Source organism: Dicentrarchus labrax, unplaced genomic scaffold, assembly GCF_905237075.1.
Source record: "Dicentrarchus labrax unplaced genomic scaffold, dlabrax2021, whole genome shotgun sequence".
Taxonomy (NCBI): domain Eukaryota; kingdom Metazoa; phylum Chordata; class Actinopteri; family Moronidae; genus Dicentrarchus; species Dicentrarchus labrax.
Window position 1 is genome coordinate 9,395,717 of NW_026136722.1, and position 71,822 is coordinate 9,467,538.

Consider the following 71,822-nt stretch of genomic DNA (forward strand, 5'->3'; position numbering starts at 1 on the left):
CTGTCTTCAGCATGCTGCACTCACCATCAGTCATCAAAATATAAGTAGGTGAAACAAGCAGCTTTTATTCCACAAGCTTGCAGCGCCAATTTAATGAAATCCTCAATTGCAGTGCAACCTATCCTTAACCTAACCTTATCTAATCAGTGAAAACTGTTAAAAGTGGACCTGTGTTTCCAGGAAAATATGTTGAAAGTTCTAATTTATAATCGTAGTGTATTTATGTGTAATCACAACCATTAAGATTTTTACCTGAATGTCACTGACAGGACACGTATTTCATGGGAACATTATACATAACAACATAATTTTTATACTCTTGTACTCTTAGAACTTGGTATTTCTGAAAATGTCCTTTAGGTAATAAAGTAATGCAGTTGATGCAACTTTTACAACAGCAAACAATAAATCTATTCCCATCATGTCTGCGCACTTGAACCAGGAACAGCTTGTCTTTCTACTTTCTAAATGATACGTAATGCATGCAAGAACACTTCAGTTAGACATCTTAGCGATTGAGCTCTGCTTTTCTCTACTTCACTTCTTTGCATACAAGTTTTAATTCATTCGCTAAATATTTTGGAATCAGAGTTGCAAATGTGGTACGACTTTACACACAATCTTTGTTCGGAGCATTTAAAAAAGTTTGTTCATATTTCTTTTCTTTTGCTTTAGTGTGTTTGTGTAACCATATTCTCTACCCTTTTAAGGTAGCTTAATTTCAGTGTCCTGGGGTGTCTTTCATTATGCTAATGTGTCTCCTAATTTCCCTCCCTACTTCCTTTTCTTGCATCTTAGCTTCTCCTAGAGAGGAGGTGAGAGAGAGTTTCATGGAAGAGATGCGAGGATGGAGGAGCCAGTGCTGCAAAATGAGAACTCCTTGGTTCCATAGCACTAGTCCCAGTTATTTATGACCGCCTGCACAGCTATATCTAACTATAACTGTGGAACCACAGAACCCCTTATGCAAGAGCAATTTCAAATTGACACCATGTTCTCAGTTTCCTCCAAAACTTTCTTTTCCCTGTGTATCTTTAACATGAATGAACAGTGACAGAAGCACAGTGTAATTGACAGAGCAAAATAACACAGACTGTGGAAGGAAAGGGGACCAAGCCAGCAAGGAGCTGGTCTTGCATGATTATAATTATACAAGTTTGAACATTTTTAAGAAGAATACAAAGGGAGCCCACAGGGTTGACTCTAAAGGTTGCTTCAACTAAAGCAACTGAAGGAGCATATTTTAGGACCTCATGCATGAGGATAAAGTAAAGCACAAGATCTGCAGACAGATTAAACACACACAGGAAAATAGGTGCCAATCACTCTTCAATCACAATCACTTCATATAAAATGTAAGATTTAATACACAGCAACTTTATTTTAGTGTATGAGGAGCAGTGCCACCAGGGGAACTCAGGCCACACAAAATGAATGAACACGAAATGATTTATTGAATGACATTTGGCAGGGACCCAGTGGCTGGATGGGGAAAAGACTGAATCGGATAAGGAAGCAATACAGCCTCACCGGAGGCCTTCCACTGCCGGTGGTACAAAGGGTGGTACAAAGGTGAAGAGTCTGGCTGTGAACAGCAGGAGACAAGCTTTTCTCGCTGTGGACTAATTAGCTGGCTCGCTTTTCTCACCTACCATCAGTAGCAGCCACTGACAGTCTTGGTGAAAATGCTTTGCTGCATGTTAAATGATCTAGTAAAATTCAACATATTTTTGTCTCTGGACCGGTGACATATCAGTGACAATTTCTCTAACAGAAAATGATTCATTGTAATGTCTGATTCCTGTGTTAAATGAGATTAGTATATCATAGGAAGTGTGTTATACCACAAGTTTTACTCTTAAAGAGAGGATTTGACTCTTTTTTTACACACACACAAACGTGCTTCTTGCAAGCTTGATGATATCTTGCACCTTGCAGCATGAATTTGTTCTGCTAATTACAAAAACAGTGACAGGCAGTGAAGGTAAAATTACCTGAGATTGTTTATATCCATCGGCTTTGTATTAGCCCACTCAGGTCAAAACCTACTGAAGGGGCTTAAAAAATCAAGCTAATATACAGAAGCTTTCACAATCCACTAGGATTATTTATAGTCCAGGAGCGGCTTTTCAAGCAGTTTCCATGATGCAAAATCTTTACAGATTGGTCGTTTGACCACAATAAGCCAATCATAATGGAGTGAAAACACATGTTTTTTCCCCGATATTTAGTAAAGATCAGAATGTTCTTTTTCTTACAGCTCTAAGACTGTGTTTAGGATCTAGCTCCTCACTAGTGTTGTGCATTTTTAAATGTTTCTGCCTGTTTTAACATTTTCTGTGGATACATTGTTGTTCTATTGAGGTTTATTTATATTTATGTTCCCTGGCATTTAATCAGACTTAGTTTGCAATTCAAGCAGCATGATTTGTAATCAGTCAGAAGTGTCTAAAAGTCATTTCTTAGGAAATATTCACATATTCCCATTCACTGTTTATTAAATTAGTGTGTGTGTGTGTGCGCGCGCATGTGTGTGTGTGTGTGTGTGTGTGTGTAGGTTTGTGTATGTTTGCATGCTTTTAATCATATTTATTTCTGGTTTTTGATCCATGTGATATTCCTGTTTACATATCTAATCAAACTCCAAAAGAGGACAAAAAAACAAAAAAATCGTCAAAGCAGATCAACACAAAAATTTAAGAGGGATATCATGTGTCTAACTTGAAGCCCACTGTACCAGCGCAGAAAGCATGCCTGTGCATGCTGCCTATGTAATTATTGTAAAAGAACGTGCATATATTGAAAAGAAAACACAAGGCCAAGAGTACAGCCATGGCCATGACATATATGCCTTGTTAGTCGAACAGTAGGAATGTCCGTGCTGATCACTGAGCGCTAACCCTCCCAGCAGTTGGTGGGATTGGCGTCACACTGAGTCAGGACGCTGGTTACACAGAACAGATGTAAACAAAAACAGAGAAAATGGCAGTACGGGCCATGTGTGTGTGTGATGTGGGTGTGCATATGATTTACTGTGGCTCATCTCCTGTTATGAAATCCTACTTTGCTGATTTGAGTCGCAGCACCTAGAGAGATATTGTTTCATACAAGGCTTGAATGTGTACATTTAAAAAGAGCTATAATGGTAATTGTGACAAAACTTATACTGGGATCAATCTCAAAATTGGTTTTGTATTATAAAATGCCTTGTTGGATACAGTGAGTAATGAGTAGGCTTTTAGCGTGGGTAATCCCGACAAGGTGTGCATTAAACCGTGATGGATTGTGTGATGCTGCCGTGACGCACAACCTTTTGGAGATCTGCTATCAGCTAATGCAGCGTTAGAGGGAGAGCTTTTTGGGTGCCAAATGGGTGTCATTGCAGTCACCACCTGGCAACCACGGCTAAAATTTTGATTTATACAAAGTTTTCTTTGAACAAACTGCATCAGCCCTACTTTTGAGTATGCAGTATATGTAGTCTTAATTCATAGTTTAATACAATTCTACACACAGCCCAGGTATCTTAGATGTTTCATATACCAGTTCAGGTACCTGGTAAGGAGTTTATGTAATATTTGTTGGGGGGATCCAACTTCCTGGAAGGTAGTTCAGCTGATGTTATTAATATTTGGCATTAAAGGTGTGTGTATGTGTGCGTGAGGTGAAATGAAAATAACAATCCTTGCCAGAGACTTGCTACCTTTCTCTCTCTCCTTTCATTCTCCCTCCCTCTTTTTTTTGTCTCTGCGTGAAGCTATTAGAGTTACGTAAACGGTGCTGCAAAGGGCAGCAGCTCACTGACGTCTAAGGTGAAGCATTTATAAGATCACTCAGGGGTAGTCACATTTACCAACTACACTGCACGGTGAAGTAACACAGGTTTAGAATTGACCATTACCTCTAATACAAGTCTGTAGAATGCCTCATGGAAACAGTAAAGCACCAACAGCAGATTTTCCAAAAGGGCTTTTCACTGAGCTCCTTTGTCTGCAGACTCACAAGGAAACAAATCATCTAATGTTACATCTATAACACACAGCTCTAAATAACAGGCTGGATATTCAACTTAAAAATTGACTGTGTGTTACGTAAGCATATTTGTTATCACACCACAGTTACAGGTAGGTAGAAATTGAGGCCTAATCTCGGGGAGAACCTCATGTCATGTTCACAGTTCACTGAATGATAAACCTGAGTTGGTAATTTTCAACAACATGACATTCGGTACGTAAAACATTTTGTCATTTTGTCACCACAGACCTATCATTTGAGGATTGTTTGTTTTCCTGAAACATTTTAGAGGAAAAATGTTCAGATTTAACACAAAACAACAAAATTAAGTTGCAGAGGTTATTACATTTAAATTAAGTATGGCTGGATAAAAAGAAAATACATTGTTTGAAACTGTTGCATGCTACAACTACAACAACCAGAAGGTGTGTCATTAAATCTGCACGAGCTGATTTTTCTGCCACTTGGCAATAAATCTAGCTATATTGACACACTTTTATTGCCTTATGAAGTTGATAAGACAAACACGTTAGCAATCAGTTGCTTATTTACACATCCAGCAGACATGAAGCAACATTAACATTCATTTGGAGGTGTATCTCTAGCCACCTGATGAATAAAGTCCCATATTCACTATCCTTTTAGCTCTGTTTCGGTCTCCAATAAGGACATATTTATTTATGTTTTTGCTGAAAAGAGATGCCGGCAACAGCTGGCTGGATTTCTTGCAAAAATGAAACATACAATAAAGCTCCATAGAGCAAAGGGGATGTTTTAATGCTGGTTGATAGTGTTGGGGATTAGCCTGTATAATATAAAATATAAAAATGCAATGGACAGATCAAACACAATTATTTTTCCCCTCAAAGTGAGATGAAATTGGTGCACTCTATAAAACATGTCAGGAACATAAAATACTAAAAACACAGGTGTGACACTATTTGCGCATGGCTGCCATAAAGTCAAACAGTGTAAAGTTTTGCTTCACGTATTTACAACCTCTGTACGTCATGCAGGGAGTCAAACATCAGGTTGCATGTCACAGATAATGACAGAGTTGACAGATTGCTGGTTAATCAAAACATACAGGTGGTTGGCAAACTAAACCTGAATTGAGGCTAGAACCCTGATTGGCTCTGAAACCTGAAGCCTTTGTATTGGAAACCACAGGCTCGTGCTTCATTCAACAGTTTCTCTGTAAGATGGCCCAGCCTAACACGCAACAGCCCCTGGTCTCACGCCATATAAACATAGAAGGACCCCTCCTTCCCTCAGCGTACAAGATCAGGTGGCCTCTCCGGGGAAGACTGAATGTATCAAGCTCAAGCACCTCTCCATAGTGGCAAATTTGATTGCATTGAATTAAACTGAAAAAGTGGTGATTCTGCAGAGAGACAAATTATTTATCTATGAATATGAAAAATGTAACTTGTTAGAACTTCCTTTTCTTGGTTGTAACAATAATAACAGCCGACTATAAAAGGCCAGAGACCTTATTACACATAGGTCTTTTATCTTTGGTTTGAATCGGGGTGGAAAAGTTGGCTTTAATACATTTTTTATATTTAGTTAGTTGCAAGCAAAGTGGGGCATGCAACAAAATTACACAGACACAAAAACAGCTAATTTGATGGAGTTTTGTAACTGTAACTCTAGTGAGTTCATAAATGTTGAACTGATGGAAGTGAACAAAACAAATCCATACAATGGCCTTACTCTTTGCCACAGTTTACCTTATCTAGTGATCATACAAAGGAAGAACACATAGTGTACATTGCATGTTACTAGAAAGTCCTTAGGGAGCACAAACCTTCCTTAAGGCTGGACAAACCTCTTTTTTTAGATAAATAGTATCAGGAAAAAAGCACCTGCAAGCCCCACCATCAGTTATATCAGCATGTACACATCTGACGCAAGTCTGGGCTTGCTCTGGGACCCACACCTGTGCTGAATCAGGTGTCTATGTTTGGTTTTTGCCAACGCACCTGATAGAATATTGGGATACATCAACTACTTTGTGGCCACATACCATCAAAAATAGACATTTTAATTTACATCTGGGTCTCAATCTGCGTCATAACTCTCACACTAATGGATGGGTATGTCACTATGATATTTTTAAATTTGCATCATACTCATGACAATTGAGTTCTGTAATGTCACAAATAGGTCGAGGTGATTTGTGCATATGTCACCAAATCACCAGATCTGATTATAAGAAATGGTTCAAGTTATGGTAGTTTCTTTTTTTGCAAAATATGACTGCAATAATTTTGGAATCAATTAACCGAAAACATAATTCAATTCAAATTAAAAACAATATTTAACTTTTTTTGTGTTGAAATGTGTGCTACAGAACAGACAGATATAGAATAACTCTAAATCTTATCAGATGGAGCTCCCTCAGACGACATCTTATCACATAACGTTTTTCTGCCTAATGTGTATCAATCTGGGGTCCTTGACACCAAATAAATTGAGAACCACTGCTGTCAGGAGATGTTTCTACACTGACATTTTGATCCATGTTGCCTCTTTGACGTGGGCCAAAAACAACCCCAGAAGCCTAAAGCCAAGTCAGTGTGGGTTGTTTCTGCAAATCTCCACCAACACAGTCACACAGACACATAATGTACACACACACATATGCAAAGGCACTTACACATTTACCACACGTATGCTCCCGTTGAGTGTAAATCACATTCTTCACTACTCACATGTGCCAAGCATGTTACGCACACGTGGCTGTTCATGTGTGACATGCCATCACAAGGAGCCAGGGTGAAGACACGATGCAAAAAATATCTTTCTGTTCTGTCTGCTATCAGATTTCTAGCATATGTGCTTTGATAACAAATGCGTCACTGCTATCATTCAGTGTGTTTCTTCTTCTGCCATGTAATGTTTCATTCATGAAATTGCAAATAAAGTCAAACCACAAAACGCTATTAAAAAAATCTCTGGAGCTCCTCTCAGCAAAAAGACTCTCAGACTGCTCGTCCACAGTCTGTCTCAGCTGCATCCTCAGTGTTTATGGCATTTTCAATGACATAAAGAAGGAGACGATCCATGGTCCTATTTTATATTTCTTTTACACAACTGGTTCCTTCACAATAAAGCGTTGGTGTGCCTATACTGAAAACGAAGATCTAAGATGTAGATGTTCTGCCGCTGGTTTAATCACTTCACCAGATCAAAAACACACAATTTTGTTTTTACATCAGCTGTGAAGCACTGTGTCCTCACAGAGGGGCCACCACATCTTTTTTCAGTCTTTTCTGTCCTCTTTACTAATTGATGAAGGCAAACATGGCTGAGAAGGAAATTAGTCTAATGCGTATGATCGGCCATGGCCTGAGTGGGCTGCAGCTGGTGTGTTTACTCTGCTTGAGAGCCACGTTGCCAGGACAGTGCATGTGTCGAGGTCCAACTATGTAACAGAACAGGCTGCAAACTGCTGGGATACAAACATGATTCAAGACAGAAGAATCAAGACGCACACAGACAAAGAGGTTGTGCCTAAGAGACAAATTATACCGTACTGGATGTTTGTGTTTTCTTGGATTGGCTGACCCTGAACTGGTTCTCAGGTGAGCAGCCAGGGTCTGTGCATTTGTCATTGAGGTTCAACAGAGTGAACATGTTGATGTTTCTCTCTGTTTTTGCCATGACCTGTTCTATGTCAGCTGTTACCAAGAAACCGAATCATTTGTCAAATCCAAAAACCATGCTTTTGAATCAGCCATATTAAGTTGATTATTGGACATTTTTGAATTCATTGTATAAACTCTCTGGGTATATGCTAGATACAGAGCAACTTAATCATTATTATCTCATGACAACAGCTATCTAAAACACACAGAGAAACAGTTAGTAAGTATGTGTTTCCCTGGGGACGAGATTATGCATGATATTCCCTCCATTATATTTTTGTGCGGGGCAGTGTTATAGCAGTGCCTTGCTGAACAAGCCATTCTGCACGTGTCCTGTTGTAAGCAGCGTTGGGAACACACTGGTTTAATTACTGACCAATAGTCAAGGGTGTAGCAGTGGTCCACTCCACCCTGGTTACACAAACCCATCGCATGAACAACCAGGCTTAAGTACACCTATCTGATTTCACCCCCAATACCCCATAGAAGACTAAAAAAGGTCATCAGCGTTGGCAAGTTTTAGGTTTCATATGAAATTAAGGTAAGTACAAAAACTTTTTATTAGACTTGTTGTGGATAGTGTGTCAGATATAATAATAATAGTTATTATTATTATTATTATTATTATTAATAATAATAATAATATATATATTTTTTTTTAAGCATAGTTAGAGCATAGAGGGTAGGAGATATATGGAGACAGCGAGCAATGAATCATTTAAATGTCAACCTTCTGAACTTTGCTGACAGCTGTCTTGCTTCAAATTAGTCTAGTGATGATGCAGATTTGTAAACTCAGGGAATCTTGGCACACTGACAGCAATCCAGCACCAACAGCTGTCAAAATGGACATTGAATGCCACAGGTCATCTTAAATAAAAAAAATAATGATTTAAAGGAGGTACAGTTTTATGATAATCATAGCCTTTCCATTGTTGGTTTATGATCTTCATATGCCCTTTAAAAGGACATGTGATGGATAAAATCTACATATATGTATTATCTATTTTTCTTCTGTATAGTTTGTAAAGTACACATAAAAATAAAGCCCATAAAACATTAGCACATGCAGGAAATAATATGAAACTCATGGGCAAAAGTTTCAGAAATAATACATTAATAATAATATTGATTAGCTATTATAGTCGATGCTGACACTTGACAGCACATGAATCATATACGGTCTCTTTAAGAAGTAATTTTCTCTGTCTGCAAGGATTCACAGGTGAAAAGATAAGTAAAAGGTGATAAGTGCTTAAGGTGGCTGAGAGGATGAGTTTGAGTCACAAACAGAGAGCTCTATCTTTAGACTGTCTGTGGGGTACTTCAATTAACACATGGGAGAAAGTCAATACAAATTGGATTCGATGGCTTCTAAGCACCAGTGACACCCAGCTGTTCTTCAGTTAGTTTTTTGTCATTGTGACATTGTGTACATTGTCGCCTATAGCAGAGATGATGAGCTAGTATTTTTGGATGGATGGGGAATGAAATATCTTTTTTAACCCTAAACATTCTCAAGGACTGCCACTTCCTCTGAATTTATTAACTTTTTAGATGAAACTGAAACTCATATTTATTCATCTTGAATGGACAATTATTTTGTATACCATGTGACAGTTGTCATAGCCTGTTTACTTTGTTTATATTATATTTATTGTTGTAACAATGTTTTTATGAAGCTCTTTTGGCCATCACTTTTGAAAAAAACATTTTAATACAATAATGAAGCTTTTTACCTTGAATAAAGGAAAATGTAGGCTTATTTACTTCCCTATTGTTGTTTTACTACTATGAGGACTGTGACATACAGTATAATGATCATAGAAAGAGTATAACCTTAGGCTATTTGATATCAAATTAAATTAAATTTGTATAACACCCTTCATACAGGTTAGGGCATTTCAAAGTGCTTGACAGACGACGGATAAAAATACAAATATACACAAACAATTTGCCAATAATGGACATGAAAAATATAAATAATAAAATGTGTTTTGTTTCTTCGTTAGAAAGTAAGACAGGTGCAAAAATAATTCTGTCTAGAATGTAACAACTGAGTGTTTGAAACCTAAAGGATTGTTTTGTTATTGAAGTTCCAGTTGGTGATGGATGAAAGATGGGCGTACCGATAGATAGGAAAGGTATTTATGTTATATAAGACGTATTTGTATGTTTATTTATATTTAACATATGTCCTTTAAGTTGATCAGATAAAAAGATACTGAGGTTGAGCTTGTTTATTTGATCTGTAGAGTGAATATGTGTTGTTGGGTGTTAAGTTTTGTCTATATATTGTAAAGTAATTACAATCTTATAAAAAAAACATGACGATATTAAATTAATAAAAGCAGTAAAATACATTTAAAACCAAGAAAAGTACATACAGGACAATAACAATAAAAGATGTCTTGTGTGCACCGCTGCGCCACCTCCCTTCTCCTAACCCCACATAGTCCAGTTGCTTTCTCCTGAAGGACAGTCAGTTTCCTAATGATTGACGAAACACGAAGCCGATGTTCGCAAGAAATCTGACTGTGGCTGAAGGTGACTGTACTTTTATAGCGACAAAACAAAGTAAAGGCTGCTTTGGTGCACGCACACAAGCGGTGAATGTGAGAATCATTTGTCTAATGAATTAAAAGTCTATATTAATATGATGCACACAAGCAATCGTATGCATACCGTGCTAGTCATTTTCTGATTGTAAAAATGTCAAATTTGATAGACAGCTAATTTGTGGCAATTGCGCGTGGAAATATTGGGAAATGATTAACAAATTAAGCAGTCTTATTTGAAAACAAGTCAATTTCTTCCCCGTTTTCTGTAAATGAGGGGTGGACTGGGCTGACGCACACAAACAGCCATAGTAATAATTTCGGGTCTTGCTCCAGCTCCCCAAGCTGGAGCGTGACGCATGACGCATGGAGGAGGCGCGGCAAACTTCCCCAATAAATTCCCAGCCTGCTCCTCCTCTGGCTTCAGAGACACAACGAGGTTAGACCTCCTCTCATCACTGGAAAGGATATAAAAAGCATCTCTTGCTAAAGCACCATCGACATCCGGGTGCAGCTACAGCAAGCATGATTAAGAAAATGTCACCATCCGAGAACGAGTTCGACATACCGGCTAAGAATTGCCACAGGATGGTGATCCTGGGCTCCACTAAAGTTGGGAAGACAGCCATCATCTCTCGGTTTCTGAACGAGAGGTTTGATGACCAGTATACACCCACTATTGAGGACTTCCATAGGAAACTCTACAGCATCAGGGGAGACGTTTACCAGCTTGACATTTTGGATACATCTGGAAATCATCCCTTCCCTGCAATGAGGAGACTTTCAATTCTTACCGGTGAGTTGAGCATTAAAATAACCCCAAACTCCTAACTGTTTGACTTCTTTACAAAGTTCTCTGGCTATTAAAAGGTTATTATTTGGCACTCAACCTGTCTTCTCTTGTGTCTTCCAGGTGATGTGTTTATCTTGGTATTCAGCCTGGATAACAGAGACTCCTTCCAGGAGGTGCAGCGCCTGAAGCACCAGATTTATGAGACCAAGTCCTGCCTGCGAAACAAAACCAAGGTGAACGTGGACGTCCCGCTGGTCATCTGCGGCAACAAGTGTGACAAAGACTTTTATCGTGAGGTGCAGGAGGACGAGATCGAGCGGCTGGTCGGCGGAGACGAGCACTGCGCTTACTTTGAAATCTCAGCAAAGAAGAACACCAACGTAGACCAAATGTTTCAGACTCTCTTTACCATGGCCAAGCTGCCGAACGAAATGAGCCCCGATCGGCACTGCAAAGTTTCCCTGCAGTGCAGCGAGGTTCTTCACAGAAAGTCCTTCAGGAGCAAGAAGTGTAAAGATGGGAACGCGTACGGGGTTGTGGCGCCGTTTGCGCGGAGACCCAGCGTGCACAGTGACTTGATGTACATAAAGGAGAAAGCTGTAGGAGGCAGCCAGACCAAAGACAAAGGCTGCACCATATGCTGACACTGACACTTTTTTTCTTTGCCTGCTTGCAAGAGACTTTCCAGTGCTGAGGAGGAGACAAACCACCCTGCGTTCAGGGCACACATCAGCCCGGGAAAACAAAGTAGACTTAGCCTCTGAGGCGACAGTGACACATGGGGGGAAGTGGTTCTTCTCAGAGACCCCGTGTAGTGATGCAGTAGAGATGCTCAGACAATGCTGTAAAATCTGCCTCTACATTAGCTTGCCCAGAATGGCTCATGAGGAAAAAATGTTTACATTTAGCTATTTTTCTTTTTCTTTTCTTCAAAAAACTGGAACTTGAATGTTGCATTATGAACAAATTTGATTCTGAATGTGTATTTATAATGTCTACGTCCACTTTTGCATAAAAGAGAAAATAAAACCACTTGTTACTTTCATAGTCTGTCTTCCTCTTCTCCTTTCTTTCAAGCAAATCTCAATGAAGTCACATTAAACACTGCACACAGTTCCCTCTAATGGAAAGTATCCATTTGTCCCACAAAAATACATCATGTTGACTGATGGCTCATCCTATCACTTCCTGGCAGATAAGTTGAAACTGCAACATAGTAAATTAAGGACACATTAGGGACCCTGAACATGCTCCACACAGCACTTTTACTCACATTCAACAACCTCAGCCCTTTCTGCCACCAGCTCTTAAATGTGCATGGTTACTTTAATCCACTATTGAAGGATTAGATTCGGAATAACCTTAACCCCTCAAGTCTAAAAGCAACACACATAATGAATGATCGCTCTGCAGTAGCTTGTGTGAAAAAGATGTATAATTAATGATGAAGGCCACAGGCTTAGCCAAAATGAATACGCATGAATATTAGGCAAATTAAAAAGGCTATAAGCCACTCAGTTCTTCATCAGTTAATTTTATTACAAAATAAGGATATTACAAGATATTATACCCTGAAACACTACATTTAATACAAACTACATTACCAAGTTTACATTCTCTCAAAGCAAAAAACAAGAACAAAAAGGGGGCCATTGTCCAAAGACAGGTGCTTGTCCATTTAAACCTCCATCCTCCACATGTATCTGCTCCCCAGGTGAGGATGAAACAGTCCTTCCTCCACCTGTATATGCTTCCTCCAGTCAGTGCACTAATCCAGTCTTCAGTTTCATGATGCTTTTGGGGCGTCAAACATGCACAGACTTTTGTATTTCTGCAGCAGCTGGTTCTTGGTGCGGACCTGCTCCCGCAGCGTCGCCAGCTGCTGCTGCTGCTCCAGCGGACTGCTGTCTATCCCGGGCATGTTGGCTATCTGCTCCCGGGCCTCCTGGATCTTTGTCTTCAGCTTGGCCAGTTCTTGGTGGACATCCTGGCTGTCCTTGTCCATGCTTAAAGAGAGTAAGGTGAAGACGGGGAAAACGTTTTATTATTATTTTGGACATGTACCTTTTTGTAGTTAGCCTAGCTGTTAGCTTTAGCTAACAACAAGCCTAGCAACTCCATCGGAGTGATTGTTTACGAGAAGTAATGATGCGTTCACGGAGCCGTGAATAGAGAGCGAACACCAATATGACCATGAGGAATCTTACCATTTTATAATGTCATGAACTAAAGGCAGCAAAGAGCAATCGTCGCCCTCTTTCTCTTGCTTTGGTTGAGCGACCGCCATCACGCTTCCTCCTTCGGGGCGCAGATAGTTGACGTCATGCATACTGTGATTACGTCACACATTTCTTTTCTCATCTGTTCTGTGGTTGTCCATTATGTGGTTGTCCATTATGTCTGTGGTTGTCCGTTATGTCTGTGGTTGTCCATTATGACTGGTTGTCTATTATGTGGTTGTCCGTTATGTCTGTGGTTGTCCATTATGTCTGTGGTTGTCCATTATGACTGGTTGTCTATTATGTGGTTGTCCGTTATGTCTGTTGTTGTCCGTTATGACTGGTTGTCTATTATGTGGTTGTCCGTTATGTCTGTGGTTGTCCATTATGTCTGTGGTTGTCCATTATGACTGGTTGTCTATTATGTGGTTGTCCATTATGTCTGTGGTTGTCCATTATGTCTGTGGTTGTCCGTTATGTCTGTGGTTGTCCATTATGACTGGTTGTCTATTATGTGGTTGTCCGTTATGTCTGTGGTTGTCCGTTATGACTGGTTGTCTATTATGTGGTTGTCCGTTATGTCTGTGGTTGTCCATTATGTCTGTGGTTGTCCATTATGTCTGTGGTTGTCCGTTATGTCTGTGGTTGTCCGTTATGTCTGTGGTTGTCCATTATGTCTGTGGTTGTCCATTATGACTGGTTGTCTATTATGTGATTGTCCGTTATGTCTGTGGTTGTCCATTATGTCTGTGGTTGTCCATTATGTCTGTGGGTGTCCGTTATGTCTGTGGTTGTTCATTATGTCTGTGGGTGTCCGTTATGACTGGTTGTCTATTATGTCTGTGGTTGTCCGTTATGTCTGTTGTTGTCCGTTATGTCTGTGGTTGTCCATTATGTCTGTGGTTTGCCGTTTTTTTTTGGTTGTCCGTTATGTCTGTAGTTGTCCATTATGTCTGTGGTTGTCCATTATGTCTGGTTGTCCGTTATGTGGTTGTCCATTGTGTGGTTGTCCATTATGACTGTGGTTGTCCGTTATGTCTGTGGTTGTCCGTTATGTGGTTGTCCATTGTGTGGTTGTCCATTATGACTGTGGGTGTCCGTTATGACTGGTTGTCCATTGTGTGGTTGTCCATTATGACTGTGGTTGTCCGTTATGTCTGTGGTTGTCCGTTATGACTGGTTGTCCATTATGTCTGTGGTTGTCCGTTATGTCTGTGGTTGTCCGTTATGTCTGTGGTTGTCCATTATGTCTGTGGTTGTCCATTATGACTGGTTGTCTATTATGTGGTTGTCCGTTATGTCTGTGGTTGTCCATTATGTCTGTGGTTGTCCATTATGTCTGTGGGTGTCCGTTATGTCTGTGGTTGTTCATTATGTCTGTGGGTGTCCGTTATGACTGGTTGTCTATTATGTCTGTGGTTGTCCGGTATGTCTGTTGTTGTCCGTTATGTCTGTGGTTGTCCATTATGTCTGTGGTTGTCCGTTATGTCTGTGGTTGTTCATTATGTCTGTAGTTGTCCATTATGTCTGTGGTTGTCCATTATGTCTGGTTGTCCGTTATGTGGTTGTCCATTGTGTGGTTGTCCATTATGACTGTGGTTGTCCGTTATGTCTGTGGTTGTCCGTTATGTGGTTGTCCATTGTGTGGTTGTCCATTATGACTGTGGGTGTCCGTTATGTGGGTGTCCGTTATGACTGGTTGTCCATTGTGTGGTTGTCCATTATGACTGTGGTTGTCCGTTATGTCTGTGGTTGTCCGTTATGACTGGTTGTCCATTATGTCTGTGGTTGTCTGTTATGTGGTTGTCCGTTATGACTGTGGTTGTCCATTATGACTGGTTGTCCATTATGTCTGTGGTTGTCCATTATGTCTGGTTGTCCGTTATGTGATTGTCCATTATGACTGGTTGTCCATTATGACTGGTTGTCGGTTATGTCTGTGGTTGTCCGTTATGACTGTGGGTGTCCGTTATGTCTGTGGTTGTCCGTTATGACTGTGGTTGTCCATTATGTCTGTGGTTGTCCGTTATGTCTGTGGTTGTCCATTATGACTGTGGTTGTCCGTTATGTCTGTGGTTGTCCGTTATGACTGGTTGTCCATTATGTCTGTGGTTGTCCGTTATGTGGTTGTCCATTATGACTGTGGTTGTCCATTATGTCTGTGGTTGTCCGTTATGACTGGTTGTCCATTATGTCTGTGGTTGTCCGTTATGTGGTTGTCCATTATGACTGTGGTTTTCCGTTATGTCTGTGGTTGTCCATTATGACTGTGGTTGTCCATTATGTCTGTGGTTGTCCGTTATGACTGGTTGTCCATTATGACTGTGGTTGTCCATTATGACTGTGGTTGTCCATTATGTCTGTGGTTGTCCATTATGACTGTGGTTGTCCATTATGTCTGTGGTTGTCCGTTATGACTGGTTGTCCATTATGTCTGTGGTTGTCCGTTATGTGGTTGTCCATTATGACTGTGGTTGTCCGTTATGTCTGTGGTTGTCCATTATGACTGTGGTTGTCCATTATGTCTGTGGTTGTCCGTTATGACTGGTTGTCCATTATGTCTGGTTGTCCATTATGACTGTGGTTGTCCATTATGTCTGTGGTTGTCCGTTATGACTGGTTGTCCATTATGACTGTGGTTGTCCATTATGTCTGTGGTTGTCCATTATGACTGTGGTTGTCCGTTATGTCTGTGGTTGTCCATGTTGATTTTAGCCTTTTGTAGTTCTTATATGAATGTAATGAAAACAACTTATGCATTGATGTTAACCTTATTTTGTTTGGAGAATTTCAGGAAATAACGCAACTCCATCTTTTAAGCTATTCCTAATTTAAATTGAATGTTATTTTAAATCTCTTAATGTAAACAAAAAAGAAATGATTGTCAGTAAAAAAAATAAGATGTTTATCTAAAGAAGTCAGCAAAATTAATGAGTGACAGAACACGTGGTGTGCATGTAGAGTGACACGTGGCAACCTGTTTAAACATTAGTGTGCATGTTGGGCACGAATATGGTCTAATGGACTGCACTGAGTCATACTATATGTCTATTCTGTAAATCAGTGAAGTGTTGTATTCAGGTCATGCATTTCTATCCTGAGTATCTCTCTTTCCTGTCTGCACACATGGTGTTTAGTGTTGAAGTTAGATTAATTAACTGGATAAAAGGGAAAACCTAACAGTGCCTCCCAAATGCAGGTAGCAACATGTGCAAATGCATTCTGCCTTTGCACTGAGTATCAACATAATACATATAGGCATGAGATCCACACAGCCATTCTGTGGTAATAGATAAAAAGCTACCCTGATCCATCTTTTTCTCCCACTTCACTGACCCATATTGTGATATCAGGATCTCAGTCACCCACAGGTCTCCATCCAGTCGTAAGCCTCATCGGCCTGAAAACTTAAACGATTTCACCATAGGCTCACTTAGTGTTTGACCACTGATAAGAGTCAGTTAATATTGGTAATGGCACGTGTAGTTTTTATTGAGTTGCTTATCCTCTGCCTGCAAACAGATGGATTATAGACACCCATGATGAACAGCATCACAGATCACATACTGTGTTTATGATGTAGTTAACTAAACTAAAATAATCAGAGGTGTATTGTCTTTTAAATACACAAAACCACACAGGAGCAGGGTTGGCACATGCTGGTCTCTGCTGTAGTTGTTGAAATGTTATGGTCTTTGGATTTGATCTCTTGATCTTCCAAACCTCACTGACCTATATATTTTCACTGCTATATGTTCACTTCAAAGGACAGATTCAGCGGTTAATCCCCCCCCTGCTCCCCACACACATATTACACACACCTGGTAAACACTGCAGGGACAAATTCTCATTAGAGACCACTGCTGCCGTGATACAGCCAGGGTAGACCTAATTAAGGGTTGCTGTATAGTGCGACTTCATTTAGATGTCAGGCTCATTGAACGTTTTCTTTTGTCATGAGTGGTATCGTTGATAATATTACCAGACACTAATATCCAGGATGACTTTGAGAAATTACATACTGCTGAAAGTTATAGAGTTAGTATGTATGACCCAGATTTGAATTTGTAGGGCATTATACGGTTGTGTTTTACTATTTGGGTCATAGGGAAAGCTGTGGCACCTCACAGTTATAAGTGGTGAAAAATGGGTCATTTCATGACCCAGCAATGTCATCCCTCACAACGATTAAACATAATAGACCTGAATAACAGTCACATACTATAATTGGACTGATATTAGAATATAACAGCTGTGTCATAATCAAGTAAAATGACATGTGCGGCAATGGTAAAGGTAGACATTTCCTGTCCGGGTAAGATAAGTGTCGCATTAGTATGTGCACGTAAGGGTTTCTTTCATTGTGACTTTTGCTTCATCTTGCTACATTCTGAGTTACTTTGACCCATTTCCAGCTGGGGAATTGGCTACAAGACAGGAAGGAGCTTGTTAAGTCTCTGTCATGTTGGTCAGAATCACTGATACCTCTTTGACTGATTTTCTGTGTGTTGTTGTCTCTTTGATCTCTTGTCTTAAGGGAAGCCCATTAGCCAGCAAACAATTTCACAAATAAAGAAAAGAAACAAAATCCTTATCATCTTACTGCCTAAATGTGATGCTGTTAATCTTGCTATATTTATCTACATTTGCATCTTCTATCATGATTACAAGAAATTGTAGTATTATTTAAGTATTAAGTATTTAAGTAATATCTCCATGCTGTAATGGATTTTGTCAACATAGCAAACCCTGTGCCCATTCAGAGAGTTAATGACAGCGATCATATGAATATGACAATATGAAAAGCATTAATAAGATTAATATTTTGAATATATCCTTGTCTGAATATATCCTTGTCAAAGAGCCTTGCTTCCATCGAACTTGTCAAATTAGTTGTCTTCACGATGAGGCTATAAATGAATAGAAATCTATATGTATGTATGTATGTATGTATGTATGTATGTATGTATGTATGTAGTGTATATATTTTTAAGCACTTTCAAAGGCAAATAAGTATGAATTTCTCCCTTTCTCAGGGAGGGTGAGAACTGCTAATGTGACATATGTGAAATGATCAGTGGCTTTACTTAAACCATTGAGGGCTTATAGAAGTTACATAGAAGTTATTTAAATTCCTGGCAAACAAATTGTCAAATGTTAATGTGTAAATTTAAATACTGTACTATATGTTCTACACATTACCTTTTCTCACTCTAGTTTATCAAACAAACACCACAAGACCTGAATAGCTCCTGCACACAGTTTGCAGAATATTATATCTATTAAAGGGCCAAATGCCAAAGAGCTATGTCAGTGAACTACTGCAGCTTCAGTTCTTGAAAGGGGAAAATTTACATTCAGTCAACACACACCTTCTGATCACGACCCCTGAGGCTCCTGTCCATTGTGCTCTGTGAGTTATGCAGTATTTGCCTGCCCCACACTGCAAGTACCATTGAATTAATTATACATTCTTCAGTATTTTCTTCTTTTACACATTCCCACGGTAAACCGTTCACAAAAGCAATATCATACATGGGATATATCTTTCTGAAGAAATTATCATCCTACGCTTCTAACAAATTTCACTGAAAAACTATAAAAAAAAATGTTTTGGTGTTTAAACGTGGACACCCCGCTGCCTAACATTAAAGCAGGAGCAAGATCTATGAGAAAGGCCAAAGGTCCAGTGGTTTGTATACATTCTGTATGAACTCCAGAGGTTAATCTCCATCATCTTTTTCATGGAGAATCTTTCGTGTCTCCAGAGTTATACTCTATGGCTAATAAGGGAGTTCTAGATAACTACTGTGCCTGGTTGACTTCAGTCCACTTCCACTTAAACCCCTGCATAGCACTCCCCAAGAGGCCTTCCGTGCCCCACCCAGCCTCTGTGATGACGTAAAAGGGCTGCTGACAGCTTCCAACAGATGCGTCCCCTTCCAGCTTCTCTGGCAGAGAGCTGGCAGGATGCAGATTTCCCATTTGCTGTTCTGTGGCCTAATCTTAGCATGCTTCTCCATACGAAAGATGGTCACTGAAGCTACGCGACATTAAAACTGCTACTTTCCTGACACAAGATTTTTTTGATAAGATATTGTAAGCCTATGAATTCTAATAAATACGGAGCATTAAGGACAGTTATGGTCAGGCTGTGCAAAACAAAATTTTAATTTGTAAGGAAATGTTTTCCCATCATGTGACTCCAGAGTCCAGATAAGTTTCTTGGAAATGAACTTTCATAACTGTCTTTAAAAGAAAGTAGCCCGTCAGCTGCTGATCATCATTCATTCCAAAGCCACACTTAATTCAATAAACAGTGCCTCCTAGTCATACATATTTGGGGTCATTCAGTCATGAAATCAACTGTATGTGGGAAGACAGAACAGAGTCACAACAGGGTCAACCTCTTTGCACCTGTATGACCTGCACTTTGCACAGTCAGTTTTGTCTCCAAAACCACATTAAAGAAATAACTTGAATCATTTAGTGCAAAACTGAACGATTGCATTGGCTTTTCCTCAGAACTGGCTCTGGCACTACCAGATAATTACCAGAACTGGCTCATACTCATCAGAGTCCTTTAGGTCACTCTGATATCCTAGAAAGCCAAGGTGATGGAGCCATGGACCCTTGATAGTGTTTTAGCGGACCTCTTTGGTGCCAAGCATTAAATTACAGCAGAGTCTGCACAGTTTCACAGTGTAAATCTGGGTTTTGAGTAATAAAAGAAAAAGTATGTTTGAGTGGTGATTTGATATTAAGACCGCTTTTCTGGTCTCTGTGGCGTCACAGTAGCTTTATTGTTACCATTCTTCTAACTCTTACTATTTTTGATACAGCACAGAACATATAATAACAATAATAATAATAATTCAGAATCAGAGCCTTGATGTAGACATTAAAAGCACATCGGATAAACAAAAACAATAATAGTCTAAGATAATATGTAGTAGCCATCATAAATATCAATAACTGTCCCAGGAGTCCCTCAGCAGTTAACTTCAGCTGGTGGGTTCTTAATTGATGTGACACAGATACACATACACACAAAGTCATGTAACTTCATTTACAAATTCACATACATATTTATTATAACGTTTAGTGTCAATTGCTTTAACTTGCAGTGTCCACATACACTATGGGAGAAACATATGCATGCATACCTCATTTCTCAACCTGGTGACTGGACCTAACCAGGGCCTTTTAGAGTAGGCTGCAGTTTCAAAATAAAAGCCCCCAGCTGGTAACATGAGCTCACCAGGTGGCTCTGGAGTATGCAGGATTTACTAAATAAAAACCTAAGACAAAAACGAGAGACTATTGGGGAAACCTGCTGCCCAGTTCCTTACAGAGATTAGACTTAATTTTACCAAAATGTACACTTTATCCATGTTTTTATTTATTCCTGCATGCCTTGAACAATTGAGAAGAAGAAATTTTGAGAAGATTTTCCTGACCATAGTTTTGATTAATACCCAACTGTGAACTGACTCCATGGAAATGGATGACGAGATGTGAACAAGCTGTTCCCTTGCAGAGAGAATCTTTTGTGAGATACCCAGCAATATGCTGAGGGTATGTCCCTAAAACCTCTCCAACTGTCTAAGACAAGAACATGTGTTTTTCTCCATTCAGTCCCTGATTAAAAGAATCACATCTGATCAATGAATCATCTGAGACACATTCATTATTGTGTTGTTACTGTTGTTACTGTGTGTAATGCTGCTGTTACACTGCGATTTCCCAGCTTGGGATCAATAAAGTCTATCTATCTATCTATCTATCTATCTATCTATCTATCTATCTATCTATCTATCTATCTATCTATCTATCTATCTATCTATCTATCTATCTATTATGACAGCAGCTGATGGAAGTTTAAAACTTAGAGACACAGTGCCCTGTTGTGCCAATCATTCATTTTTATGTATTAAAATGAATGATTAATATATGCTCAATATTCAATGTATTTATTTTTTTATACACTAGTATGAATAATAGCAACATTTACTCCTCAGAGCAACAATTTTAACCATAAAGATATGTAGACCTGCACTGCCCCCAAGTGAATAATCCAGGGAAGTAACACTTTTTCCCCTCTACAATTTCACAAAAGCCTGTAATTGGACCTGTAAATGTTGCCAGCCAGAACCAGATATCTAGAAGTCAGCCTCTAATATGTAATGTATGTAATATGTACATATGTTGTAATTGAGTAAGGATACACCTCAAAAGGAACTCAGGCAAGCTGCTTGCTCTGGATCATCTTCTTCTCACATGCGGATCTAGTCCACCAGTAGTGGAAAGTAAATGTCCCCAAGTATGGTACTTTCATTGAGTAATTACATTTTTTGCTCTACTTTAATTTCATTTCAGAGGGAATTATTGTAGTTTTTACTCCATTACATTTGTTGAAAGCTTTAGTCACTAGTTACTTTGCAGATTCAGATTATTATTACAAAATATAATCATAAGATAAATTGTGATGCAATTTTATAGATTAAGCTACCTGCCAGAATATAAAACAAAGCCTGCTTTTACCAGCTGCAACACAAAATATATGCTTACACAATAATGCATCATTAATACTGTACTTTTACTTTTAAGAAGAAGAAGAAAATGTACTTTATTTTTTACAATATTTTAACGCTAATACTTTTGCATTCTATTTCTACAGTGTGATGTTGCTACTTTTACTCCACCACCTTTTCCACTATATACCATCCTGAAATGTGAATGAGGAGACCCGTGGGAAAAGTGTTACATGTGTTCATGTGTTATACTTTGGCCTGTTACCACTATTTCAAATCCATCCAAAGCCAAATTCGATCACTCTGAAACTATGATTAAACATTCCCAATTGAATAGTCCATTGACCATAAAACAAACTAGACAAAAGTAAATTGCACACATCTGTGGATTTTTGTTGGGAAAAAGGCCCATAGTGGGACTTTCTAACACAATGTAAATTGTGTTAAAGGCCATATAGCACCCCTATGCCCAATTATGGTTATATTCATATAAGGTAGGGGTCTCAAACTCAGATTGCCTTAGGGCCACTGCTGGTATTGACATCTCATAGGAGAGCCACTTCACTGTTCAAGTACTACATGAAAGCACAATATTCAGAAAATATTCCCATTAGTAACATCATACTTAACAAAACAATTCACACAGCTGTGTCTATACATTTTCATATCATCACTTCATATCATCTTTGTTTGTTTGCAGCCAAACATAAAATGAAGGCCTGAAATCTGCTCTCTTCTTATCAACTATTAGTATGCATTTGTGTACCTTTGGCATTATTTTGTGCCAAACAAAATAAATCTTTTACATTAGGGGCTACATGTGAGGCTCCGATCAGGCAAGGCTGCATGGTCCCTGGTCCCATGTGCCTACTTCCATGCAATATTAATGGAACCAAGGTGGCTTTCAAGTTGACTGTATGCTTTATATGGATGACAATACATACGTCATATCACCACTAGGTGGTAGGCTTTAATTGATGATACTGAAAAGGTCGAACTTTTACTAAGTAGGCCTATATCTTCAAATAAGTAGACCTACGGGAGATTTTTGCTGATGTTCAAATTAAATAATTAAGTTTATACTCTATGTCTCTAGATTAATTTGGTTAGATTAGAGAAACATGAGCTGACACTTCTGCACACGTGATGAGTGACTCTGAAATAGGCTACTTGCATCCATGAGACAGAGGACGCATCTGTCAGAAGGGAGGACAAAAGGGCAATAACAGTGTGTTCCCGTGGACAATGATTTCAGAAAAAGCACAGCTTTGTACAATTTAAAAAAAAAAAACATTATTGAACGTTTTTGGATCGGTTATAAAGTCCAGAAAACGCTGAATGTTGAATTTTTGTTAAGGAAACGTTGCATCCCGTGGTTAAAATTAAAAAAAAGGAAAATCACCTTTAATGGAACACACTGGGTTACAAACCAAGCGCACCCAACGTGCCCTAAACCCAACGTAATGACGTCACGTCTTTGTGTCGGCAAATCACGATGTACGCTGGGCGGGCATTGTGAAGCAGTAGTTGAGTGTTAGCAGGCTAACTAGAGAAAGAAAGCTAACTAATCGTAAGAGTGGAAGTGGAGCTAACGTTAAAGGGAAAAAAGGCAACTGTCAAAACAGCAAGGGGAGCAGAAATTTCAGTCAAGTGATAATTTTGCGAGTTGACTACATGAACAGATGTGTTAGTTGATGAAAAGACCGTGTTTGTCAGATGCCCGAGGAACATTTTGGATACTACATCGATTGTCCCATTCCAAACGGAAACCATTTCTGGATAGACAGTTCGTGCTAGCTAGCTAGCTAAGTGAATCATCCAGGAGACTTTTCATTGTCACCTATAAACCCAAACTGAATGTTTTGTCTGTCATGAGTCCGGCCGGGTGCTCCCATGTGAACGGTTATAAGGTGGATAATTGGAAACAAAATCTTCGAGTCATATACCAATGCTTTGTTTGGAGTGGTACTGCTGAGACGAGGAGACGCAAGGTAAAAAAAAAAAAAACACAGGAACTGCAACGGTAGAAATCAAAAAGTGAATGAATTTGAATGTGGCACAGACAGACACAGAGCTGGAGTGCAGATGATGTCCCACATGAAGCACAATCACTGAACGATCTTGAACAAAATGATGCTCTTAGTGAAACTGTACTCTTGCAGCAGCAATGTTGCTAGTACCAGTGCTAGCCTGCTAGGTTATCGCCGGTAAGTTAGCTAGCAAGACTCTTGCCTAATGAAGACTGGTTGTTGTTGTTTTTTTTTTTTTGTTTTTTTTTTTAGTAATATTGACTGCAACATTTAATTTATCTTCATTAGCTCAAGTAAGGGTTATAAACCTTTTTTGTCGTGAGTCAGTCGGCTAGGTTAGCTGAGCGGTTCTGTCTGATAGATGCTGAACAGTTAGCTGGATGGCTAAACTTGGGTTTAAGGAGAGTTGTGGCTATGGGCTAACATTACCACACCAAGTGGACCCATTGTGTCTCTCTAACGCACACACAGTACGGGCCACCGGTTAGCGTTTCTCACCTGGGCATCCCAGGTCAGTGTGTGTTGGGTTTTATTTTTGTTTTGTTTGGTTTTGTTTTCCGAACTGGTCAATCAGTCATGAGTTTGGATGTTGGGACGTCAGCTGATTACTTTATTACCAATGTCTGTTTGGGCTGATCCCACACCTGCTCGGCCTACACAGCTCCGAACAGCTCTCTACAATGTGATGTCATCACTGGACTGTGTTGCAGTTTCTTTCACTATCCCACCTTTTCTCTTCCTTTTTTTTTTTTTTTTTTTTTGTCAACATAAACTTGATATTTTTGTTTTTGTACCATGATGTTTATTTTGCAAAGCTTAAATTTCATTTAGCAACAATTTGTAGGTTGCTTGACTGTTGTCACAGGAAATCCATGCTTCTCTTATATGTGTCATACATTTTTATGTCGTTGTGATAAAATAGGTGCTTCAGAGTGATGCAGGATGGACAGAGCTGGTGAGTTGATGCTTATCCCCCTCCTCATCTTCACTGACATACTGTAGATAGTTCAGATGAATAAGAGCTTGCTTTCTCTCCTCTTGCTCACCTATCTGTGTGCATCAGTGCCTTTTCATTTAATGGACTGAATATTAGATGTAAACCAACATAGCGGAAGAATTCAACCCCATCCTTGTATCTCTGCTGTGCTACACTGTTACAGCCAGTAAGATTACTGGGTGGGAGGGTGGACTGAGAGCAGAACAGCCAAAAGCATAGCTCAGTTACATTGCGGGCATGTCAAAGCCAATAGCTAGTGCAAAATGGTCGATGACCCTTTTATGTTTGTACCGGTGTAATGAATGACAAAGCAACAATTTTACCAGCATTTGATGAATGTTAATTTCGACTGTCAAGTTTCTTTCTCACATTCTGCCCGACAGGAATGCAATCAACGGGAGCTCAGTAAGTCTGTCACGGAAATGAGACTGGTCAGGGGTGCTTTCTATTGCTCACCCCTAAGCATTTCACAGTGTTCTGCTCAGTCCCCTAGGTGTGTTTAGCTGTTGCAGATTTGGCCCTGTGACTTATTTTTGGGAGGACCATTTCTGTATCAGTTTTGAAAGCTTCACTGTCTCAGTCAGCACTGTCCCTGCCACCCTCACACCGCAACATCTTTTGCCAAGATGTTTTCCACAGCCGGTGCATCCGTAGTCCCCACTACTTTTAACTCAAGATTTACCCCTGACAAAAACTCTTTATATCTCTGCCATGTTGAGAGAAACAGTATGTGAGGGTATGGTGAAATGGCTCTTCATTGTTTTTCTACCGTACCGTGTACTTGGTGGCATGCTGCATGAATACCGGTTAACCCGGGTTTGAAACCCGCTAGCTGTCATAGTCTTCAAGGTTATATGGCATTCAAAGACAATGTTTTATTAAAAATTATTTATTTTATATTATTATTTGTTCTGCTGCAAATATCATATTTCTGTACACTTCACAGCTATCATTGGCAGGTTCAGACTTGATTGCATTGTATTTTTATGCCCTGTCCTTCATCAGTCCATGTCATCTGTAAGTGTAGTTTTTTTTCTTAGAAATGAGCACCACCTAGTTCCTCTCACATGCCTCTGCGTCACAATACACCTGTGGCCTTCGAATGTTGAAGTAATCTTAAATAACAAGGACTTGCTGTGTTTCTATCACTGAAAAATTGTTGTGCAATACTGATACTGTATCTTATAGTAAAATTCTTTTATATAATTACACAGATATAGTTTTGTCTGTGATGCAAATGGAAAGAGAAGGACAAACCTCTTTTTTTAATTCATTCGTAATAGAAATGCGCCTGTGTATACTATTTCTGCGTCCTTAAAAATGTTGCCTCGGAAGTGGCCGTGCTGTTGCATTAATGAATACTGTTGTTGACTCTGTTTTGCTCACAAGATCCATCCTTTGTAGCTTTGCTTATGATTATGTTTGTTTAACAGCTGTCTAACATCTGTTAAGATGTGTACCTAGCGGTTCTGCTCTGCCCATCTGGTCCCGGACACTGATTGTACAGGTGACTTTATACAGAGAGAAAGGAGACAACAGTGGCTCCTGAATGAAGTGTTCTCTCTAATGTCTAATTGCACTCCAGGATGGCTGTATAGAGGGGGCACTGGGGCTCTTCACCACCTAATCTGACATGCAGAGCAGGTGTAGCGCTGCTCCAGCGGTACACAGGCAGTGTATTCTCCTGAGGTGCGGCAATCTTGGTTTTTGTTCAGCACTGAATTATGAGCTAGGAGACTAGATGCCTCTGACATCCCATCGTCGTATGTTAACATTTTGGAATAAACTACAAATTCTGCATCTGTCCTTGCTATGTCGAAATGTTTATTCGAATAGATGACAGTGGCACTGAGGGGTACCCTTAATGTGAGACTGGTTGATGGAACAAGAGCTCATCACACAGCGCTGCTTAGTGCCTTTTTTCTTTCTTAAAATAGTACAATGGTGACAAACACATGGCAAGCACTGTAGTAAAAGAGCAGCCTTCTACACAGAGGGAAGTTGAAAGACATTGCTATTCAGAGTGAGGGACAGAAAAGATGTGTTTTGACATTGTATTCAGACTTGGTTTCATTAGCCAGTGTCTTTCATCCCGAATTGCTGTTTTTCACCCCCCCGCCCCCGATTTCTTTTTTTTTTCCTTTTTCTGGAGTCTGTCCTCATCAGTGTACCTGCAAGCTGTCATCCTCTCTACCTCAGGCTAAAATCAATTCCCAGCCAGTGTGCAGGAACGTTGGTGGAAAATCTGTCACCTGCTCTGCATGCACAATCTAAATCCTGCATGGGTAACAAATGGCAGAATGAATGCCCGAGACAGAAGATTGCAGGGATGACATCACGGCCCAGTGTGACTTGGGAGCTGCTTTCCTTTTTATTAGGAATTATTAGGATAACAATTTTTTTGGCATGTTAGTCCTGGATCAAATGCCCCCATTAGCTTGGGATGAGCATGTAGATTTACTCTAACACAATGTATGGGAATGTGTACTGTGGAACTGGCACATAAGTGTCAGCTTATACATATACTTGGTGACAAATTTGATATTTTTGTGGACACCCTAGCTGAATAATTTTGAATTGTATAGCAAAAATACAATTCTGCTACATGTCAAGGGCTGTCAGTTAATAGAAAGGTTTGGTTAGTCGTGCCATGTAGCCAAAGAGGCTACACCTGCGGTCAGTTTTTGTCATGTAACAAAAATCAGGCCCATTTCAGATTGCAGAGGTGGAACTATTTTTCTGATTTACTTCCCCTTTTCCCTTCCCAGGCTTTTACTTTGACCTCTGTTTCTTAATCTGTTATTATTACTGTGTTTCTGAGTGTGTATGTTCAGTGAGTTCAGTGAGCAATTGCTTGAGTACAGCACCTGTGGCTCGGTGTGCCTTTTTGTCTGAACACATTTTTTATGTTTCCTATTGAGTCATTTTCCACCAAGTACCATTTAATCAGTTTGTCAGCATAGCTCACATATACAAAACCTGCCCTTGAATTTGTTCCTTTTCAGGCCCAACTCCTCTCATATTCATAATTTATATTTTGTGACCGGCTATGGTGGCGGAGGGGTAGCGTGAATTGGTTATTTATTTTTATTCCATTCAGCATGCCGGACTCTGTTTACTGTGTTTATCTGGAAGAGGAGGTTCTATGTCTTCTAAAACACTCCAACCGTGAAGGAATCTGCCATGCAGTTAAACCGGTGCTATTATCTTATGTTGAGTGGAAATTGGACGAGATGAAAGCAGGGTGGGTGGGGTCGGCGCAATTTTACAGCCATAACCGCTTTGAAGAATTTGCTGTCACTTTGATTAAAGGGGTAAGGGGCGTGATTAGAGAGCTGACTGAACTCAACTTTTTTTTATCTTCTAGTTGATAAATCATATATGATCAGAGGAATCATAACCCCCCCCAACCCCCCCTTCCCACCAGTGCAAAGGCCCTTTATGTTTGTGATGAGGGAAGATGAGAGAGAAATCGCTAGCTAGCTAGATGTTGCAGGGAATTTCAGAGGTAGAAAAAATGGATATATTCTCAAGGATGACACATTTCTTTCCTTCTGTCCCCCCCCCCCAATGTTCTTTCACTTCACACACAATGCACAAGGCACGGCCAATCCCAGAGAGCGGTTGATTCTTGTGCTGTGAGCAGATCTTTGTCAGATCAGTCTCCCATCACATCACAGGCCTGCTCCCTGACTCATCAGCATACGTTTGTAGCATCAGGATCTATTCCTCCAGCCTCTTCATAGCCCTTGCTTGTTCCTCTTCTGCACTCACTCCCACGCTCCTTTCTTCCTCCTTTTCCTCGCTTTCGCTTTTTGCAAACCTAGTTCAGCCCACGATTTCCATTGCCTCTTGATTATCCCATTAAATCTGTGCAAATAAATGCTTGTATTGTTTAAAAGTATAATGCTGTTGTAATTTTTAAATTATAGAAAATATTCACTGCGCTGTTAAACTGCCATGGCAAGATATAATTTTCTATTCAGAGGTTTTCATCTGAATTTTTTGATCCTGTGAAATACATAGCCAAGCCTCTAATCCTCTCATTTCCCCCTCTTCCCACCCTGTCCTTTTCCCTCATCACTCTGCCTCATAGACAACACTCAGTGGGTTTGGTGATGTCAGACGTGGGTTTGTGGCCCCCATCCAGCCTTATTTCTTCCATTTCTGTGCGCTCTCTGTCACTCCCAGGTCTTGTCTAATGTGGCTTTCCGTCTGCCAGTCACTGTGGCTGTGGCTCAGTGACTCAGACTAAACAAATAGCATAAGGTCTGTAACCTCCTCACAGATTAATCGTGGGCCTGGTGTGTCACCTTGTGGTGTCCCTTTCGCATGCTATTGCCTCCCAAATGTTTCAACCTCAGAGAATCCAGCCACCAATAGACGTTTAGTATCTAACAGTATGCATTTGCTACGATGCACTGGAAGTCTTTGTTATTGTACTGACTGTGCTGGATGTGCTCTGCCACAGTGCTTTCATCTTTGTTGTTTATTTCAGATCTGAGATTCTTGAGGAGGGAAAATGCTTTTTTTTTTTTTTTTTTGCCATTGGCTGAGAGCTTCTATGCTTTAGCAATCTTCCACTAGGGAGCAATCCTGGTCAAGAAGATTCTATGTGACATGGGAACATAAGTGAAATTGGTGGTAAAGGAGGTGGGTGAAATGCTGCATGAGGCTGGTAATTGACAGTGTTAAACTTTGCCTTCAGAGCAATAACGGAGTGAAGACTCTGGGTTAGTCTTAAAAATGTGTGTGTGTGACTGAGGACAAGCATGACTTTGCGTTTTGATTAAGCTCATCTCTTGTGTAATCTGCGTCCAGCTCCCCTCTCCTTTGATTGTCCAACGGGCTCTGGAAAGACATCACTGCTACAAAGCACACTGGTCATGGCTTGAGCCAGCCAATGAGGCTGCTGTCCAGCCCTTCCCTTAGTACCACCATCTGGCTAATGAGCTGTCAATCACTCTCCAGGGGCCGGCCAAGCCCAAAACCAAGAGGCAATCAATCTCCTTGAGTGTGGACACTCAATTATTCCCCATTGTTCAAACCTTGGGCCCAAATGACAGCTTTTCTTCGGACCAGGCATTTTGTGTGGAAATGATATTCTGTCCGTGTGGAAAAGGTGAAGATTGTGGAATTAGGCCTTTGCAAGATAATTTATTACCTAGGTCTGCTCTATACTCCCTTTTAAAGACTCTGTGGTGCACTAATAGCCCCACTGTGCCTCTATTCTGTAGGCAGGGCTTATAGATTTCCCTGGAGGTAATGTACAAGGCTCCGTGGAACCTGACTGGTGCTGTGGAGATAAAGAAGAAATCAACTTGTGATCTGATAAATATCCAAGGGGACCATGCAGAAGCTCTGTCCTATGGGTGTCACATCAGCGGTCCCTCTTTGCTGTGTGTTTTGCAGGGTGGTTGTGGGCATCTGGTAGTTGCAAGGTTTGACAAATGATCATGCAGCCTTTTGTTAAGCTAGACTGTCAACCATCTGTGCAGACAAACACAAACACGCTGCCGTCTGCGTGATAGTCCCTCATGCAGTACATGTTTGTCAATGTTTTTACTTGTTGATTTTTATTTATTACATTTTTTTTCGGCCTTGGTCAGCCTACACACTGGCGAATTGGATAAATGAGCTTGCTACTCTTTTGTGAGGGGTTCCTGTGACAATTCACGACTCCTTTATGGCAGTTTCTTTTAAGCATGTGTGTTTGGTGTTGTATTCCACTAGGTCCGCCTTGGTCTTATGTGTATGTGGACACTGCAGCCAGGCAGGGACCACATGATTCTTTCATACCATAATAGTAGTATAACATAATTTTTAGCTGTAATGTCCTTATAGTGTGTGACAGTATGAGGCCAAAACTACACACACTCTCTACCACAACACCTGGATTCATTTGGATGATGTGGGAATACATTTTCACACAGAGACCACGCAGCATGTCATTGTCAACAGAGGTTACATTGAGTTGATGGATGACGGAAGTGAAAAGAGAATTGAGTAAGATTCATACTGTGTGTGTCTCTAGGGCTGCTTACTGAGACTGCATTTTGCATGTGGATTGTGGAGTTAGTCGGGGGGGGGTTAACAACGACATCATCCTGCCAAAGCACTGACAGGCTGCAGCCCCACGGGGTCAGTCGGCAGCACGGCTCTGGAGCATCACCATCAGTCTCCTTCCCCAGCCTCCCTCGGCTAGTTCATATTAGATACAAATTCAGAGAGGACTGGGTGTATGTGTGTCTGAGTCGTCATAGCAATTTTCTCAACAATATCCGTGAGAGAGGATCTGCACATCTTTTTATGCATATTTATAGTGTGCAGTACATATGTCAGCCATTGTTAATTTTGTTGATATATGAGCATGTATGTGTAGAGAAGCATGCACAGGCTTATGAGTGTGAGGCAGCATGGTGAGTCACTACTCTCATATAGCGCTCTGCTCTGTATTGACTCCCTCTCCCCTCACCCCTCCCCTGTCTGTTCTTTTGCGGCAGGAGCGTGCTCAGTAGAGCCAGACCTTTGTCCACATCATAATCGTCATAGTCATTCTCTCCTCCTCAGTTACAGCTCATCACATTACTGGCTCTGTTTGAATATATGAATTGATTAACCCAAATGCTGAGGGAGGAATAATGTAGGAGGAGATGGAGAAACTCAGTATATGAGGAATGGGTGTTACTTTATTTAGATTTATATGTATGCAAGCTAGATATAGAACATTGGTGGATTAATACTGTAGTTACCTGACCAGGGTCATTGTTGGCTAACGGCAGCTCACAGACCCACAAAGCATGTAATGCTATCTTTTCTCCACGTTAAAGATGGATTGGAGATCAATTCATCCAGCTAATGGCTTTCTGCATCTGTTCTTCCATCCATCAACAGCTTTGTATATCAGTGGGTTTTCCCCTGGACACTGAGCCCAGCCCAACTCGCCTCAAAGAGCGCATCCCAGATGGGAGATGCAGCCTAGTGCAGCACGAATGTGAGCTTTGCTACCTGTCTGACACTTGTTTCAGTCATCTGAGCCAGCAGCTGATCAATAGCTGATCTAATAGAACATTAAAAGCCCTGGGTGCAGAGAGATGCAGGACTGCTGATGCTGAGGAATAGACGGCCCATGAACCATAGTGAGGGGTAGGGAGCACAGAGAAGCTGAGGGAGGACTGGAGCAGAGATAGACTTTCTGACCCGCTAAAGGGGCGATGAGGCAGAGGGGGAAGGCGAGGGGGAGGGCAAGGCGTGGCATTGGCAGGGTTTCTTGTTTTTGACTTGGAGTTCTGGTGCAACGGAGGAGGAGTGAGGACTAACAACTTCACTGCTTGGGTAGGATAGGCTTAGAGAGGCAATTAAAATGAATTCAGAAATTCTGTTCAATTCAATTCAGTTTTATTTGTATAGCGCCAATTCATAACAGAACTTATCTCAGGACACTTTTCAAGTAGAGCAGGTCTAGACCCAACTCCTTATAACATTATTTACAGACACCCAGCAGTACCACCGTTGAGCTCAGCTGTTTCCACATAATGTGTGGCCTGTCTTTTTACCTTTTACTGGGGCATGTAGGGGGTTCTTTCAGACTGAAAATAAAAATCCAAAATCCTTCAAACTCTATAACTTTGTATCTCCTATGTGCTCTTCTTTTATCATAGCATGTCAATGTCACAAGCTCTACCTTAAAGGTTTAAAGAGTCTTTGTTTCTTTCCATCTCTCACCTTACATCCCTCTTGAAAAAGCACTCCTCGCTGATCTGCTGCTCACACACCCATTCAGAGCTGTCTGGCTAATACACCAATATGAATAAAAACAGAGCTTAGGGTCTGCGACCCTGAATATCCCCTCTACTGCAATGTCATCACAATCTAGCCCACGCCTACTAATGCTCAGCCAAAACAGACCTGACTGTGAGTTTTGCAGCCTATCTCGGCAGCAGTTTATGGTAGTGTATGTCTGGTGTTTCATGTAATACCCATATCCCCGGCATACCATGACACGAGGGAATGAATATTGAGCTTCTTGCTTCTGTACCATCTGTCAACTTATCCATACAAATAGAGGTCTGCATAGGACTGTTATTTCAATCTTTCACCCACCTGCTTGTGTAATATTTCTTTTCCGCTCTCTTTCACATATGAGCTATCCGAGCAGAGAGTCAGATCTCAACCATCGCAAGATTTTTTTGTTTGTTGAAAATCTGTGTCTTATCCCACAGGGAAAATGAGCTGCAGTTAGAATGTATATATTTTTTAAATCTAAAGAAATGAACAGAGAGTTCTTTAAGAGTTTATTGAGTCACATTTTAGAATATGTGCTTACAACAAGCGTTATATTATATATACCCTTTTATACCCTAGAAATAAGCTTCAGGCAGTAGAGACCAATAGTGGATAAGTTGGTGTTATTGTTATTATAGAAATATGATGTGGATATCGGAAGTATCTTCACACATTTATGTTACAGATGTCTGAACTAGAGAAAGAGAGTCAGTGATGGAAACAGAACTTTATTTGACAATTCATTTCATTTCATCACAAAAAGCATTTATCTACAGTTAACACTGATATCCTGGCTATACTAACTGCCCACTTCCAACCATATTAGAGTATATACTGCAAATCCTTTGTTAGCAACATTTGTGTTGGTTGTTGTGGGAACCACTACCTAAAATGTTGTGGCCCTGGATGTAAAGGTTTTGAGTCATCCTGTGAGTTATTTAGCGAGACTGTCAGGTTTTATTGCCACATAAGTGGTATTAGTTTGAGTTGTGTAGTCATCCCATTGGTCTGTTATCTCATCCAGAGAGAAGGAAGTGAAACCGACTGGCACAACCTATTCATTTCTTTACAACAATACGCTCTAATGTGGTTCACATGGTGTCAAGTTACACTATTGTTTCTCTAGTCAAAAGGCAGACAATACAGTACAGGTTCGTTAAGTTCATGCCCAATAGCTTAAAGCAGTGGTGAGGGTTGGGACCCCACTAAGGGGTCGCCAAAGCTTCGCACGGCAAGCAACAATCATCAGGCCCTCGCAGTCTGCATGCCGGGGTGTGCTTGTGGTCGACTTACGCGCCAGCGTATTATGTGTAGACTACATTATGAAAATTTCACGTAAATCAGCTCACAGTTGCCATACAACGCTTACGTCGTTTCCAGTAGGTGGCGCTATGAGTGTGAATATATATTGGCATGCATCAGACGTGTATTTTGGCGCAGATTGCACAAAATACACTGAAGTTAGAAAAGCTTTGTGTTTCTTGGTGAAACATTGATTTTCTACGCCACCCCATGCTCACCCCCTTCGACGAAAACTCACAAATGGCACAAGGTTTAATCCTGGCCGTAGTCGATCTGATGAATTCTGATGAAGTTCAAACATTTTTTGTACATCTCGACATCATCTATATGTGTACCGATTGTCATCCATAATGGTGAATTGCGCCGTTAGAGGCTCTATAGGGGGTGCTGTCAAGCCATTTTTCCGCCATAAAAACGGCTCATTCTAAGGTAACAAAAAAACTCATTATAAATGAATGAAAACATACTCATGAATATTATATTCCGTTTCTGCCAATAGATCCTGTTAAAAGTTACACTGTAGACCTTTTAAGCTATGTGTACTACATGAGTGTGTGAGTCTGTCTTCTAAGTGAGTTTCACACTGTGTACCAGAAACTGGAAACTGCTAAATTTCTCCAGCCAATAGTTTCTTTCTCATTTTGTTTCGCTTCACCTTTGCTTCACACCTCCTTTCCCTCTGTCATCTCTCTATGAGTGGGCGACTCATTGCGGCAGGTCTGCACCCTGAAAGGCTTTGATTACATCGCTCTGTCTTTCCTCTTTTATTAAATTTCTCTCTCAAAGCAGGCTTGCAGACTACTTTCTGCTCTACTTTCAGCTCTACTTTCACTCGCATTACCAACAGAGCTGTTCAGTGAAAGCATCGAGTGCAATTGTTGTTAAAAGATTTAGCACTTGCTGATGTACTAACTGTTTTAAGAATGCCCCAATTCATTGCATCTGCATTTCTGAGGGTCAGAAATGAATATGGGAGTATTCCTCCTACTGCCTTTTTTACATCTTCAAATGCTTGTTTCTTTGTCACCAGTAGAACAGCTGGCCATCTGCTATTGTATTGTTAATATGGTGTTTAGAAAGTGTCACCTCAGACAGCTCCACCACAATTGAGGCACCAGGTTTATTAGCATGAACGTGGGTCTACAGCCATGTAGATATATGTAGAGCTGTGGTCTTGAGGTGTTCATAATGCAAATTCATGTACATGTGTGCCTACACTCACAAGCAGCATCTCTATCACATTTCTCTTCAGAATATGCGACAGTGTTCACCATATAAACACTTGTCTACCACTCGTGGTTCATTTCAAAGACTAACAACACTTCTCGGGCACCCCTTTCTCGTGGTTGTTGTAACCACCTGTGCTCCTGTGTAGCCCCTTTAGGGCTCATTTTTGCAGGTCTGCCAAAGATGTCAGGCATTCTGATGTTCAATTTCTTTGGTTACCTCTGGGTGCTGTAGTCCAACCAATTACATAAACTCCAGCGGCTGTTAGTGTGCGCTTCAGACAGATCCTGCTCGCCTTCCCCAGCGTGCCTGCCAAGCATTAAATCCCATCATGCCCTGCATGTGTTAGAGAGGGAACGATTCAGTGTTGAAACATGTTGTTATTCAGCTGCATTGGATTTGTCAACAGGCCCAGCAAATCTTTAGCCCGTCATCATATCATGTCTATCCAAGCACTGTGTATGTCTATTCAAGCACTGTGTCCTCCGAAGTGTTTGTGTGACTGACTGGAAGATAGAAATCTAATTCAGCTGGCAGGGAGCTCTCTACCTACGCCACTCTACATTATAGCTCAGGGCTCTGTCCTGCTGCAGAGCATTTTCTCACCACACTGACTGTCCTCTCCTTTCTTGCTCTCAATTCCCTTTCCCCGTTGTCCTCCCCCAACCCCCTTCTTCCTTCCTTGGGTCTTTCTCTCCAGGCCAAGTCGTGTATCTGTCACATGTGTGGCGCACACCTGAACCGGCTCCACTCTTGTCTCTACTGCGTCTTTTTCGGCTGTTTTACGAAGAAACACATCCACGAGCACGCGAAAAACAAGAGACACAATCTAGGTAAGCCACACACTCACTCACACAACTGTTTAAGAAGTCAATCTGGGGGGAGTTGGTGGGGGGTACTCTCAATAATGCATTATATATAACTAGTAATTATAACTAGTAATCTCAGTATATTGTCCCTCCCTATGTCCAAGGCTTAGTCCCATCACGTCAGTGCTCACATTCACATGCACCCTTGTGGCCCACTGCAGCATCAGCTATTATCAGTGAAGGATTACAGCATTACTTTGGGCAACTTCCTCTTCTGAGCAGACAGGGAGCTGAACCTCTCCCTAACCGCAGCGCATTACCATTCTGGTGGGAGCTCATCTCATCCAGTCAAATGTCATGGGTTTAAGTTAGGAGAGTCCTCTTCATACAGCAGCAAGTGAGGGGTTGACATTGCTAATCCAAAGCTACCATAAAGTGCAGCTTCAACCGTACATGCTAATTATGTTAAATAAGACAACGACACTAATGAGAAAGAATTTGATATTACCCTGACGAGGAAAACTAAATATGGAAACAAGCGAGACTGAAGGGTGGCTTGGTAGTTGTCTGAATGGCTTTAATTGATTTAATGCATTTCAACAGTTTTACACACACACACACACACACACACACACACACACACACACACACACACACACAGACACCCCAAGTGCACGGCTACAGTGTTAATTAGCTTTGAGCTTTCCACAGGAGCTTCTCTAACACTGGCGCTCTGTTCTTCTCCACCTCTAATCAAATTAATCCAAACTCCCCTGTCTGCTAAATGGCAAGCTCCCTTCTCAGGACTCCTTTTACATCTTCCTCGTCTCCTTTTCCTTTTTTTCCTAGCTACCTCCGTCTCTGGACGACTTTCACGTCTTTTTCTACCTTTCTTCCACCTTCCTGTCCTCTCATTCTTTGCTTTCGTCCTTCACTCAAGTGAGCAAGAGTTCTGAATTTCTGCATGTGCCTTGTGCAGTACTCTCAGCCTATATCTTCTTCCTCTCGCTGCCACTTGTGTTGCTCTCATTTTTCTCTCTTAACCGGGTTGCTGATGTCCAGAGAGGAGCACCAGAGAAAAGAAAGATGATGTGGAAAGATGATCATGTCTTTCAAATTATTTCTTTTCCTGCATGATTTATTTCTATGTACGTTCTCTCATGTCCACACACACACACACACACACACACACACACACACACACACACACAGAGATAACATGGCACTGTGATGACAACATAGCATACACCAGTGAGGTTTTCTGCATGATGTATTAGCTCACTTTCTCAGTGTGTGGGTAGCACCAAAAACAGAAAAATGTCCGGTTAAGCTAAAAATAGGTTGTCACGGCAACAGAGCTGAGGTATTGTTGCAGTGGAGTTTTAGAATGGAAGAGGATGGTGTGTTAGTTGAAAGCCCAGGTGGGGGTGGGAAACAAAATACACCTATTCCATCGCTGCTCCTCTCACATCTTATAATTGTTCTGTGCAAGCAATGAGATGGAAACATATAGCAGTGAGTGGAAAATGCAGGGCGCAGAAAACACTTGTCTTGAGTCTGACTGTGCCAGCCAGGTTGGACAGTAAAATAAACAAAAAAAAATGTGTGTTACTGTGGTGGGAAAATCTATTTGTAATTATGGTTCAATCTCTCTTTCTCCCTCTCTTTCCTCCCTCCTGCTTCCAGCGATAGACTTATTATACGGCGGAATATATTGTTTTGTGTGTCAAGACTACATATACGACAAAGACATGGAGCAGATTGCCAAAGAGGAACAGAGGAAAGCCTGGAAATTGCAAGGTATATCATTTTGTTTTCTGTCTGAGAACTTAATGCTTTCCAAATGGGGCCACCTGATATCTCAGTGCCATCACATTTTTGTTTTTTTCCTTTTTTTTCCACAGGCATAGGAGAGAAATACACAACATGGGAGCCGACCAAGAGGGAGCTAGAATTATTACGACACAATCCAAAGCGGAGGAAAATCACTACGAACTGTACCATAGGTGGGCAATTGACTGCACAGTTCAGTCTGCACAGCTCTTCATCCCTTGGCAGTGTGTGTGTGTGCTGTGGGTATTCCTCATAGCTGTGTGTGTCTCTACATGTGCCTGTGGCGCAAGTGTACTTGGGGTCACTCTTGCATTTAAGTGTGGCACCCAAAGTAAAACAGGACCGGGCAGCCCCACAGGCAGCATGCTGCGAGAGGCAGAACACAGTGTTCCCTCTCGGATAGATGCAGACCACAGCAGGCCTGAATCGTCTCTGGGTCTCCCCCACACACTTTATTTCTGTTCTGTTTTATCAGTGATCTGTTGCTTTGGTTTTTTCCTGCAATCTCTAATTAGTCTCTGATTTTGTACTTGTACTGATTTTATCTTTCCCTCTGCCACCATTCACTCCCCCCTTATATCTTTTAAAGAGCTTGGTCGGTAGCCCTGTTAGGGCAGTAGACTGTGCATGTCCCTGTGTGTGTGAGCACACCAGGACTAGTCTGAAGTGTTAAAGCTATCGCTGAGTGCTCTCTTCCAGAACCAAACCTTGCTCAGTTGGATAAGACCCAAGACCTTGCTGTGTCTCACCTGTTCTACTGGCCATCACTGGAGGACCGTAGCTTTACTTTCTCACTCTAAATTAATCCATTCACAGGTTTGGGGTCGGTTCCAGGATACACACGGTTTTGCTGGCAGACCCGACCCAGCACCATATTGTTGACTTTCCAGCCATACACAAAAAAAAGTGCCATTGGCTTGTTAATACCTATATGGGCATATTGTGATTTGTGTACTACCAGCTACAAAACTACCAAATATTTACATTATTAATAATGATGACTAAGCTGCCAGTCTTTTTTTTCCTAATAACTGATTAAAGGTTTAGCCTTAATCCCCATTTCAATTTATGATATCCAGTCTACTATCACTTAAAACAAAGATAAAGGCAAATAATCACAATTGAGAAATATGACAAATTTTCCAATTTTGCTTGAAAAAGGACGTAAATGGTCAGTGTTTTGGGTTTTTTTATATACCAATTCAATCATCTTCTCTAAATTTGTTATTTTCTAATAAACAAGTTGACCACGGCTAAAAGTCAGTCCATAGAAACAGTTCCTTAGTGATGATTCAAATTCCCTCCATTGCCAGCAGTATGAATCACAGCACATTGCCATGTTGTTCTCACATTTTTCTTTGTCTCTTCTTCTTGTCCTGCAGGTTTACGAGGGTTAATAAACCTGGGCAACACATGTTTCATGAACTGTATTGTTCAGGCCCTAACACACACACCACTGCTGCGAGACTTCTTTCTCTCCGACAGACACAAGTGCGAGATGCAATCAAACTCCTGTCTGGTGTGTGAGATGTCGCAGCTCTTTCAGGAGGTATGATGCACAGGTTTGCGTGTGTAAACTTGGGTTACATAGGTTTGTTTAATCCCACGAAGAAAGGAAGAGTTTATGATTAAAAGTGAGTCACAATTTCACAGTTTTTTAATTTTTTCAAACAACCATATGATACCGAATGTTCTGTAACCCACTGCAGAAGGCTGAGTCACTGTTGTGCTCTTTTATCGAGTCCAAAGAGGGAGGCAGAGAGGAGGGAAAAATCCTGCTTGAAAGGAATGCACAGAGCCACGTACAAATGAATGAGCAGAATGCAGTAATTATACCTTTATTGAACCTGATCAGTCAATGCGAATTATGTTGCACAGCCATTTATAGCCTTTTAATCCTGGCTCTTTGATGCGAAAGTTTAGCGTTTTACATCCAACAAAGTCATCGGCCCTGAACGTTATGTAATTTCTGCCTGGTCCGCTCCCACACTGCCTCGCTTTTTTTTTTTTATCTCTTACACCCTCTCACTTCCCAGTATATATGGGCCCACAGATGGCAAGTGGTGCTATAATGAGTTGAGTCATCACCCCCTCCCTCCCCCCTCCACAACGCACACGCGCACAAACACACACACAGAGCCCTGCCCTGTCTCAGTTGGCTGAACTTTTCAGCTACATAACACATGAAGGAGATAATCTCTCACCTCTATCAACCAGGGAGGCAGACAGTGATTGAGTGTTCAGCTGTGTTTGAGACAGAAAATTCAGGGTCAGTCAGACAAGAACAATCAATTTAAACACACCCTAACAGTATCATTCCCAAGTCTTTCTACCTCCACACCTTGTCCCCGACTCTCTAAATTTCATTCCTTACTTCCATCCCCTACCCTCCGTTCTTTTTTAACCCGCCTCCACATCGTCATCAAAAGCTGTCTTCTGACTCTGCAGACGCACGCACACACAGATCTTTTTAGATGTGAAGGTGAGAGGTGCGGCCCGCTTTGATCAGCCACACTCTTTCCCCCCGTTTCCTACTCCTCTTGTAGCGTGTTTCATTTGTCAGCCACCTTCAAACTGCCGAAAAAGAAGCAGAGTTTGTTAGATTCAAGAGACGTCAGCGTGGCATGTTTTTCCCCCTCTTACAGCTCAATCAGATTTCAGAAAAAGAGTGTGGAGAATAAAATGAGGTGTATGCGCAATGTCTGTGTGGAGATATGAGAGCCGTCTCTGGCATTAATGAGCTCTGGTTGCAACTTCATTGTAGATGTTTGCACCCGCCAACTCTTGCGCTCAGCACTGTTGCTTTCTTACCCACATCTCCTGACCCTGACCCGGATTGTCACTCACTTGAATTCCCATGGCAACCCAAAGACTCTGCAACACTTCACAGATGGATGTTTTTGCTCCAAACGCTCCTTTTTTTCCAGCCACTTTGTCTTCCCTGTCGTGCGCCTCACACCTCCTCCTCTCTATGGGTGCGCCGTCATTAGAGCTGGCGCTGTGAGGTGACATGTGGCGGAATTCATTCATATCTGATGAAAGTAGTAGTTGAAAGAGTCAGAAAATCACCTTGACTGACAGAACATTTTGTGTTATGGTTCAGCAATGAATTATAGATGACAGTGAGCAATGTAGCTATGAGGTAGGCAAAGAGGTAATACAATATAATGCACCCAGTAAGACCTGAAAAAATAGGCTAACCACGCCTCTCCTCTTCACCCCCAACCACCTCTCCCATCTTTCTTCCTTGCTCTCAGTTCTACTCGGGCCACCGCTCGCCCCACATTCCCTTCCGGCTGCTGCACCTGGTGTGGACTCATGCACGTCACCTCGCAGGCTACGAGCAGCAAGACGCCCACGAGTTCCTCATCGCAGCATTGGATGTACTACACAGGCACTGCAAAGGGGACACCATCAGTAAGCTATATGAGCAGTCAAAATATCATTCCCAGTGTGTACAAAGCATTTAGATTAAAGAAATCTGTATGTTTCAAAGGGTTTACTCTAGATTTTGTTGGTTCTTAAATATTTTCTGTCAGGCCACCATTGCAGTGTGTTCAAGTCGGAGTGAATACGAAGCACAGCAAAGAGTGGTGATTGAGAGGAGTGTGCCCGGGACTGTGCCACCTACTGTCTCTGACCCAGCAATGTTGAGTTATACTTAGATCTACCCACAGAGCACAGTGCCTTACTTCACTGGAAACACACTAAAGGAGACTGACAATGGTGTGTACCAAGGGGACAGCAAGCAAGCAGTGTGAGGAATGTCAATAGGCCCTGCTGCAGTGCAATGACAGGCTGACATACCCCACAGACCCTGCAGTAAGGCTTGCTTCTATTTAGCTATAGACAATCCAGAGAGTTGTGAAGTGGCAGGGAGGCTCCGCTGCAGGGGAGTGGTACAGTGAGAAAGAGGGCCAGACCAGAGTCCTTCAGAGGTGCTAAAGAGGTGGTCAGTGCTGTCTGTGTGTTTATTTATACGTTCTGTTCTTTGTGGTCCGCAGGAGATGACAATGGCAAGAAGGCCAACAATCCAAACCACTGTAACTGCATCATTGACCAAATCTTCACTGGGGGCCTGCAATCAGATGTTACCTGTCAAGTTTGCCAGTAAGTATGTGTGTGTCTCTAGTGTGTCTCAAACGTGTAAAGAAGCAAAGGAACGGAAATTTGGAAAAGTGGAACGTCCCACCTGAGGTGTTTGTTGCCCATTCATCTTAATGGAGTCTCACATCACCACCTACACCCCTCCTCCCTCTTTTCTAACATTTACCCATTCATCCATCTTCCCCCTATCCTTGTGGTTCTCCGATACTGTAGTCGCCTCTCACTGCTTGGCTGATGGATGTGGACACCATCCATTCACCCAGAGTGGTTGAACCACTGCTTGTGTCCTCTCCACTGCTCTTATTTAAAGGCCCGGTCCCTGCAGAACTGCCGTAAGGGGTGGTGGTGGTGGGGGGGTGGTTGTCTAGACAGCAGCACAACCCAAGCGTTGCCTGCCTGCCCCCTAGAGCTGTCCTGTCACATTAACACCAGCACACTGCACTGAACTGCAAACCACCTTGCCCAGACTAGCAGGAAAACCAAGCCCAGCTCAGGGCGATTGTTACCTGCCTCCACAGCGGAGAGAGAGACTGCTGATGTAGAGTTGCTGTCTTGTGCATCATTCTGCCGTAAATTAAATTCCTTTGCAATCATTAAACAAATCTCCTGTTGATTACATATTCCATATTACATATGGGTAAAGATTTAAGAAACGGCTAATTGCATCCTCCAAGGCTTTTTATGAACACAAATGGTACCATATTGGTGCCATATTACTGCAGCGTTTCTCTCTCACCAACATACATGCGTGCACACTTGCCTTAAAAGCCATCTGCTGATACCATTGGGTATTACAGCACCACCCCTCATTTAATCAACAGCAATAATGTGCGGCAGCCCATCCCTTGTGCGCATATATTTGTCTATAGTGTATACATTCTACACTGGAAGCCTCCATTTTGCCTGGGCCGCAGTCCATCACAGTCATCGGGCTCTAATAATACAAATTCCTTATGTAAAGCTAATTTTCTCTGATGTAACACTTCATTGAATTGCAAATGGACCTGGAAGAACAGTGTGGATATTATGCACATGCACACACTCATTCTTCCAGCAGGCTTCAACAAAAATATGATCGGAATCTACAAAGACTGTGTAAATTAAAGCTTATATTCTATTGCCATTTATGTCATCATCCTTTCATCACGACCTGTAAGGGAAACACAAACCTACAAACAACCACATGCTATTTATTAAACGCCGTATTCTGACCCCCTTCTCTCTCGTTCTTTTTTTTTTTTTTTTCTCAAGTGGGGTTTCCACGACGATAGATCCATTCTGGGACATCAGCCTGGACCTTCCTGGCTCATCCACACCTTTCTGGCCCCTCAGCCCTGGAGGGGATGGCAGCACAGTCAATGGAGAGAGCCACCTGTCAGGGTCCACCACGCTCACAGACTGCCTACGCAGGTACATCAGTCTCAGCTGACACCAGACATACTGTCATTGTTCCGCTTGTTCTTACATTCGTCTACACCAACTAAACTAAATCCCCACTCATCTTCATCATCAAGTTATAAAATATTTAATAGTGCTAAATCACTAGCGATTCTTGCACCAACAAAAAAAAAAAAACAGAGGTCCGACGCCTTTGACTTACAGTACTTCTACTAGCTATCTCTCCTTACAATTACCGTTCATAACATTTGGAAAGGACAGCAGGTCCCTTTTCTACCTATTTCCTTGTTTTGCTCTATCCCTTCCTCCACCTCTCCAAATTCATGGGTATCAGTCTTCCCCACTTGTAGGCCAATACATTTCATTCATCCCTCCACCTGTACGAAGGGTCACATATGGTGTCTGCTCAGTTCTGCTTGGATCTCATCTTCAGCCATCACCAGGTTGGCAGAGCAGGTGTGACCTCTCATATCTCCTCTACTGCCTCTTCATTCTTGCAATTTCTTTTCCCTTTCTTCCTTATCTTATTTCATTCCCTCCCCTCTCCACCTAATTCCTTTTCCCCCGTGCCCTCTCTCTCTACCTCTCACATTCGTCTGATCCTCCCCCTCTTTCTCTCGCCTCCTTTCCTTCTGACTTATTTTTTATTTTTCTTACTGCAGCTCCACACACACCCCTAGTTGCTGCAGCAAGTCTCTTAAAGGTACAGAACTGGTTGGGGCTGTTGCCATGGTGATAGAGGTGTTGGCAATACCAGCAAGGCTCTGGGTTGGGTGGGCTGACATACAGAGTGGCTGCACTAAAACTCCGCAGGAAGACTTGAATGCACAAGCCCCCCCCCCATCTTCCGATTAACTACTTGCCCCCAGCGGTAGAACTAGAACCAGGTGTTGCAGGGGTGCAAAAAGCGAGACCATGAAAATATAATTAATAATAGTTTTCTTCCTCTTTTCCCCAGTTTTCACTTCCTGTTTCCGCATGTTCTCTGCTCTCACACACACCCTCTCTTCTTCCTTGTAATTCCAACCCTCTCGCTGCAGGTTTACGCGGCCCGAGCATCTAGGAAGCAGTGCCAAAATCAAGTGCGGCGGTTGCCATAGTTACCAGGAGTCCACCAAACAGCTGACAATGAAGAAGCTCCCCATCGTAGCATGTTTCCATCTCAAAGTGAGTCAGCCAGTGACAACGGGCTGCCAGTTATCACTTGTTACATTGTCTGTCACTGTCTGACAATCTGATTACTTCAAGGACACACTGGGCTTTTATCATTCACACGTTTAATTTCTCAGTCATTACTCCAAAACAGCAGGTAAAGTAGTGTCTTGTAAATAGGTCTGTGGGATGTGGATCGATAGATGCTGTTTCTTTTGTTTTTTTTTATCCTATTTAACTTTCATGTTTTATTTATAACGGCATCCTTTCCTATTGCACTACATTTATATGCCGTAATATGCATTTTGCCCTGTGTGTATGCAGCCTTCCATGTGATGGAAGCAAAGTTCCGATTTTGCAGTGACTTAGTTGTCTGGTACATTGCTTGTGTGTAGGTGCGTTCATAATTCAATTCAGTTGTTGGTGCATTACCTCCTGCTGTGTAGCCCCTTTCACAGTGTCCCAGGACACCTATGATTTTAAAGACTTGTACAGTCCTCTACTGTCCATGTTTTATTCATCATAACAGTATTTGAAGTCCATAATGTATTTATGATATTCATAGGAACAGGCTGCAAAGAAGATTGTCTAAGATCAATCTAAGACTGTTATTATCTTGTTATGAATGTGTAAATGTGTGACAGCCGGGGTGGAAAACATGCATTTTCACTTTTCACTAGCTGTGTTGTATTTTGTATGTTGTAATGATGACGCCTGTTTTTTTCTAAATATGTGTCCTCTCCCCTCCCCCCCTCTCTCTTGCCATTTTTCTCCCCCTTCCCCCTTCTCTCCTCTTTCTCATCCTCCCTCTCTGGCCATCCCCAGCGGTTTGAGCACTCTGCTAAACTGCGGAGGAAGATCACTACATATGTTTCCTTCCCTCTAGAGTTGGACATGACGCCCTTCATGGCATCCAGGTAAGCCTTCACCCACGGGCCCCTTAACTTCTCTACCCCATAAAGTGCATTTTGTTCTGACAGTGTTCACAGCTAGATAGAAATAAACAGATTTTTCTAAAAGAAAACAAAAACATGTAGCAGCTCATTTAACTGGCTTATTATATTTTAATGCTAACATGCACATACTGTATAATACACTATACATACTCTGTACTCACAGTAATTGCACGCATTTGCATTCATGCCAAAACACCATTATTAAATGCTCCCCATGAATATAGACTTGTGTCAATAGAGCATGCAGCAGCAGTGTTGCCCCACCCCTGGCTGTAGCATCCATTCAGCTCTGTTCAGAGACAGAGAGATCATTAGAGGCACCGGCAGGGAAGAGATCAGCTTTCGAAAATAGGATAATTCTGCCACCTAGTGGATTTATGTGCCAGTGTAGTATGTTTACGCATGCATGCAGCATTATATATGCTAACCTCTCAGTATTCTTTCTCTTGTCTCCCGCAGTAAAGAAAGCAGAATGAACGGGCAGTATCAACAGACGGTTGATGTATTAAACAACGACAATAAGTGAGTGCCTTGGAAAACTGTTAACGGCGAACTGATTTATTAAAAATCTGGCACTCTTACATCATAGTAGACATTTCTACTCTAGCACAGCAGCACATGCTAATGACCTGAAGCATCCGGCTGTGACTTCCCCAAATGAAATCAATTTGAAGCCTATTAAAAGCTGCTTAGTTTTCTTCATCCATGACAGTTACAATGGCTTTCATTTTCCAGGACATTTACAGGGAATTTACTGTCTTAATGCCATCGACAGGTTGCTTGTAGTAGAGAGGAGAGTTGGTGCGGAAGGTACTCCTTGATGAGGCTTCCTTCTTGAAGAGCAACAGTGTGGAGTTTAAGATAAATGAATGTACCATATGTTTGAGGAGGATAATGGGGCTTTATGAGTTACTTGTTAAATAGAAATTGTCTTTTATTTCCAGGTATTCCTTGTTTGCGGTGGTCAACCACCAAGGCACATTAGAGAGTGGCCACTACACCAGCTTCATCCGCCAGCACAAGGACCAGTGGTTCAAATGTGATGATGCCATAATCACCAAGGCCAGCATTAAGGATGTACTCGATAGTGAAGGGTAAGAATGGAAACAGGCATCAGCAGTACTACAAAAATGTTATACAGTATGAAATCTAAATCATTTGTTTTTTTCCCCTCCTCAGGTATCTCTTATTCTACCATAAACAGTTCCTTGAGTATGAGTAGTCTTTGTGACCACTGACCATGAAGAACCACTGCTTCTAATGCGAGAGTCAGGGGACTGGGGATAGGATGAAACACAAACACACAAACCTACCTGAAACTCTTTGACTTACTAGTCTGCTCCTCCAGTTCTGGAGGACAAAAATAAAAAAAAAAAGACGTGTGAAATCATGCAACCTTTCAAAAAAAAAAAAAAAAAAAAAAAAAAGACAAGCACTGAGCTACTTCTTGGCATCTACTTGACAAAACTGAATGAAGAGGAGGAGGAGGAAGAGTCAGGCGTCGTCAGTTCCAGGTTTGGGCAGAGGGAAGAGGCCCCACACCCCTCACACTCTCTCCCCCTTCCTGCTGCAGGGGCAGAGTCTGAGCAAGACCGACTGTCATGTTGATTGGGCACATCTGGATTTTTTTATCACAGTATTCTGACCCCCCCCCCACACTCACACACCCTCCATTTTTCTCCCATGGTGCTCTCGTTTCAACTGACCAAGCATTTAACTTAGTCATGATGGAAGACAAGTTTGTTGTCATATGCATATGGGACTGAACGCAAAAAAAGAAGAATAGAATCAACGTATTATGAACTTTGCAAGAACATTTTTGAAGGTATGGTTATGATTCTTATCATTTGTGACTTTAGTTATGAAATACTGTATGAATCTAGTATACATCTATTTTTTAAGAGCAAAGAAAACATGGGAGAGCTTAGAGACGCTGCCTTTGCCAGTTGCTGGGGAAGTGCTGCCATGGAAACTAAGCAGATTTGGACCTGAGTGTGCTCATGTTCCATTATTTACTGTGTTGATTGTTTTATTTTTAAGTCTGGTTGAGGGCAGGGAATATCTATTTTTTTTAGCAACTCATTGAAATTTGTTTACTGTTCTTTTCAGTGTCTTTGTTTTTTTTTAAGTTTTCAGTACAGTCATATGTCCCTCGCTGTCCTGGTACTGGAAGTGTTTTTTGGACGTATTATACTTTCATTCTTGTGGAATTGTTGGTATAATGATGGTGGTGATTAAATTGGCTCACCTTTTGCTGTTTATGAATTGTATGTTGAATGTGAGCTTTGGGTTTCGTATGGCATTCTGAAGAGAAGACTTGTGACATGAACTCAAGATGAGAGTCCTATAATATGCGAGAATGCTGTGGTCTCTCCTCATTGAACACCTCGAATGCTCTGTGCAAAAAAAAAAAAAAAAAAAAAAAGTAAAAGCCCATTTAACAACACTGCATGCGACTGGGCTCTCATAATCTTGGGATCTTGTAATATGTGAAAATTTTGCCCTCAGTAATGCCTCAAGGCCTGCTGCCCATCATGATTTTTGTTCTGTAGTTTGGGGGTGGGAAGACGATCATGTGAGATATATAGAGGGTAAAACACATTGCACGTATATGGGCACTGTGCGACCACAGCCTGGCTCTGAATCCATCAGTGTTAATCTTCTCCATGGCAACTGTGTGGCTGGTGTAGACCGGTGTGGTTCGTGGTGTGTCTTGCCTCTGCAGTGCAGTAAACCCAGTGCTCTATTCAATCAGTATGCTGTCAAGTCAGACTTTAGATAATGCACATACACATCAGGGTGTTGTGGTCTGTTTTGTTTGAATATCACTGATTGTGTATGTATAAAAAAAAATACAGAATAAAAAATATTCACTCATGTATAAGATGAGGGCTCTAACCTATCACAAAGTAATACCACATTAAAAACCACAACCCCTGGTTGTTTAGCTGCTCTGTAATTGAAAATAAACATGCATATCCTTTGGTCTGCTGCAGAACCTCAGCTAGAGGGCAACGGTGGGTTTCTGAACAGTAAAATCAAAGACTTGTAATATGGTCGCACTATGGTTTTGATGTATCATGAAGCAGTTAAGGCCACCCAAGGACATTCAGGGACGCAGCTGAAACGAAAAGGAAGAGGAGAGCTTCATTATCCGTTTCAGTGATTAAACTCAGAACAAAACTGGAATGTGTATGTGCTGTCGTTTGTCTCATTTTTCCATCCACACTTTCATTAGGACGATAGAATTAAAGTGCTGTAGTGTCTCTGACCCCCCACCGAACTCCATGAGTGGAGTTAGAAGCCGTCTGCTCTGAGCGCCCTGTATTACTCTCATGGTAGAAGTGCTGTAAAGGAAACGGGACTTTTTATTTATAAGGGTTGATTACAGTGACACTTCTAAAGTGCACATGAATTTTCTAGTAAAACTTGTGTTTCTGGCCTTGGAGCTGCTGTAGTTATGCATTTGATTATAGCGCCACTTTGTGGTCAAATCTGGAAGATCAGATTCAGGTCTAAATTCAAGCATTCAAGATAGTGTGCAACGCAGGTGTAAACCCATTCTAGACTGAAAACATGCAAGAGAGGAAGACGGGGAATATATTTTGGTGAGAGTATCTGATATTAGAAATTGTTTATATACTTTTGTTGTAACATGCTGCACATTTCTACAGTTATTAGAAGTAGACATTTTACCATTAATTAAAACATGTTTCATTAATTAATTCAGCTCCACAATATTGCACCACAAGCATGTAATTTATTACTTGCTTTATTTACTTTCAACACAATTATACACAATCTTTGTTTTTATCCACCACACATGGTGGGTCAGTATAATCGAACAGGTCAGAAACTGGAAGAACATACATGATGCAAACTTTCTATGGCAACAGTAAAACCTTGAACAATTGTTTGATCAAAGGTTTTCCAAAGCTCATGAAACATTGCATGTGAGCAATTAAAATAGGTCTGCTAAAAACACCACTAAACTAAAGCACAGATGGAACAAATACCAAGTAGAAAAAGCTGCAATATGCTTCTAAGAAAAGGAGCAAATAAAAAAGCAGAAAATAAACTAAAAAGCATTTTTATAAGATAATTAGTACAACAGCTGTATGATACTGTACACTGTATGCATGTCAAATCTGACAGTAACCAATATCATTGTTGTGTTCTCTAATATCTGCTATGAGGATACAGTAAGCAAGGTGTTTGGTTTTGGTTTTATATGCACACTAACACAAACTATACATTTTATTCAGGTTTACTCTAACTGAGGTGTTTGGCTTGACAGCTTGGTGAGTGGTGGTCTTAATGCTTCAGTCTTTTGAGCTATATCTACATTCATAATTCATGTCCAGAGTCATTTCTCTATTATTATTATGCTAATCAATGTAACCATGGGACCAACACTCTTGGCCACTGTTGCTATGGAAATATAGGACACTAGAGGTGTGTCAAGTCTTTGTGACAGTCCAGGTAATAAATTCCGCAATAATGCAGAGACAGAGATATGATATGAAATTTGATTAGTCATGGCTGGAGGTTCTCAATGTGTGTGTGCGCGGGCATGTGTGTGTGTATTTTTGTGTTCCATGCAATACTGACATGAAGAAGTTATATGCAGATAGTCAAAATGACATGCTTAGAGTGGTTTGTATGTGTTGAATATATCTATTTAAATACCACTCTGTAACACATATTTTACCTCACATTTTTGCTAGAGACAGGCTGACTGCGATCAATGCAACACACACTCATAGTCTGTCACTTTGGTGTATACGAGGGGACCCGCACATGTAGGGTTAAGGTTTAATAAGTTATATAGATAGTAATCTGTTCACGGCAACAGACTGGGAGTCACAGGATGGTGGGGTGAACTGTGGACTCTTGGAGCAGCACAGTGGTGATGATAAAGGAACACCAGAGCCTCTTGAGGATAAGTGTTCTAGCCCTTCACAAATCTACGTCTCTCAGACACCCGGAGACAGAAACAACACTTGAAATGTGGCCTCCCAAATGCCACAGAGGAGAGGAGGATGGGTCGGCATCAGCTTGCAAAGAAGCTCGCAATGGGAGGCAGCTTGAGACAGGCTGAACCCCTTATATTCACAAAGTCAAGGAAAACAGAGAAACAGAAGAGTAGCCAAAAAGACACAACAGACAGTTACCAAACAGTGTTTTCTGTAATACAACACAGTGAAATAACAATAAGCTAAACATGTATTTAGAATAAACTTCCTTAAATACAGTAAATCCCACTACTACCAGAATACAGCCCTGGTCAGGAAATAGGTGTAAAATAATAATTTGCTAAATATTATCTGAGCAGGTTTTATGCTCTGAGATGACATAAAAACATGAAGCTGAGCCACTATTCAGCACTGAATAATTGTTGAATAATTTAGAATTGTGCAGACCCGCATTTTTGATAGAGCAGTTACTGTAACAACTGTAACATTATTACATGATAAACATAAATAATGGTAAATAAACTGTGACAAATAAAAGTTCCCAACAGAAATTCAGTCCAGTAGAAACAGGCATATAGTGATATTACTTTGTATAATACTATACACTGTAGAAGTCTCTATACATCTTAGCAGCACTTTGGTTAGAGGCTGGCTCTGTATATCAACCGAGCCAGTACCATTAATGTAAAATAAATTATGAATGTAGCTATAACGAAGCAGCGAGTGACACAATACAAAATATTTGCCCGCTGACTGAACACTGTTCACATTTACATTTGATAAATTTCTATCACAAATAAAGTTGGTTGCACGTTAAATCAAACTGCCGAACACAAGAATCAATGGCACAGACAATTCATTACATTGTGTCTGAAAAAAAAAAAAATCATATTATTCACAAGTCACATTTAGATTTTCAAAACTAAATGACACTAAATATAACCCTAACCTTCTGACTATACAGTCTCTTTGCCCATTTTCTATACAGTTATTTACAGTCAAAACACTCTCCATAGAGGATTACCTGCAAGAGCTACAGGAACAAAAACTGAGGAATGATAAGGTTGCCAACAACAGCATGTTGTTTTACAGCATATGAGCACACACTGTTGTTATTATTACACAATACAAGGCTATGGAAACTTGGCACAGGCCCTCTGCTGTAAACTATGTATATAATCCTAGGTCCAGGGTAAATTCATGTCACCCAGCGGACCACTTGCAAGTGGGCGTTTGTCTCCCTTTTACCTCACCTCAGAGTCAATACACTGAGAGCAACAGTCAAACAGATTTCATTTTCATTTACAGCACAGAACAAACAGTTGTATGAACTTCTGGTTATGTTATAATGGATTTGTTTACAGCAAGGGAAACCCATCAATGTGTCAAAGGCAGATAGAAGAACAGTGCAGTTCATGTTTTTATATTTAATATCTGTTGGTGCTTTGTCCCTTAACAAGGGACATGTTCCTCTGTGAACTCATTGTTTAATATTTAATCATGTCCTCTCCCTCTCCGATGTGACCTTACAGATGTTGATAAGAGCTGACTGTTATTAGTTTTGAGAGAGATGGCTGTCCGTATGAGTGAGTACCATCAACATCCTCTCAGATGCTGGTCTGCAGGTCGCCATTCAGCAGAGTACTTTGGGTTTCTGTGGGGTCATTCATCATGCGAGACTTATCCTGTCGGCTGTCGCTACGCTCAACCTCATCCAGGCCACCCACCTTCTTAAGACATAGAACATTCTGGAAACTCTTCTTGAAGTTCTCTGACAGGAAGGCGTAGAGGATGGGGTTGGCGCAGCTGTTGGCGTATCCTAGAACGACCACAAAAGCAAAGGTGCTCCTCAGGATGGGAGTGGTGCTGATGGAACCCGTCACCGAGGTGACGTTGAAAACATAGAAAGGTAGCCAGCAGAAGACAAACACTGCCACCACAATGGACACCATCCGAGTCACCTTCCTCTCTGAGCGCTTCCTCTTGGACGAGCCCACACGGATGCCTGAGGACTTCACCTTAATGATGATGAACAAGTAGCAAAGGCAGATGACCATGAGCGGCAGGAAGAAGCCAAGGATGAAGGTGTAGAACATGAACGCTGTGTAGTAGGCCTCTTGAGGCTCAGGCCACACAATGGTGCAGAAACACCCGTCGTGCTTCGTGATGAGGCCGCTGTAGATAACGATGGGCAGGTTAACCATCAGCGACACCCCCCACACTGCTATGTTTATAGTCTTGGCCATGCGTGGCTTGCGCCACTTTGTGGACTTAATGGGATGCACCACAGCCAGGTAGCGGTCGATACTCATGACCATCAGGCAGAAGATGGATGTGAACTGGTTCAGGGAGTCGACGGTCATCACCACCCTGCAGAGCACAGGACCGAATGGCCAATGGACTAGCGCCAGCTGGATGGCGATGAATGGCAGGCCCAGCATGAAGAGCACATCTGCCACTGCCAGGTTGAGGATGTAGATGTTGGTAACTGTCTTCATCTTGGCATAGCGCAGGATGACATAGATGACAAGGGCGTTTCCACAGAGCCCCACAGTGCAAACAAGAAAGTACAGGCAGGTGATGACCACCGTGCTGGTTTTGTTGAAGCTGTGGTCTGTGTAGTTCCCACGGAGGTCGGACTCATTGCCCTGCACGAAGCTGTCATACATGAGGTGCTCCGACAGGTTTGGAGGGGATGATGGGAAGATCCAGGAGTCCATGATACTTTACTGTCTCATGTGGATTATGGCATCTCACCTGCACACATAGACTTACATTAAAATTTGCTTTTCACAGTGATTTTTACGGTTCTGACAGTTATGGTCTAGTTGGCATAGAATAAAAAAGTAATTCCACTTGATATGGATTTTGATATTGATTTTATGCTTTACAGAAGAAAAAAAGTCAGATCCACAGTCATCGTCTTCATCAATATTGATTGTGAACTCTGTTCCTTCCTCTATTCAGACCACTTGCTGACAGATGTTAGTCCACTGAAACATTTCCTCTGAATGTAATGAATGGCTAGCATATGGCGTTTTTGCATTGCACCACTGTGCGCATGAGTGATGAGCCACAATAAAATAATCTCTGTGATGTCATTAATCCGTTATCAGTCAGAACAGAAGCTTTTAATTTCAGCACTATTGGACGTAAAGTATATTTACTTGCGTCCTTTTGAAAGAAATGTGTTTTTTCTAATTACCTGTATGTCCAACGGTGTCTCAGAGGATTGTATTGATTTTATATCTGAATTCTCTTTCTTGAGAGCAGACCTGATTGATAGCATCTGTTAAAAGGAGCACCATGGGGTCTTAGGCAGTGCTTTCTACCTGAAGGAGAGAAATTCCTTGTGTGTTTACTTGGTCAGCCACTGCTACCAAGGGAAATCACTCTGCACACCCCTACAGTCATAAACTTTCCCTGGGGAAATGCTTACCCTTCACATGATCAGCTGCGATAGGTTACGCTAAATTCTCTGCTGACACATTTTTCAATTTATTAGGGGGTGGGCATGGATGTAAATTAATCCCAGCCTAAGTAATTGAACGAGGGGAATCACTGTACTGCCAATTGCCTCGCCACAGTCAGATTGAAGTGCTTGTCAGTGCCAATGCACAGGAGGCAAACATGGTCTGACAACTTAGTTTGGTGCCAATAACATAAGAGGTTTCATTATGCCAGTTTATCATTTTCACCATGGCAGCAGGGTAGGGTGGACTCTGCCTGGAGTCTTGTTTTTGGTGAATAGGCGACCAAATGTTTGAGCTCAGTGAAAACAGAGCCTATTTGTCCATAAATGTGCATTGTCTGAGTCAGGTGAATGGACAGAATATTGTGTAATGTAACAGTTGGAAACCCATTGGGAGAAACATCTTTTGTTTGTGTTGCATAATAGAAGCATAAGATGGTTTATTATTCCCACAGAAACAGACCACTGAGATAAACCATAATACACCCTTGAAGCACTCACCGATCACTGTTGGTATAATATTTTGTCACTATTAAGAAATATTTCTTGTGAACTTTGCTTGTGAGCTGTATATGAGGCACTGCACATACACTGTGCAACAGGTATTCTGTCTGTAAAAGAACAGCCCAGAGCCAGCACAGCTAAAAGGAGGCGAATAAGGTTTGCCATCAGAACAACTGGTAAAATACAAAATTCCATGTGGTATTTTTTCTTCCTCACTGCTCAAGGCCATGGATTCTGCTCGAGAATTTTTCTTTTAGTGGCTTAAGGTGGATACTCAGCTGAATAAATACATACTCATAGTTAATCATGCAAATCCAGCTTAAGGAAAAATAAAGTGAGAATGAGGTCAAGTCAGGAATTTAATTCATATTGTTAGCAACTCTGCCAGCCGAGGATTTTGTGGTATTAAATCACATTTTGTTTCAATACACAAGCAAGAAAATCACCATTTTATTAATTAACAGCAACGCTGCAGACTAGGGAAACAGTGAGACACCGCAGTGAACTGAGTGCTTAAAACATGTTATTTAGAATTGATCAACTTAATTTGAATAGAAAACAATCACATTAACCTGGTAATGTTGCCTTTGCACATCCACTGACATGTGCATCTGTGCCAAAAAGTCAACAAAAATATCATCTTACCTGTAACTAGATTTAATCTAGTCACAAAATACGCCACTTCTGCACGGATGAAAGTATTTCAGGGTTTATGGTAGATCTTCATCTTCAAATATTCCTCAAGTTTGTCTCACCGGCATCGAAGTGGAAAACCTGCCAATTTCTCTTTTAATAATCCCATACTGTTTCCTGCATTACATACGAGGAGAAAGGGGGGAAAAGAAGGTCGGACAAGTAAATTGCATACAAAACGCCACTTGCTTGGCTCTGGTCGAAGCTCCGATGCGCCCGTGGTGTGATGCGCGCTGTGTCTCCAGCTGGAGTGCGCGGATATGTTAAAGGACGCACACGAGCAGCGTACGAGGAGGTGCTGAAGAGACTCACCTCTGAACGACAGAGAGGCTGTCTCCTGTGATTCAGACATCCCGTTCTGCATACATATGGAGCCGAGTTCAACAGAGTACACGTTTTAATGGCATCTTAATGAGATTGGAGTGAAAGCCGCGAAGCTCTTGTTGAACATGTTGATAAGGTGGAAATTAAGTGGACACCAACACTTTAAAAAAAAAGAAAAAGTCAATTTACACTTAAAGCCGCTAAGAAACACAGTGGGTCCTTTGGGCACGTCAGGATCGAGTTGCAACTTTTCTTTCTAATAATTCAGCACTAAAAAGCTGGATCCGGGGTTTTGGCAAAATTCGATGGTAAGAGATGAATACAATTGACAATGTGTTGTAAAACACTGGGAATGGTCTCTATAATTATTTTTCCCTCGACGATATGGACTTTCAAAATGTAATCAAATCAAATCAATCAAAAATAATGACCAAATAGCCAAATTTATGCACGCTTTGAGGTCCATTTATCAAAGTTATAGATGGAATTCAAATGTTCCCACTGTTTCTGCAGTGTTCCCACAAATGAGTCTTCTGGACTTTTGGGTAAATTACAAAGTGAATGTATCCTCCTGATACAGGACAGTCATATTACCCCGATGCCACTGGTGGCCACAGGCTTTTTCTGCCTACTCGACGCTCCCAACGTCATCTTCAATTTAACTTCCAGCCACCAGAGGCAGCACTGAGCGCAGAGACGCAGAGCAGCACTGATATTACGCATGGGGAATCTCCCACACAATCCATGCGTTTCATTGATTCGCCAGTGATTCACCTGTAAGATAAAAGTATAAAACTAAGTATGTGTAGAGGAATGTATGCCACTTCTGTGTTGTGGTGGTTGGAGAATGCCCTCTTCCTGTTGGCTGCAGCCTGGCCTGGGGGTTTCTGGGTCTCCTCCAAACAATTGATCATGATGGCAACGAGACAAACCCAAATCTCCATTAGATCCCTTCTTGAGGGCAGTCTAAACTGCAGATAAGGTAACTTTTATGATCCCTCAAACTAGTATACAGATGTGTGTTATTATCATTATGCAAATGCAATCTAAAGTTTTGTAGTCAAACTATATGTGTGAACAGTTTTGAGAGCAAAGAGAAAGTTGTGATGTAGGCTATCATGTTGTTTATAAGTTCTGTCATGCTAAGCTTATAAACAACATAGACACATTTGCTATGTGTGTGTGTGTGTGTGTGTGTGTGTGTGTGTGTTTGTGTTTGTGTTTGAGCAGCAGTTGCTCTTCAGAATGTTGTAATGTGTTCTTCTTCTTATAACCCATGGCAGCGTCTGTCAACTAAGTGACACTCTCGTGGCAAAGAGGGGTTAAAAGAAAAGCAAATAATACACTGCAAACAAGAGACTGTTTGTTTTGTTTTCATGTAATGGTCAGATATTATAAATGAATCCACCCCCCCCAGTCATATTAATACTCACATTCCTCGAGGCACAGGCCGAGGAGGTGGAGTAGCAGCTATATATGATTCGAGCGTTTTAATGGACCCTAAACCTAAACTAAGTTATAATTCATTTGAAAGCCTTGTTCTTAGTCTTTCTCACCCAAACTGGAAAACACTGCAGCCAGTTCTATTTGTTATAGTGTACCGCGCTCCTGGACCGTACTCTGACTTTATATCTGAATTTTCAGAGTTTCTATCAAGCTTAGTCCTTAAATCAGATAAAGTAATTATTCTAGGTGATTTTAATATTCATGTGGATGTTGACAATGACAGCCTTAGTAATGCATTTATATCATTAATAGACTCAATTGGCTTCTGTCAGAGTGTAAATAAACCAACTCATTGTTTTAATCACACTCTTGACCTTGTTCTATCATATGGCATTGATATTGAACATTTAATAGTCTTCCCACATAATCCTTTCCTATCTGACCATTATTTAATAACTTTTGAATTCATACTATTAGATTATAAGCCATTAGGCAAAACTTCCTACAGCAGATGTCTATCTGACAGTGCTGTAGCTAAATTTAAGGAGGAGATTCCTTCAGTGTTTAATTCAATGCCATGTCTGAATTTAACAGAGTCCTATAACAACTTTAGTCCCTCTGAAATTGATAATCTTGTCGATAGTGCTACAGGCTCACTACGATCAACATTAGACTCTATCGCTCCTATAAAAAGGAAATTATTAAAACATAGGAGACTAGCACCTTGGTATAACCACCAAACCCGCCAGTTAAAGCAAATAGCTAGGAAATCTGAAAGGAAATGGCGCTCTTCCAAATTATCAGAATATCGCTCAAATTGGCAAGATGATCTTAAGATTTATAGAAAGGCCCTCCGTAATGCCAGAGGAGCCTATTACTCAGCACTAATAGAAGAAAATAAGAACAACCCTAGGTTCCTCTTCAGCACTGTAGCCAGGCTGACAGAGAGTCACAGCTCTATCGAGCCACATATCCCCATAAACTTAAGTAGCAATGACTTCATGAGCTTCTTCTATAATAAAATTATTATTATTAGAGAAAAAATTAATCACCAACTGCCATCAACAGTTATCAGTGGCTCTCCAAGTTCAGGGACTTCTGTCAATGTAAACTTAGATGTATATTTAGACTGTTTTTCTGCTATCGATCTTCATCAGTTAACTTCAATCATTTCTTCATCGAAGCCATCAACCTGTCTGTTAGACCCGATCCCAACTAGGCTGCTTAAAGAAGTTGTTCCCTTAATTGGCACTTCTTTACTGGATATGATTAATCTTTCTTTATTATCAGGATATGTACCACAGTCCTTTAAAGTAGCTGTAATTAAACCCCTTCTTAAAAAGTCTACTCTTGACCCAGGGGTTTTAGCCAACTATAGACCGATTTCTAACCTCCCGTTCCTCTCTAAGATTCTGGAGAAAGTAGTCGCCAAAGAGTTGTGTGACTTTCTACATAACAATAGTTTATTTGAGGATTTTCAGTCAGGATTTAGAGTTCATCATAGCACAGAGACAGCTCTGGTTAAAGTTAATAATGACCTTCTGACTGCTTCTGACAATGGACTTGTCTCTGTACTTGTATTATTAGATCTTAGTGCTGCATTTGACACCATTGACCATGATATTCTTTTACAGAGACTTGAGCATCAAATTGGCATTAAAGGAACTGCCCTAACCTGGTTTAAGTCATACTTATCAGATCGTACTCAGTTTGTACATGTTAACGATGAATCCTCCATAAATACTAAAGTTAGTCATGGAGTTCCACAAGGTTCTGTACTTGGACCAATACTATTTACTTTATATATGCTCCCTTTAGGCAACATTATTAGGAATCACTCCATTAACTTTCACTGTTATGCAGATGATACGCAGTTATATCTATCAATCAAACCCAATGAAATTAATCAATTATCTAAATTACAAACATGTCTTAAGGACATAAAATCCTGGATGACCTGCAATTTTCTGATGTTAAACTCAGAAAAAACCGAAATTCTTGTTCTTGGCCCCAAAAACCTTAGAGACTCATTGTCTAAAGATATAGTCACTCTAGATGGCATTAACTTGGCCTCTAGCACCACTGTCAGGAATCTTGGAGTTATCTTTGATCAGGATTTGTCATTTAACTCCCACATAAAGCAGACCTCTAGGACTGCCTTCTTTCATTTACGTAATATTAGAAAAATTAGACACATACTATCACAGACAGATGCAGAAAAACTAATCCATGCATTTGTTACTTCAAGGCTGGATTACTGCAACTCTTTATTATCAGGTTGCCCCAATAAGTCCATTAAAACGCTCCAATTAATTCAGAACGCTGCAGCACGAGTACTGACAGGAACTAGAAAAAGAGATCACATCTCTCCTGTACTAGCTACTCTGCATTGGCTCCCTATAAAATGTAGAATTGAATTTAAAATACTCCTCCTCACCTATAAAGCTCTTCATGGTCAGGCCCCTTCATATCTTAAAGAGCTCATAGTACCCTATTACCCCACTAGAACACTACGTTCTCTGAATGCTGGGCTACTTGTGGTTCCTATAGTCTCTAAAAGTAGAACAGGAGCCAGAGCCTTCAGTTACCAAGCTCCTCTCCTGTGGAACCAGCTTCCAGTTGTGGTTCGGGAGGCAGACACCGTCACCACTTTCAAGAGTAGGCTTAAGACATTCCTCTTTGATAAAGCTTATAGTTAGGGCTGGATCAGGTGAGTCCTGAACCATCCCTTAGTTATGCTGCTATAGGCCTAGACTATCGGGGGATTTCCCATGGTGCACTGAGCTACTCTCTTCCTCTCTCTTTCTGCACTCGTTCATGTCCCTTTAATGCATGTTACTACCTCCACTTCTTCCCCGGAGTTCTTGTGCTTTCTCGTCTCGCAGGTTCTCATGGATCCTGGTGGAGCCTCCTGCCATGGTCCTGCTTGACTGCCATTGCCAATACTGTTGTTGCTGTGCACCTGTCTGTCTGTCTGTCGCTCTCTCTCTCTCTCTCTCTCTCTCTCTCTCTCTCTCTCTCTCTCTCTCTCTCTCTCTCTCACCCCAACTGGTCGAGACAGACGACCACCCACCTAGAGCCGGAGGATCTGTCCTAGGTTTCTGCCTTTTAACAGGCAGTTTTTCCTTGCCCTTGTCGCCAAGTGCTTGCTCATGGTGGTACTGTTGGGTCTCTGTAATTAATGTTAAAGAGTTCGGTCTAGACCTGCTCTATTTGAAAAGTGTCCTGAGATAACTTCTGTTATGAATTGGCGCTATACAAATAAAATTGAATTGAATTGAATTGAATGTAGGCGTTCAAAATCATATGCGTCATCTTCTGTAACCTAAAATTATGGCTTCAACCTCTGGACCATTTGTCTTCTGGAGTTTCACAGGTGTTGCACATATATACGGCATCATATGTGTTTGTTTATTTAATTACCAGTTGATATGCTATGTCCCATGAACACAGCTTTTTGGTTTCATCAAACCACAAAGTTTCCGATCTGTACAGCTGCTGTGACTTTTATGTAATCTGATGACTTAATGACAAATTCAAGCTGGAAGTCTCATCTACCTGTAAGAAAACATCTGCTCAGCCGTCACTGCAAACCCCTCCCATTAAAAGTCCATATACATTAAAAGTCAAAAAGTCCGTCACACAGCTTCATCACCTCTGTAGGGATGGTGAAGTTGCCAAATTTGGAAGCCTCCAAGAAGCCTCCATCACTGCAGTTACCACGGGTGTGGAGTGGGTTATGTAGTGGAGGCAAATGAAGCCTTTATGTAAAGCAGCTGAGAGACAAGTCAGCTTCTTTTGACAAACAGCATGTTCTTATCCCTGACCTATTAACAGATCCTTATTAAGTTGAAAAGCAGTAATACGTTTAACATTGATTTATGCCTCATTTTCTGACAGTATTGCCATCATACAGCTTCCTGTCCAGCCCTGCCATGTCTCCATGTCTATTAAAGGACGTGTGTGCTAATAAGGTCAGTTGTAAATTTCATAAATAACAGTTTGGGGAAATTAAGGTACTTGAGTACTGTTTTGTCAGTAGATGCTTGTCAGTTATTTTTGTCTCGCTCACAGAGTGATTACCCATTATTATTTAGCCAAAAAGTAATTAATTGAGAGCTGGAATGTTTCTTTGTGGAGGTTTTGCGTCGACATGAACCCTGTACGGTGCAGATGAAAAGGTCACTGGGGAAATTAAACCAATGAAGAAGGGAAAGAAGTAATTTATTAGAGGTTTTCTTGCCACCAGGCGCAATCAATGACCCATTAACTTGATTTTGTGTTAAATACAATAAGGGTAATCTAAAGCGAATAATCTCAACTTTTGCTGCGACATTTAAACATTGATGCTTTTACTTGAACTGCGTTGTAATTCTTGGGATGTCAGAGCAGTTGAAGATAAATAAACCAAAAACCAAAAGGACCCTTCAGGTACTAGCGTTGTTTATCAGTGTTCTCCCAGAGTGAAACAAGCATGCCAATACATATCGGCATTGAATGATGTCCGGAGTGAAGTCTTGATGGCTCCCTGGGTTGATTAGTTCTGCGTTACTTCAAATGATAGTGGTGATGTAATGCAGGAGAGCGCTTGAAGCTCAGGTCTTTATTCGCGTTCTAATTACTGAGGCATTACAAAGCACCTCTCTGTTTCAGGGCCTGAATTGAAAGCATTGATTATACATCCTGCTGCCAGGGTAAATTGACAAACAATTAGTCGCCCGAGGCAGCAGCAAAATATTCAATGAATGCTGCTGCTGCTTTTGGCATTTTTGTAATGATTCCGCTATGAGAGAAACACATTAACCAGGTGTTCTGAAAGGTATTGCTGCCATATATTAGTGCGGAACAAAGGTATTATGTTCTTCAGTGGCCTCAAGAAAACTTTTTCTCACTTTCAGATTCATTAAGAGGAGAGGCATAAGACTTTTAAGAGTTGTTTGTATTTGATGGATCAAAGCAATATGTCTGTCTTGGTGTTTGTCAGGGAGCTGCTGTAGAATGTCCGTTTCATCCTGCCAAAGATAAAGTGGTTGTTCTTTTGGAGATGCTGTATGTTCATGTCTCTCTCTAAGGCCTCTTAGAACTAATTCCATCCACTTCATGTGATATTACTCTCGAGTGAGTCACAAAATTTTTACGTCCAATTTTTTGTAATGACACTTGCCCCTTTTGGGGCTTAATGATCGTCTCACTTCCCCCTCATTCTTTTCTTATCAGGGTGTAAAACAGCTATTCTGACATTGTGACCCTTCACAGTTTGAAACCTTAAAGTCGGCGTGAATTGAATTCAAATCTCTTCCATCTCATCCATTAGGCTGTGTTAATATTACCATGCTGGCAAAAAATGCTCATAAAGAAATGGTCAGTGAAAGTCACATTAAAATGGAAAATGAATGGCTAAATAGAATTTCTACCCAATAATAATGATTATATATAATGAGGTGTTGTGATATATTAAAAATACAAACAGTGTAGCGCTTGCTCTGCTACAGGGCAGTAACGATTATTTACACCATTGATTAATCTGCTGTTAATTGTCTCAATGGATGAGTTTATAAAATGTCAGATAATAGGGGGAAAATGGTCATTACGACTTCCCAGAGGCCAAGGTGACGTCCTCAAATTGCTTGTTTTATCCGACCGACAGTCCAAAACAACAAAACAGTTTTGATTAACTATCATATATGATGAAGAGAATCTTCACATTTTGAGAAGCTGGAACTAAATTTAATAGTAGTTTAATAATGAATTAATCTTCTGTTGATCGACTAATCAATGTGCGTCCCAGCCCTACTCTGCCAAGGCTGTTTTTGTACACCAGGACCCCTCAGAGTGTATTATTATGCACCTATGGTTATATTTAATCCAGAAAAGAGGCAGGCTGTGTTCATCAAGTATTGAAGCGTGAATGTTGCTGCTCTGTTTACCTACAGTTTAATGTACACTCAGCTGCAGCAGTCCAGCAATAACTCCTACCTTTGTGAGGGTTATAATGCGTAGACTGTTGTATCAGACTTAATTAGTTTTAGCTAGATTTACCTAATGAAGAACTGGGTGTATTTTCCACACTGATGACTTTCCTAAGTTTCTAAAGTAAACGTCAACCTTGAAATATGTCTGAGGTGTTCTATTATTTGATTTTAATTTGCCAGTCAGAAACATTAAATTGTCAGCCGAGCAGAAACACGTTTCTTCTGTGGCCCACAGTATAAAAACAATAATCACTGATTTTGCTAGTCTTTTGTTGTGACTCTTATCAAGTAAAAACAGCGTCAGTCAGAAGCCTCAGCCAACTTGTACAGTCTGTTCTGTGTATGCTCTTTACACATTGCCGTTTATTTGCATAGAATGAGTCTGGCTGCTGTGATAAAGCCAGCTGAGGCTAACCCCAGCTCCTAGGAGACACTGTTGTTGTGACCGGGTGATTCTGGAGGATGATCTGTCCACTGTTGATGTTTTTTTTCCAGTTGCTCTGTTCAGAAAGTGAACACTAAGAGAGGCAGAATGGTATTTTGTTGTCTTATGTGGGATTTATTTCTTCCTCATATCTCTGTCCTTTATACACAGTCCAAACACACCTCTTTCTTGATATGTATATCACTTTTTTGCCTTGTTGTATTGGATTCTGATATACTCTTGTTACTCAAATTCTTATGAAACCTCTATAAATACCACTTCTGTGATGCTCACGGTGCACGTTTTTTGTCAAGGCAGTATTACACATTATATCTCTTCATATCTGTCATTGTCACAAATTGTCATTGTCACAAATTCAAAATTTTGAGACTTTCCATGTCTAACAGTTTTGCTGACTTGAGTGTGAAAGTCCATTGTTGACCTTGGAAGTTTGGGAAAAATATATATATTTTTTAATCATTTAAAATCTAAATAAAGTCCACTTACTAGCGTTTTCCAGAGCGTTCAAACACATCTCTTGGTCTTCATCAGTATTTTTTCTGTTCTCATAGATCATCCTTGACAGCAGTTGGTCTCCTCCTCATATATAAACACTTTGACATCACGTGACCAAAGTTCCACACTTGGGTCACATGATGACAACTGAACCATCTCCATCACAGCTGAACAAACGTATCTGATGATGCAGCCGAATGCTAAAAAGCTTGCAAGTGGACTTTGTATTAAGCTATTTTGCTTAAAATTGTCTTTGGAACGCTAAAAGTCACTTAAAATATAAACATATCCAGTAGATCTATTCACTGTTGTTTAAAGCTTCTAAAAACTGCTAATTGATACTCATCTTTATGGGATTTTGTTTGTTGTTTTATGTTGCGCAGCCCTGTAGATGTGATGTGTTGGGAACTTGAGCAGGTTTTTTTTTTTAAAGGTTGCTATCTATGAGTGTGACATTCAGGGCACGTCCCTAAGCTTTCATGAACCACAGGTATTACACTGTGCTGTTCATCTTTCTAGCAGATGTGAAACTGCACGTGATAGTCAAAGTGGGACCAAACAGTCTTAGTCTGCGCTCTCGACTGAGCCCAGTCGTCTCGATGATGATGAGAAATCAGTTTAGATTTACTGCAAATCAGCGGTCTTAATAGAGAATTTAAATACTAACTAATTCCACATTTCCCACAATAGATGTACCGTGATATTTGCTAAATCCGTGTGTAAAATCCATATTAATTACAAATTAATCTGTGTGGCTGTACTGCTCCATCTAAAATTGTTTTTTATATGAGTTTGTGATTGAATTGGTGGGTAAAGTCAATGATACTGTAATAGTGGGAGTGTTGGAGGAAGTACCCCTGTGTATTCCGTGTTGTGAAAACTGCTAAATGGCTAATTAGAAATATTAATGTTGCCTGGGGTGTGATGGATTAATCCAAACATTGATAGATTGGTGAGTTTTTATATTATTTTCCAGAAGTAGCACTAACTATAGAAATTGTATTAAGTCTGTACAGTACATGTCACCATATTGCCTAAATGGGGTTTTAGCCACAGTTGCAACTCTGATAAAATGAACACTTGTTTTGTAATTGAGCATACTCATAGAGAGCTGAATTTAATGGCACGTCCGCATAGCCGCTGCTCCTGTCTCCTGTCTGTGTATATTAGCCAACAGCTGGTCAGTTCCTGGTTGTGGCTGTAACCGGGCTCTCTGAGCTTCAGAGGCTTGTCCCAGCCTTTTCTCTGGCATGCAAAGCAGCCGCTGCTCACTTTTTTTCCTGCCGTGCTGCGGAGCTAAAGAACTGCTCGCTTCAAGGCTGTTAAGTGTGATTGATTGTGTTTGCTACAGATCGTGCCACAAGACTTCTTAAGGCTCTCAGGTTCAATCCAAAACTCTCTTTAATTCCCTTTTTTGTAACAATCGCACGCAGTCTCTTTCATCACATTCCATCTCAAAAGCATTAAAGATAAAGCAAAAAAACATTTACTTTTTGAGTAAGACAACACATTCAAGACATGACTTGCAGACTCTGTATCTCTATTTTAAGTGGCACTTTGTGTTTTTCTTTTTTGTGTTTCATGTTAATTTAATTTTCCTTTTGGTTATGCATACACATGTTTTATTTTCAGAGGAACATACTAATTAAAATGTAAATGAAGCTTTTGAATACTCGGTTCTATTTTAAGATTTCAAGATCACTGCCACGTCTGAGCTTGGCAGCCAACTCACAACCTTTAGATGCATGTGGGTTGGAATAAGTCTTTGTTGCAGTATGTCTTCAGGGTTAGCGACAGTATAGTACTGATTGTTAGCCCAGTAGACTGTACTCAACCTTTTCTTTTCTTTGTATTGATTTAAAGGGCCTTGAAATAGTTTTAATCCAATTTTCATGTCAACCTTCAGACAAAGTTTTATGAATTTTACAGCTGTGATTATTGTTCCTTTCAGGGATTAATGACTGGTTGTGGCTGAGACAACATAACCATTTATATTTTTGGTTAAACAGAACGTTTCTTAGGTCCTGTTAAGTTATTATTATTATTATTGCACATGTACATTTCAAAAAGGTGAAAATGACCAGAGCTGTTGTAGTGTTAATTCTTCCTCTAACACTGGATAGTAGTTTATTAAAACCTGAAGTCATACCAAGAATTTAAAAAGTCATGATCAGGATGATGCACTGGCTGGCAGTGGGTGTCTTCACCTCCAAGTCTTCACATGTGACATGAATTTCCTTAAAGTGCACATCCTCGGATCACGTGATATCCACACAGCACCAACGTGTGAAAAAGATGTATGTCTTAAAGAACCGGTGTATCCATTATTCGCAATTAAACCAATTTTGCATTCTAATAGGTGACACTCACAGCCAGACTTTTCTGCTTCACAGTTACACGTGAGAGAACAGGCTCAACTCCCGGCCACTCTGTGCAGATTCCTAATCCCATGAAACCTAAATTGTTTTTCACTCTTTTTTTCAGAGCCTGGAGATGATAGATATTGTAGCTCATGGAGGGCGGCAGACGTCAGCTCAGATTTCTCAGGTGGGCTCCGTCTGATTGAGCTGTCAGTGGCACCGACCACTTTGCTTCACCGTCTGTGACTCACCGTGTAGTGTCTGGCAACCCCGCCATTTAGGAGTTATAATCTTAGAATCAACACTCATTGCAGATATAAAATAGCCTCTTCGTCCATACAGTATTTTTAGTTCATTTGTCATTTTAGATCTCCAGCTCCAAACATCACATTGTGTGCAGAGTTTCTCTCTAATAATGGAAAATGCTGCACCTTCATTCCGACACATTCTTCCACATACAAAATAGACTATTATATGCCTATTCTTTTGCAACTGTTACATACAGTTACTTACATTCTGTGACCTCAAATGCGACTCATTTAGGCTGACATCGGCAGGAGCTTCTCTTCGTACTGATGCAAATTGCTAATTGTCTCATTAATTAAAAAAAGTTTTCTCCTGATACCTGCAGAGTTCAGTGATTTGATGAGTTTGTTTGCACTTTTAAGATTCAGTTCTAACTCCTGTATTGTGCCAGAGTAGAAAAAAATTTGCCTGTTGCCTGGCTGAAAATGAAGACATATGATTGCAAGTACATTTTATTTATAAATTTCCTTCAGCTCATAGGGAAACTAATGGAGTGAATAACACAACACTAACTGCTGCAGTTCTGTTCCTGCGTCGTAGATAGATTAAGACTTGGCCCGTACGAGCTAAATATTATTAAAGCAACCAATTGATGATAAAGTAGCTGACTAGTAATGTGCTCAGCATGGTGTTTGACTCTAAACTTATGAAGAAAAGATGCCCTCTTGAATGCCCCTTTGGCAGATAACATGGTGCCCTTCCAGTGGAGAAAACACAATGCAAAATTATAGAATTTTTTCTCATCTTAACCAGGGTTTGGAACTGTTTCACCATAAATGGATCATGACTTTGTGCCCCACCACATGCAGCTTGTACTATTTTGTTTTTGCCCCTCAGACTGCCACTGAATCTCACATAAGAATGATAAATTTTCAGATAAATCGACAATTAGCTGCTTTTACTCTTTCCGAATCTGAAGACCATAGTGCTACTCGCATAATAAAGGTTACTGCGCTTTTAGTTCTTTGTAATGTGTTTTAATGAAATTTAAACTCTTTACATAGTTCAGAGACTTATTTAATTGCTATTCAGCTACATATAAGCTGCATGTATTGTGTTGTCATGGCTTAATTTCAAAATCATGTTCACCTGATCATTTTATGGCATTATACAATCACAATTTCGTCGAGTTTGAGTAGCACAAAATAAAAAAAATAAACTCTTATATTAATCACTGATGACAGTAACAGTTAGTTGCAGCCTTAAAATGGGATTACTGTGGCTGATGGCATGATCTCTACAGTACACAGTATAATTAACCGAACCGTAAAAAAGGTAAATTGCAGACCAACAAAATGCTGCTGTTACCAGAGTGCTCAGAGATATTTGTAAAAATATATATATATTTCACTGGATTTTGTGAATTATTTTCTTTAGAGGGCCATCTGTATGTATGTATGTATGTGTGTGTGTGTGTGTGTGTGTGTGTGTGTGTGTGTGTGTGTGTGTGTGTGTGAGTGAAGGAGGCTGCTACACTTAATATATTAGCATTCAGACTGGGGCAGGAGAGGCAGATCTGGCTGCAGCTCAGTTCTCGAGGAGAGGTGTAAACAGAATGTGCAGCCATCTGCACAACACAGACCTCTCATCTACCAACTACAACTGAAACACCTGCTACTGTTCAGATCTCTTGTAAAAGTAAATTATAACTTAAAGTAGCTTTTAACTCTAATTGTTCACAACATGACACTTTGGCCATTTTATCTCAATTTATTGAACATGCTTGATGAAGATTTGTTTGCATTTAGAACAAGCTATTTGGCAGCAGGCTTAAATAAATACAAGCCTCACTCTTCCTGTGCGTTATCTTGATTTAACATATGTACATGTGTTTGTGGACTGAAGACCTCATCTGCTTGGCTGAGGATGTGCTATTTCCTCTTAAAAAAATAATATGCCTCAGTCGTACTGTAATTAAAGGAATTCATTAAAATGTGTAATGTTGTATGCCACAGGATACCTCAGTTTGATGGTATTTAAAAGGTTAGAGCCTACCCTCTGGGAACTATTTGGCGTTATCTGCCAATAGCAGTGTGGCATATTTTTACATGTTTTAGCTTCATATTGTAGCTTTGGTTATAGCTGACTCTACTATAAATAAATGTTACCTAACTATATGTTAAATCAGCATCCACATTCAGACACCACGAACAAGGTGGGAACATATGTGTTCATGTGGAGGCTTATGCTTCCAGGGTTCATGAAACCTAATTCCTGTGCCTCTGTTCTATATCTTAGACAACAGAAGTCTTTACAAGCCCCTGTGCTTTTTTTTTTATTGGTTCTTGTTCTGACATCTGAGAACCGTGTTTAGGAAACAGTTCAGTCGAGCTAGCACAACATCACGTATGAAGTAGGTCAAGAGTATCTGAAGCAGGGCCGAGAGGATCGAATTCAACTTAAATCTCATCTCTCTCCTCGTCTCTCTCCCGTTGTTGATAAGCGAAATACAGAGCATTTTTTCAACTTCTTGTGCAAGCAGCCTAGTGGCGCTTTAATTATGAGATAATGGCCACATTATGTTTCAGTTAAACCAGTCATGAAAGCAGTTTAGCAACAGAAAAGGATAGAGCAGGTGCAACAGCCAATCCATTATCTGCACATTTTTCTATTTTATTCACAGTGGTGGAAACTATGACCAGTGACGTTAGGAAACAAATATTACTTACATCTTGCATGTATTCCGAAAGTGTTATTTTCCCAATTAAATTGAACCCCCCCAACCCCGTTTCTTAGCTTTTCTCTGTCTTGTAATGATTCAGTCCATTTCTTGTGAAGCCTTTTATGTGCATTCTGTTATTTGAACACATCTTTCATTCAACAGATTGATTCATTATGAAGAAAAAGGACAAATCTCTCTTTAAACCTAATTGGCTGTCATCAGGATGGAATTCTACCTTCATCAGTGCTTCAAAGCCTTGTCTCTCTTCAACAGTCACTTCCAGCACTTTGCAGATGTTACACATGCACATAATAACTCAGGAGATTGTTTTTCATATACACATAAGCAGCGTAGGGGCGGGGTGGTGCAGATGGGGGGTTATACAGCACAACAAAAGGCTTATTTGAGTGTCCAGTTTAATAAGATAGATGAAAAGTAACCTGCTGTCCTCTGTCCGTCCACGTGTCTGGTTGTCTGGGATGACTTGTTTTCAGCTCTGGCTTTATTCATGCTTACAATGTGCACTCCGTGGCCCTGCAGGGATTATCTCCGGTGCCATGGATGTGCATATTTATCCTGCTTAAATGCCACTGCCTTGAGTCTCTCAAACACACACAGACAAACACACACACACACACACACACACACACACACACACACACACACACACACATATACAGATATGCAAAACCTCTAATAAAAATAAATAATGTGTATCTGCAACTAAAACCTCAAAACTTGGCTGTGCTTTGTTTATATTTTCTTCTTTTCTATTTTTAAGAAAGCCCCCTTTTACATAATAGTGGTCACCATTTTACATACAAATGTTTTTTGAGTAGTGTTATCTTTGTTTGGAAATATGGTTGACTCCACCAAACAATCGTAATTGAGACTGGTTGATAAATGAGAAGTCTCTTTAGAAGAGACAGGGAGATACTGTAATAATTAGTTCATAAATGTCTCTGAATTGGAATAATGACCACTTCCTTCATCAGATGTCCCTGATTAACCCTGGCTAGGCTTCCGTCCAAATACAGTGCACATTTTATTTTTTATTTTTTTTGCCTTTTTATGAGATAGTAGAGCTGAAAAGTGACAAGAAAGTGGGGAGATAGAGAGGGAATGACATGCAGCAAAGGGCTGCAGGTTGGAATCAAACCAAAGCTGCTACGGTAAGGGCTCAGCCTAAGTATGGGGTGCACACACTACTAGGTGAGCTACCAGGTCGCCACTAAGTTTTTTTTTATGCAAAAGATTTTAAATGTGCATAAACAGGTAGATGAAAATCTATGACTTTTTTTTTGTGTACTCTAAAGTGGTACGTCATACTGGGTAGTTACTAAGTAATCCATTATTCCTTGATTATGATTATATCCTTACTTACCCTTTTTGTGTACAGTGTTACAGTTTCTTTGACCATAACTGAAGCCTTCAGAAAGACTTTGGATCAAGCACAATTTGATGGCTTTTTATTTTTTTTCTTTTGGTCAGTTTCTAGTGAGAGCCTGTCTTAAGCTCATATCTTAAAGAGAGCAGCAATAGCTTATTTATACAAATTGCAATAAACTAGAAGCCATGGCAGAGCTGCCACTTTCCCCTTTGACAACATTGGCTTATTTTTATGAAAGTCACTTAAAAGTATTCAGAGTTGAATGTTTTGCTTTTGTTAAAAAGTATTTTATTTTCTTACTGCACAAAAGTTGCTAATATAAATAAATTCTGACTGATCAAGCCAGCTGTAAAATATCTTGACTCTGCTGCTTGGTTTCACTCTTTTGCAAGTATTTTCCCGTCTTTATTTGATTTCTTTTTGGGATTTTTGTGTGTGCCTGTGCAGCAGACAAATTGGTGTGATTTCCAGTGTACCACATACATACACACTGGTGGTCAACTGCCCTGCAGAGGTGTCCTCCTTTTTGCTTTTATCCTTAAAAACACACTTGCCTTGTGCGTGCTATGGAGTGCTGGTAGTGTGAGTTTCATGTATCTTTTATTGGCACATCAAGGCTGCAGCTGAGTAAAAAAGTCACAAGTAAAGAGGAAGTTCCTCTGCTCGAGATTGATTGTATTAATTTACTAGTATTTGTTGTTTGTTTGTCCCAGTGAGTAACACCTTAGGATTTAGGCTTTCGACATCCTTATCCCTCATGCCTGCGTAATGCTTAGCAACACAGATCACAAAACACACAAAGCTAGGGACAGATGGCTGTGTAAGGAGATACAGAAACACGGCAAGTGGCAAAGTGAGAGAGGGAGCACGAGAAAGCGAGAGGGTCTCTTTCCTGTAGTGTTCCTGTGTGTTGTCATACACAACCAGAGACACGGTGACAGAGATTGAGAGCTCGGCTGCCTCCTGCTGCAGCAACAAACCCTGTTTCAATAAACCATCGCCCGCCTCTTAATGAATCTTTAATAGTGAACAAACCAAGAGCATTGTTTATTGCTATTGGAACCTGCCATGTGCTTTGGTCTGTGTAATTGAGGAGGAGATTTGTAAATGGTGCAGTAATGAAATATAAATAACATGGAATTATATTAAACAAAACAGATTACCAACAGTAAGCTGTCAGCCATTGTAATAGTGTTGTCTTTACTCTCACATGAATGATGACTCATTAATTAACAATATAGTCTGTTGCAGGCATCTCTGTAGTGTTGTTGCAATATGTGACTAACAACTTCGTATGAATGTGAGCAAATAGGGACAAATCAACACAGGAAACTGAGATGTATAGTGTAGCGAGCGCTTTCTGGCTCACGCTGTCTAAAAACAATACATGAGAGAATGGTATGCCCACTC

At 40.7% G+C, this 71,822-nt stretch overlaps 4 protein-coding genes across 7 annotated transcripts; 2 read left to right on the forward strand and 2 right to left on the reverse strand.

Annotated features, from left to right (window-relative positions):
* The first annotated feature begins 10,641 nt into the window (after positions 1–10,641).
* On the forward strand, positions 10,642–12,065 carry LOC127356912 (dexamethasone-induced Ras-related protein 1-like). Its single transcript, XM_051388991.1, has 2 exons — positions 10,642–11,021; positions 11,139–12,065. Exons 1-2 carry the CDS (start codon positions 10,751–10,753, stop codon positions 11,660–11,662), a joined length of 795 nt encoding a protein of 264 aa, XP_051244951.1. The 5' UTR covers positions 10,642–10,750; the 3' UTR covers positions 11,663–12,065.
* A 471-nt stretch (positions 12,066–12,536) lies between these two features.
* med9 (mediator complex subunit 9) lies at positions 12,537–13,337 on the reverse strand. Its single transcript, XM_051388992.1, has 2 exons — positions 13,226–13,337; positions 12,537–13,024 (listed from the first exon to the last, which is right to left on the reverse strand). The coding sequence occupies exons 1-2, from the start codon at positions 13,303–13,305 to the stop codon at positions 12,805–12,807; spliced, it is 300 nt and encodes a 99-aa protein (XP_051244952.1). The 5' UTR covers positions 13,306–13,337; the 3' UTR covers positions 12,537–12,804.
* A 9,945-nt stretch (positions 13,338–23,282) lies between these two features.
* On the forward strand, positions 23,283–48,556 carry LOC127357156 (ubiquitin carboxyl-terminal hydrolase 22). Of its 2 annotated transcripts, XM_051389379.1 has the most exons (14): positions 23,283–23,762; positions 24,724–24,756; positions 35,813–35,945; positions 37,608–37,721; positions 37,826–37,927; positions 39,137–39,303; positions 41,012–41,171; positions 41,759–41,864; positions 43,113–43,271; positions 44,300–44,426; positions 45,237–45,328; positions 45,827–45,889; positions 46,312–46,461; positions 46,547–48,556. In XM_051389379.1, exons 1-14 carry the CDS (start codon positions 23,643–23,645, stop codon positions 46,587–46,589), a joined length of 1,569 nt encoding a protein of 522 aa, XP_051245339.1. In that variant the 5' UTR covers positions 23,283–23,642; the 3' UTR covers positions 46,590–48,556. The 2 variants fall into 2 exon arrangements, with proteins under 2 accessions (XP_051245339.1, XP_051245340.1); XM_051389380.1 differs by lacking the exon at positions 24,724–24,756.
* Positions 48,557–51,896: 3,340 nt separating this feature from the next.
* On the reverse strand, positions 51,897–55,802 carry LOC127357158 (somatostatin receptor type 2-like). 3 transcript variants are annotated; one of them, XM_051389384.1, is made up of 3 exons: positions 55,325–55,802; positions 54,965–55,129; positions 51,897–53,100 (listed from the first exon to the last, which is right to left on the reverse strand). In XM_051389384.1, exon 3 carries the CDS (start codon positions 53,061–53,063, stop codon positions 51,951–51,953), a length of 1,113 nt encoding a protein of 370 aa, XP_051245344.1. In that variant the 5' UTR covers positions 53,064–53,100; positions 54,965–55,129; positions 55,325–55,802; the 3' UTR covers positions 51,897–51,950. The 3 variants fall into 3 exon arrangements, with proteins under 3 accessions (XP_051245344.1, XP_051245343.1, XP_051245345.1); XM_051389383.1 differs by lacking the exon at positions 55,325–55,802 and having other exon boundaries at positions 54,965–55,318; XM_051389385.1 differs by lacking the exons at positions 54,965–55,129; positions 55,325–55,802 and adding an exon at positions 53,549–53,581.
* Positions 55,803–71,822: the final 16,020 nt, after the last annotated feature.

Coding starts and splice junctions, on each gene's coding strand:
- LOC127357158 (XM_051389384.1), bottom strand. CDS start 53,063: ATGGACTCCTGGATCTTCCCATCATCCCCTCCAAACCTGTCGGAGCAC.
- LOC127357156 (XM_051389379.1), top strand. CDS start 23,643: ATGAGTCCGGCCGGGTGCTCCCATGTGAACGGTTATAAGGTGGATAAT. Junction 23,763..24,723: donor CTGAGACGAGGAGACGCAAG/GTAAAAAAAAAA, acceptor GTGATAAAATAG/GTGCTTCAGAGTGATGCAGG. Junction 35,946..37,607: donor AAACAAGAGACACAATCTAG/GTAAGCCACACA, acceptor TCCTGCTTCCAG/CGATAGACTTATTATACGGC.
- med9 (XM_051388992.1), bottom strand. CDS start 13,305: ATGGCGGTCGCTCAACCAAAGCAAGAGAAAGAGGGCGACGATTGCTCT. Junction 13,025..13,225: donor GTTCATGACATTATAAAATG/GTAAGATTCCTC, acceptor ACTCTCTTTAAG/CATGGACAAGGACAGCCAGG.
- LOC127356912 (XM_051388991.1), top strand. CDS start 10,751: ATGATTAAGAAAATGTCACCATCCGAGAACGAGTTCGACATACCGGCT. Junction 11,022..11,138: donor GAGACTTTCAATTCTTACCG/GTGAGTTGAGCA, acceptor TGTGTCTTCCAG/GTGATGTGTTTATCTTGGTA.